A 53,223-nucleotide genomic window follows, 5' to 3' on the forward strand; every position below is an offset into this window, starting at 1 on the left:
ATGCCAGCACAGCCATGGTGCTGTGCACCTCTGGCTGCAGTGCCCACAGCCATTCCTGGGGAGGTGAGTCGCTCCTGCCAGGCTGGTGCTGCTGGAGCTGTCGGCGTGATGAAAAGCCTCCCGCAGCAATGCAGATAACATACAAGCACAGGTCAGGCGAGGCCCCTGTAGCCCATCCATCAGGCACAGCAGCTACAGGCGCTCCTGGTGCCACCATCTGATGCACGTTATCCGGCACAAATGTGTTTCTTCCCCCAAGGTTAAACGGATGAGTGAGGTTCAGGCGCTGACAGCTCCGCCTGCCCCGCGCCGGCGATAAATGAGCTGCAAGAACCAGAGGGAAAAAAAAAGGTTTGTTTTCTGTCAAATGCTCCTTTTGATGGTACTGGCACGAGGATGGCAGCAGTGCTGAGATCAGTGTGAGGATGGGACCTGCTCCTGGTGTGGCCACAGGGCAGCCACTGATTACCATCACTGTGTTGGGTGATGGGCAAGAGCAAGGGCTTGGTGAGCTGCTGGAGTACTGGGAGATGCTGGCAGCATCTTGGTGTGGCCTCAGTGTGCTACCAAGCCATGCTGGGACAGGCAGGGACTGGAAGGGATGGTGATGAGCCTGATTCTTCCCAGGGTGCCTGTCTGCCCCCAAATAGAGTGCCAGAGGTGGGAGTCCCCCACCCTTTGCAGTGTCCCTGCCAGGCTGCTGTTGCCCTGCTCAATGTCACACTCAGAGCCTGTCAACGTGAAAAAAGGTCGGCAGCGATAAGCGATGGGGCTGCGGCCGCGCCGTGCCGCCCGCGCGTGATTTACTGCGGCGTCGCTAACGGAGCGCAGATTTTTCTTAATCTAAATTGAAAACTACTCAAGTAGAAAAATAATTTCATTGCTTCATCCTGAAGGGGCGGGGGGAGAGGGAGGGGAAAGCTGTGCCAGGGCACACAGGGCCACAGATGCCTGCACCCCCTGCGCCACCATTCCCCATGGCCTTGGGCAGCTCCTGCACTGGGGACATGAGGCAGCTGCTGCAGCTTGGGCAGAAAAACCGGGTTGTGTGGGGAGGGGGCAGCTGCCAGGACTTAGCTCTGGGGTGACAGGGCATGCCCACTCCCAGCTGGGATGCAGCCCATCAGTGCAGGCTGATGCTGGCACAGGTGGGGATGTGCAGCCTCACAGATAGATTGGTAATTTGGAGCACGAGTGAATTCTGGGAGCATTTGCTGAGCTGGATAATAACGTGCCCAGTGAGCTGCATCCCATGCATGCTGCCAAATTAAAGAAATTTTTTTCTCCTTTAATTTAAAAGTCACCGTTGGGAAATCTCCACTGGCCGCAGCAGTGATTTCCCCTAGGCTGCCTTTCTGGAGAAATCTTTAATTTTGATTGTCACACTTTGTGGAGTTTATCTCAGGGAAGTAGAGCCATAAATAAGGTGCTGCTTCAGCACCCAGGCTCCAGCTGTACCAGGACAGTGAATGGCACTGGCACAGGTGGGAGCAGGGAGAGCCTGACCACAGGCACCTTCTCCCCTTGCTCCTTGCTCTTCCCTCCTCCTGCAGCCCCATCTACCCTGGGCTCCGTGCCTGGCTTCTCACAGCCTGATTTCACAGGTCAGCAACCTTTAATTACCCAGGCCTGTCCCCACCCCTCCCACCAAATGATTCGCAGGTCCATGAAATCCTCATTAACCGTAATACCACAGCTGGGTTCCCGTGCTGGCACTGGACCCCTCCAGCTCCTGCTGTGCTGCAGGCTCAGCCAGTGCTGTGCCCTGGCATCCAGCACCATGGCACCCCAGGACCAAGCATGCAGCATCCTGGCCAGGAGCTGTGCCAGGGTGGGGAGGTGGCACTGGAGAGGGAGGGCACAGGCTGTGTTTTGCTCCATGCTCACACCTCCACAGACCCAGCTCAGCTGGTCACAGTGCTGTGGGGCTGGAACGGGTGTCATGGTCAGACTGGGGAGGTGGCAGCTCCCAGGGCTTTCCTGGCACATCCAGTGCCTCCAGCCCTGGGGAATGAGCACAAAACCCTGACAAAGGGCCTGTCCTCTCCCTCCTGAGGCCTGGGGAGGGCATCTCCCAGCAGCTTTTGATCAATTAAGAAGAGGGAAGGGATTCAGGCAGCTCCCTTTGGCGCGGAGCTGGCGCAGCAGTGCCGGGTGAGCTCGGGAAAGGTTACACCATTTGCATTTTTACCCTTCAGTAATTCCAGCACTTACGGGTGCAATTAAGAGGCAGCCTGGTGTTATGAAGCTATCAGGGCGGAGAGACCTGAATCCCAACGAAGCCCTTGTGTGTGCCTGCCCCAGACTGTTCCATCTGTCTGCGCTGACACCGCGCCGATGCCGGCGGGTCCAGGGATGGGCTTTGATTCCATCCAATGCCCATTGCTCCCTTGCCAGAGGCTCAGCCCTGTCCAGGCACCTGGTTTTGGTACTCACAGAGGGTGAGGACAGATGCCACAGAGGAGAGTGAGTGTTGGGATCAGGCTAGTGCCATGCTCGTCACCACAACAGAGCATTGATCTGATGGTGCCCTCAAAAGAACAGCCCCTGGCCTGCTTTGTTTTATGTGTGACCCCCGATGCTGCAGAGCTGGATGGACCAAGATGCCTGTCCCAATGCCAATGGCACACCTCTCCCATGGAACAGGGTCTCCTCAATGTTTGGTGGTCCTTGCCCTCTCTGGGAGGACAGGGCCTCTGTGGCCATTCTCCTTTTCTGCTTCAGTGGGACAGCAGAGGGGGAGAACTGCTGCCTTCCCCTTTAAGCATCATCCCAGCTTAATTCGATGGTTTTGAGTCCCGGCTCATGATTTCTGCAGCAATTTGGGCTGAGATTTCTCTCTTTCCCTCCATTATCCACTCTGATTAACTCAGCTGGCCCTGTCAGCTCCCATTCCGGTGCGGGGAGCCCTGTGAGAACCTGTTAAAATGCATGAGCCTGTGGCAGTCGCTCCACTGCCCAGCAAGGCTGAACCGAGGGAAGGGGCTGCAGGCAGCAGGGCAGTACTGGGGAGCTGGGGGCTGTGGGGGTCCAGGGCCGGGGTGCAGGTGCTGTGGGGGTGCCAGTGTCCCCCTCTGTCAGCATGGGGGTGTCCTGGCCAGAACTGAGCTGGGGGAGACTCTCTGGTGCAGGACCCAGGCACCCCCACATGCCAGGCTGCTGGGCAGCTGAATCTTCCCCTGTGCAAAGGCTCATTTCCCATTCCAGCTCTGACTTGTTCTCTTTTTCTCATTTTAATAAAGACGAAAGCATCCTGAAACGCGGCTGCACCCGCCAAAGAGCGAGATCTGACATAATTAAAAAGTGGCTTCAATCAGGCTGCTTTCCTAATGGTTTGTCATATCAGCCCGCACGGCCCTGCACCCCCTGTGCTCCCAACCCCCTGAGGCATCATTTACATTTCTTAATAACCCCTCATTAATATTCATGACGTGGGGAGGGTAATAACAGCTGAGTGCACACCACTAATTCAATTTCAGCGAGCCTCAGTATGTTTAGTTAATCACTGGGGGACCTGGGTTACTCAGTACAATTATTTATTCGGAATTAGATCTCGAGGCATCTGGGTTGAAACCTGAACTCGGAATAAAATTAAACCAGGATTCTCCTTCTCTCCTCCTCTTCCCACCTCCGCTGCCATCCATGGTTCTGAGCATCCCCTGCAGCCCTGATTTGCTGGGATGAGGAATTGGTGTTTCCATGCTGGGACTGCATGGAAACAGTGGCTGGGTCTTCTCCTCATCTGCAGGAGCTGCTGGGTCCTGGCTCCTTTGTGCCCATGCAGGGAAAAGTGTCAGGAAAGACCTGGGGACACGGTCAGCCCCGAGGGTGGTACCCCACCCTTGTGGAAGGGGTTTCTGGAGTCCTTGTTCCCCCAGCCAAGCCAATTCCCAGGGTTTGCTCCAGCCTACCCAGAGCCTTCAGCCCCTTACCCAGCTTTGTTGCATGCTCCACCTGGGAGAGGCTGGTGCCAGCCCCATGCAGCACCCAGGGAAGCTGCTCGTCTCCGTCCTTAATTTATTTCCTTGGGAGCTTTTTTAATCCTTAGATTTTGCTCCTGGTTTCGCTTTTTAATTCAATATTTTGTCCCTGTGCTCCAACTCACTTTATTGGATTAAAAATTCCGTTATTGAATCCTGCCCTGTAGGATTGGATGAGAATTGGGTTTCCCAGGCAGCAATGTGGTGCCTCGGTTCCTCAAATTCCTGCTTTTGTTTTATTTGAGTGTTCCCCCTGGCCTTTGAGTCCCATCAGGGTCCCTTTGTTTAACAAGAAGCTCGAGGTGAAGGTGTCAACCTCACTCCTGTGCTGAGGTTGGGGCTCTTCTTGCCATTGACCAGTTTTGCTTTCCCCCAGCTCCTCCCAGACTGTGGATGGTCAGTTCTTGTCCCCACTGCTCTCCATGTGTGTGCTACACCTGCTTGTGGTTATCTCTGGATGGGGGTCAAGCTTCCCAGTAGCTGAATCCTGTTCCCAGTATGTGCCTGTACCCCTCGAGGGTCTCCAAATGTGGTGGTTTCATAGCTGGGGAATTATCTGTACACTCAATATCCTAAAGCCAGATGAGCTAATAATTGTCTTCTATTTATCTCATCTTTAACATGCAGATTTGTTGAGTTAATTTTGCCGTGACCAATCTCCTATATTTTCTTGAAACAATGCAGGATGCGAGGGACTCCTTCAAAAACATTATATATATTTTTTAATTTTCTGAGATTTCTCAAACCAGACTCCTGCTGAGACAACTGCTAATAACCGCGATCATTATGAAAAATTCTTTTAGCTCAAAACTGTTTTTTAAAGCATAGTTGAAATAAATCCAGTACGATTTGGACCGAGTTGACTCTCTCCTAATTATTCTTATTTGTTAAATTGAGGGATGTCTCGGGTTCTGCATCTTGTGGAATTACAGAGCGATTTGTCACGACCTCGGCAAACAGAGGGGCCGTGGCGGCGCTCGGAGCCCAGTTCTTGGCCTGTTTTCAAGGTGACAGCGGTTAATGACGCCGGGTATAAATAGCAGCGTGTTGTCAATAAAGGCAGGCAGCAGCCGCCTGCATTCCCCAGCGCGTTTGTGGAAGGTTATGGAAATGTGTCAGGAGAAAATGCAGATTCCCGGGGGCATCGCTCTGCTGGGTGTGACAGCAGCGCCCGGGCACGGCGGGGACGGGACCCCCGACCGCAGCGCGCCCGGGGCAGGGACAGCCCTCCTGTCACCGCGGGTGGGTCAGAGTCGCCTCCTCTCCCTGCCCTGCACCACGCAGCACCGGGGGACAGGCGGGATGTCCCCGAGCCCTGCCCCGGTGGCCCCGGCGGGGCTCGCACCGTGGGGCGGTGGTTGCCCCCTTCGCTCACTCCCATTCACGACAGCCCGCGCTGCTTTACGGCAGTGTGGCACCTCCCGCCTCTCCCTTTGCGGCACGGCGCCCCTCGCCTCGCTTTCCGGCAGTGTGGCGCCCCGCCACCCGCCTGCCTTACGGCAAGTGTCGCGCGGCCCCGCTGGTTTGCGACAGGTTCCCGGTGGCGGGGCCCGGTGGGTGCGATGGACGTGGGGGAGCTGCTCAGCTACCAGGTGAGCTCGGGGGGTTGGGCCGTGCTGGGAGGGTCGCGGTGCCCTGTGCCCCAGCCCGTGGCCCCGCCGCGGCGGCAGCGATGCTGCTCCAGCTCCCGGGCGGCCGCCGTGCGGGGCCTGCCCGGCCGCACTCGCTGCGCTCGCACGGGGTCTGGTTAAAACGCCGCCAGGTTTTGCGGGTCTCTCTCCCTCTTCGGGCAACGGTGCCCGGTGGGGCCCGGTTACCGGGGGCTCCGTGGGAGCGCGGTTTTGCTGGTGGCGTTTCGATCGCAGAAGGGCAGATCGGTGCCTGTGCCCGGAGCGCAGCCTGAGCTCCTTACTTGGCTGTTCCAGCACGTCTTTATCTCTCTGTTTTATGACAAATCCCATTTAATTTTTATCAATTTTTATCAAAATAATTTTTGAAAAATTTTCCTTATAAAAGTTTTCCTTTACCCGGTGCGTTTCCTTGCCTTGCCCTGCGGTCCCTAGTTGTGTGCAGTTATCAGGTGTGTTGGTTTATTGTCCCAGCAGCAGATTTCAGGTGTTCCCAGTGGAACAGGGAATGAAGGTTTGAACTGCACCAACATTTGGATACCTTGGCTGGGGTAGTGTTGGGGCTTTGCTTCAGTTCTCAGCCTGGCTGCAGCAGTGGGGTTTCCCTGGGTGAGGAAAACACCCCGGGACATTATCAAATATTATGTAAGAGTGGCCAGGTCTGTTCCCGAGCTGAGCAGAGAATTCCTTGTGGAACTCGGTGCCATCCTGGAGAGCCTCATTCCGTGGGGCACAGAGGTGAAGGTGTCTTGCTGTTCACTCCATGTTTGTGCTTTGGGAATGTGTTGTTTGGAGATGCTCAGGGAGAAATGGAAAGTTGCTGTTGGGTTTGAGAAGTTTCTCAACAATTTTCCCAATATAATTGAGGTGTGTGGAGCATGGCTGTGGGAGGAGCCTGTCTTTGAGAGCTCAGCTGGATTCCTCCTTGATCATGTCCAGGATGTTTCCTTCTGTGGATTGATCTGTCTCAAACATCCTTTCCCATCCTGCTGCATCCAACAGCACAGCCCTGCTGATCTGAGATCTATTCCACTTCTGTATTTATCAATCTTTTTAAAATGTGATTTTTCAGCATCAAATTAGAATTTTCATTTCTTATGTTCCTTTGATTCTCTGGCCTTCTCCACCCCATCTGGGGCTTAGCAGTGTCATATTTTACATGTCTGGGATGCAGGTTAAGGCACACAGAGGTAAACCTGAATGAACTCTGTCATTTTTTAACCAAGTTCCAGTTTGAGGTTTGTTAGTTGGTTTTTCTCTTGCTTTCAGAATGTGAACTCCCCAGGATTCCCTCCATTCTGGAGGGCAGTGTCCATCCACTTTGCTTTTCTCACTTGGATTTTTTACAGCTTTCCTTTGGATGAGCTTTCAACACAGTGAGGGGGTGATTGCTTGTGACAGCAGGGGCTGAATTCTGTCAAGGTGAAGAAATGCTGCTTAGCTGCAGGGTATCTAAATTTTCATTTCATTTCTTGCTGCTGAAATTGTTCTTAGCTGTGGGGAAAAGCATTCTGCAGCTTTCAACCAACTGCTGAAATAGTTCCTGAAGGATTTGTCCTGGCTCTCCTGGGCTCTCACCTGAGTGCAGGTGGTTCTTGTGCAGCTGAGTGATGCTTTAGTGAGCACTGGAGCTGCTGTGTCAGTGGTGCTGAATTCTGACCTCCAGAACTGGTTACAGTGGTGAGTACAGGTGGAAGAACTGGAGAAACAGAAGGCAGGCAAATAGCTCTGGTTCTGAGAAAACAAGATTCCCTTCTGTGAGGGCATTCTGGCTGAGAGGTGGGGAAAAATAGCTGGAAACAGCAGATTTCACTGCCTCCCATCCTGTGGGTCAGGCTCTGCCTTTGGGGTGGGTGGCTTGAAGAAGATGGTCAGGGGAGGGTGGCTTGGCAGCTCACCCAGCAGCTCCTGGCCCACTCCAGCCCTGGATTTGGGAGCTTCCCTGCTCTGGGCTGAGCTGTGGGCTGGCTCAAGGTCTTCTTGGTTGTCCTCCTTGCAGGGATGGTACTGGCTGGCTGAGGGGTGGTGTGGTGCCTCAGCTTTCTGATTTTAATCTCTTGCTGCAAATGAGTTGGTCTTCTCAACCTCCCTCAGCACAACCCAAAATAATTGCTTTCCTTTTACACTGTTTTGAATTTTCTCCTCTAAATGTGTAATCTGTGCCCTTGCTTCAGCAAGATGATGTTTTCCCTCAGAGCCAAACTTGGCGTGCAGGACTGCAGGCACCGTGCCACCAGTTCAGCACCAAGTGTCTGCCAGAAGGGGAAAAGAAACCTCTTGCAACAAAAAAAATACAATTAAACAGCACCTGGCCGTTTATACAAAGCTCAGGAATCCATAAACTTTACGTGTTGCTGCAAAACAGTTGCAGATGGTCTAAAGTGATGATTAAATATTGGTGGTGTTTGCCCAGATCCTCCGTGTTTGGTCTCTGATTACAGAGGGTAATTAAAAGGACAAAGCCAACTCTGGGGCTGTTCAGAGTCTTCTTTCAGTTGTCTTGGAAGGGAATAAGGGAGATTATTTGAATTCTCATTAAAAGCAGATTTCATCACCGTGAGCAATCATTACAAACTGCTAATTTTTTGTGGAATGTCAGTGAAATCAAACAGCAGAAGAAGCAGTAACTGGTGGGGTGAGGACTGACTGCACAGGTGATCTCCTGTGTCAGGGTTGGGGGCAGTGCATACCAGGCTGGATCTCCGTGTATCCATGGGGGCACATCATCATTGCTGCTGCTGCTACAGATAATTTAGTATCAAATTGCAATGTAGTGGATGCATCTGATGGTAGGGGCAGCTCAGCAGAGCTGGTTGTTGACTACTTGCAGCATTATTACCCCCGTAGCTCCTCTCCTGGCAGCTACAGCAAGGGGCTGACATTGGCTCAGCTCTCTGCCTCATCCCTTGGCTCTGCTCCTGGGAGTGCAGCCCTGTGCTGCCAGAGCTGTCCTGGTGCTCTCACAGGGTGGCAAGTGAATCTCTAGTTTACTTCCCAATGTATTGTCTTTGACCACCAAACCTGAGGGTGTCAAGAAAGATCCCTGTCCTGCACCTCCCTGATGTGCTCTTTGGGTGGTTCAGAGCCTCACAAGAGAGGCTGGAGGGCACAGGGGATCTGAAATTAATAATCTGTATCCATGTGTGCACTTACCATTGCATTTGCCTCAGTTTGTGTGATTTTGGATCTCTTGGGTCTCTGAGATTTCTGATTTTCCTTGCTACCAGTTCTTTCAGTTTTTAGCACTCAGATCCTGCACCATTTAGAACTGCTGTGTGTCATGCCTCAGGAAGAAGAAGCATGGAAAAGTGAGATTGATAGTAGCTTGGTTTATCACAAACATTGGAAACAAAATTAGGAAGTCATTGAAGATTCCTCTGGAGATTAGGATCCCAAACTGACAGCTGCTGTGCTGCTTTCTGAGTGGCTCTTTGGAGCGGGCTGGGATGTGGGCACAGAAGAAACTGTATCATTTATGAAGATTTATTTCAGATCTCATTAACAAAAAATTTCTGAGCTTCACAGTAATGAGATTACTTACAAAACAGATACCTTAGTAATATGAAACTCCTGAGTATTTCCTGAGTAATATGAAACCACAGAGACGTCTCTAAACCTTCCTCATGTCTAACGAAGGCTGAAGCAATCAAGATTCTGAGAAATGAGTGCTCTGATTTTGTGGGGTACTTAAGCCTGATATTAATGTGCAATCACTGCTTGGAGGGAGCCCAGAGGCACTGGCAGATTATTGTGCTTTGATTTAGGATGTTGTTTCCCTGGCACATGTGGCAGGTGCTGCTCCTGCCACCCACGCCAAGGGCAGGCTGGGCTTTACCTGGCTGTGCATCACCAGGACCTGTGTCAGGTGTGTCTGGGGAAAGTGTCCCCAAAGGCATGGCCCCAGGGAGTGTCACCTCAGGGTATGTCAGCTGACAGACACAACCAGTACAGGAGGACTACAAGAGAAAGGCAGAGATAATTCTTCCCTTCCCAATTACCAGCTTCTGTTTACTTTATCATATTTTATAAACAGTAGCTTTTTAAAAACCCTTTTGTATTCATTGGTTTTTGTGTGATACTATCAGTGTTAGATTTAAATGAAAATGCCTACTGAATAAATTACTGTGAATGCCCTGCATTCAACAGGAACAGAATTAAGCTTAGCTAACGAAACAATTGAAAAATGCTTTTCTTGTGCATTTTCTAATGAATTCCAACTTCTTGCCAGATTCACCTTAGCACAACTAAGTAAAAAACCCCACATTTTGTTTATCAAATGATTAACTTTCTCTTCTCTGTCAGAAAGGCAGAACTTGTGCAGATATCTGTGAAGCTGTGGAATTGGTTAAATAAATGTGTTTGGACACAATCTGTGTGTTTGCTGAGAGAAATGTACCAGGCTTGGTACAGCAACCTATGGGCTTAATTCCTGCTAGTTGGTAACAGTCCTTTGCAAAACACAAATGCAAAGATGAAAATAAATGAACAGAAAGTAATGCCTGCCTTAAATCAGTTGTTCATGACTGTGCATCTCTTGTGGAATGAGCAGGACCCAGGTGTTCCACTCGGGCCTTGGTTTCTTGGCTTTAATAAGTGCTGGCTGGGAACAGCAATGTTCTTAGTGAGGTTTTGCATAACATCAATAAGGAGAGGCAAAGCCTTAATGGCTGCTTAATAGCGTTTGCCCAGAATTCAATTACTGCCTATTGCCAGGCTGCTGGCAGCGTTAATGATGGCACGTGGGGCACTTCATGATTTATCATAATGATTCTGGTGAGTGTTAGAGACGCCTCCCCCCGCAATGCATAAATACTGAAAAGGGAAAAATAATTGAGATGGAAGCCAGGGTGTAAATTCTGATCTTGAGGATTGTGTATTTGGAAGAAATGGGGAGGGTTTCATGGTGGAGTTTTAATTTGGGTTTTGTTCTGGGGTGCAGTCCCTTCCCATGGTACATTATTTTTTATCTGACAGACCCTTGGCTCCCTCAGCCTCTCCTTGCACCTCAGGCTTGCCCGGGGCTTTGGTCCTGTTTTGTGTTTAGAAATAAGAGCGAGGAATGAGATTCCAGTTCCAAATTAGGAACATCCATGGCATATCTTGTTGAGATTTAGATGTAAATTTTGGGATTTATGTCACTAATTGCTTTATTTGTGTTTGTGACATTAAGCTGTCAATGATGGTTTAGGATGAGTAGAGTATTACCAAGGAGCAAATGGAAGGGCATAGGAAGTGCAGGGCCCTTTGTGACATCAAGGACATTGAGTAAGGAGTATGGATTTACTGAAGTTTTTTCCTTGGATGATGTCATTTAGAAGAGCACCTTTTCCTTATTTTTTTATGGGGCTGCTGGTTGCTCAGGGTGTGCTTGAATTGTTAGTTGTTGTCAATGACACGTTTGTTTCCAAATGGATCTATGTGAAATTATATTTTAATGTACCTAGAAGATAAGTAATAGGAATCTGCTTTAAAAAAAAAAAAAGCCCAATCCACAAAACCCTCCAAGCGAATAAATTTTTCATTTCACAGAATCTCTGGGTATGTTACCATGTCATGGCTATTGAATTATGAGCTGAGTAACTGCTTTAAAAGTGCATGGAGGCACTTTAGAAGGGTTTTAAGTCAGGAATGTACCATCTGTAATGGAAATGGCAGAGAAGATATAGGGAGAAAGGAGACAGATAACAGAGCTTGAGCAGGTCTGCCTGGGAGCGAGCAGACCCAGCTCTGATTTGTGCTAATGTGTTGTCTGGGAAACTTGATTCTGCCTCTTGCCTAAAGTGGTGACAAGGTGATAACCCTGAAAACAAGGTGATTCTAACCAGACTGCTGTCTGGCCTGCTTCTTAACTATAATTAAGTCCTCATGTGCTTTTTGGGGCTGGCTTGGGGGGCTTTATATTTTTACATCTCCTGAAAGCAGTGTTTTCTCCAGAGCAGATTATTTATCTGCTTGTCATTGGTACTGGGCTGTGCTGCTGGTGCAGTGTGTGGCAGAACTGGAGCCACAGCTAGATTTCCTTATGAGCCTGGAAGGTTTATTACCCTCTGCAGCCCAAAAGTTCCTCACCTGCCAGGGAGCTGTAAATTCCTGTCTTGATTTTCACACTAGTGCCAGACCTGGCAGGAGAATGACACTCATTTGCTCTGCACCTTGCTTTGGATCAAACATGAGAAGGATCCCAGTGTCAGATGAAAGCATGGCCTGTGTTCATGGAAGCCTGGTGTGACTTTGGTCATTTTAGACAAAGGTCCCACAGAGCAGAAGAGCAGGGGCTGCCTGCCAGGTGGTGTTTTATAAATTAAGATGGACACGTTAGACCTAATGAGGTTACAAAATCACCTACCTGGTGACTTGAGCAGTGATGTAAAGTAAAACTATTTTTGTTATTATTTTATTATTCTTGATACATACACTCCTTTTAAATAGTAAAGAATTAAGCTTTGTTTTGCTGTTGTTACAGAGCATGGATTACTCCCATTTCAGCTTGGTTGTCCTTCAAAAATAAGAGAATAAATTTAATATCCTTGTAGTTTTTGAGGGGAAAGTTTTTGCTTCTATTTCCTTCTATTGTAAATGCTTTTATCCCTTTCTGCCTGAATGAAAACATGGGATTAGGATTAATGGACTTCTTGTCCTTGGCAAATTACCTTTAGTTTTGACAATCAACCAGAAATAGTGGAATAAAATAATAAGTTGTTCCAAGCACACCATGACGGTTTGGGCGCTGTTTAATCCAGTGCCAAGCCCCTGCAGAGCTGCAGCAAGCAGCAGTCCTTGTCCTGCCTACCCTGAGTTGCACTGATTCTGCTTTTACTAGTCAGCAACCTTCAGACAGAAGGATGGGGGTGAAATGGGATGTACACAGGAATTCAATATAATCTTGTATATGTTGTGGGTAAAAAATTATCTTTCCGTGCTGTCTGCTGAGCGTATCAGTCTGCTGGCTGTGAAATGTGGGGCTGTCCCAGCTGAGTCAGCAGATGGGGGTTCTTTGATGGGCAGCTGTGCCCCACTGAGCAGGACTGTTCGGCCACTCCTTGTCTGTGCACTCCTTGTCCTTGCTGTCTATGAAGATATTTTCCCATGAATTGTGTTCATAGATCAAAGGAGGTAGGATGTTGACACAGCTCTTGGCAGAGACATTCATCTACTCATGTGATGTTCCACTTCACTAAATTAATTTCCTTTCCAGTTTTCAGAGTTGTTAAGTGTCATGTAAGCAAATCTTTTAAACAACTAGTAAGAATTTCCTCAGTATGGCTTGTAATATTGGTATTCTGCTTTGCAAGGGTCACCAAACACTGTATTTATTCACTTTTTATTTCTCTGACTTCAGCCTAACAGAGGGACAAAAAGACCCCGTGATGAAGAGGAAGAGGAAATCAAAGCACGTCGGAAACAAGCCAGTGCCAGAGAGCATGGTCGTCACAGGGAAGAGGAGTCTGCTGCTCTGGAAGAAACTGATGATGAGAAGAAGAAACTCCTTCAGATAATTGAAAGGGATGGAGAAGAGGAAGATGAGGAAGTAAGTCCTCTGGGAAAGAAGAGGCAGTGGAAATAACCAAACACCAAACCCCTTCTCTGTAATTTCTGTTTCTTACCATGTAGGTGGTGAGGCTTAACATAATTTTCCTCTGCTCACTTCAGTTTGTGGGTTTGCTTTCCTGCCCTGTAGGGTGTTCATTAATTTCAAATTTCTCAAATATATCAGCTGAAGATTTAAAGCAGGGGCAAAAGGGATACACTTTCAAGTCAAATCTCTGATCTGAGAATACCCAAATCACCTTCTAAAGTATAATTTTAGGAAACAGTTTCTGTGTTCTAACCAATTTCCTGACTATTGTTCTCATCAGTACCCCCAACCATGCAGCTTCTCCCCCTCTTTGTAGCTGTGCAGCAGCAGCAGCAGCAAATAAACAAACATTCTTCTGTACAAGAAAGGTCTTGGGTCAGAGGAGGGGGGTGGCAGCTGTCAAGGGTAAATGATTTCAAGCCTTGGAGACAGAAATCCAATGCTGCATTGGCCTTTCTGCCAAGGGCCAGCAAAAAGATCACTTTATAAATGTGACACATGGATTGGTATAAATCTAGAAGATATTTGCTTCCTGCTGCCTGTGTCCTGTTTGATAAAAAAACAAGTGATATTCACCACTGCAGAATCATGTAGCTTTGTAAAATATCATTGTCCTTTGTATACAGCATTGCCAGCATCCGTCTTTGAGAATCTCTCTCGTTTTTCTGATGTTGAGCTATTGCCATGACAGTTGTTGCTGATAGCATAGAAAGATAATGCAGGATTTCTGTAGCATTTCAGCTCCAGGGAGGATGGATTGAGAGAGGAGTCCTCCTGACTGGCTAGTCTTGTGGATTCCTGCAGTGTGCAAGTCCCTCATCTTTGTCAAGTGGAGTCCTCCCAGCCAGACATTTTAAAGGCTGAAAGTCCAGTCTTTCTTTAGAACTCAAATCACTTGTTTATTACTTTGGACTGCAGTTAATATAAGTGCCATTAAAATGTGCTTTGCCCCAGTAAATTTGATGTGAAGAAGCTAATCTGTAGGACACTGCAATACTGAATGCAAATTCAATACAAGATATAAAGCAGATCCTAATGGAGATATCCTAGTGATATGTGTTAGAGGAAGCAAAGAATCAAAGGAAACAGAGGGAAGCAGTGTCAGCATGTGTGGGTTGAAATCCCACTGCAAGAAGAATGTGCTTTGGGCACTGTAGTATTGATTGGCTCACTGGTGTGGTGACATGAGTGGGATGGCAATGAGACAGGTTGGGCAAAGGAATGGAGGAAATCCAATAATAACTGAAGGCTGGGGCTGGTGTTGTTGTTGTAATGGAGTTTGCTGAAGAAATGGAGGTTTTTCTCTATCATACCAGATTGCTGCATAGAGTCATTGACCAAAGAATCTGCAGCCCCAGCAGCAACTCTTGATTAATCTGAGCAGGGGGGTAGGCACAAAACTTGGCTTAAGATGGGAGGGTGTCTGGTTTGGCTTTTGTTTAGAGAGCTTCTCTTAAATAGTGGTTGTAACACAAGCAGAGGAGAGGGAAGAGGTTACCCAGGGAAATCTATATCATCAATTTTTTAATAAAAGAAGTGCATTAAAATCATAAACTAAGGAAAATGTTTGTAGGTGTCACGGAGGCAGCTGAGGTTACATTGTTGCTGTACAGCAAATATACAACCCCAGCTGAGAAACACCTTGGAGCATTTACAAAATAAAGAGAAAATATAGAATAGAATATTGATTTATTTTTTTTTTCTTTAGGAAAAGGCTTTGAGATAGCAGTGAAAGCTTAGCCAAGTGAGGAAAATGCAGAAGAACATAAATTCAGGGCAGTTAAATGTAGACTTACAAAAAGCAATAGCACAAGGGACTTCTGCAGAGAAGCTCTCTGTGGGCACAGCCTATGAGTGCAGGTTTGCTCTATGTCAGAAGCCAAAAAGCCTGGATGTGTACTGGTGGTGCCAGGCTGTGCCAGGTGTGAAAGGACAGCTCGAGGTCCAAGCTGGAGTGGGCAGTGATGGTGTGTGAGGTGTCTGGCAGCTCCCTGCAGTGAAATTCCAGAGCTGGCTGGAATTCCAAGGGCTCTGGGCCTGGCTGCAGTCCCACCACAATGCTGATACTTCTCCAGCCAACTAAAGATCCCTTTCCTGCCTTTTCTGATTTGGTCAGGAGGAACCTTTGGATGAAAGTTCAGTGAAGAAGATGATTCTCACCTTTGAGAAGAGATCCTACAAAAACCAGGAGCTGCGGATCAAGTTTCCTGATAATCCAGAGAAGTAAGGCTGTGCTTAACTTTTTTTTCTTTGATTTCAGATGTAAGCCTAAATCAATTGCTGGAATATAGAGATGTTTTCAGTTATATAAGGCTTATGTAACAACAGTTATTACCTTGTAGTTCTTCTAAATATTATTTGAAACTGACTTAGTTAATTAAAAATGGCTTTGTTGAGACTCTGGTGGGGCCGATATATAGCTGGCAGCACAAAAACCATCATCAGCAATAATTGAAGGTTTCATCCCATCATTTGATGTGAAGGTGTGTGCTTGCATACCAGCCAGAGGTCTATGTGGGGAGGAAATAATTTTGTGTTAGCCAGTGCTGTGGTGAGCAGAATGGCTGGATGGGCCTGGAGAGCAGATGTGGTGTTTGTGTTCTAGAGGCCTCTTCCTCCCTTCAAGGTATTCTGTTATTCACATTAAATGGATTTCTTCCTACACTTTAATGCCATTATTTTTTTGTCCAGTTTGCTGTCCTTTCCCTTTCCCAGCTTATTTTTATGGGCTTCAGACTCATACAACCCACCTACTAATATGTGCTAGCTAGGGAAGGTGCAGTGCTCTGCAGAATTTATTTTAGAAGCAGTTTTTTCCCTGTGTGGCTGCAGCATCTTGATTTTAATTTTTTCTTGAAATTCTAGAACTGATATACAGAATTGGAACAACTCTGCTTATTTACTCTGTGTAAATTATACAGTAGAAATGTTTATGCTGCTGCAGGATTAAACCTCAAGGGGCAGGTATAGGACAGAGAGGATAGAAATGCTGGTGCCATGTGCACCTGGGGTGACAAGTCCTACCTGGTGTCTCCTGGAAGGCAGTGGTATCTTCTTGCCTTTTTATTACCCTTTTTTTGTCTTGCCTCAGGTTTATGGAGTCAGAGCTGGATTTAAATGACATCATTCAGGAAATGCACGTGATCGCCACCATGCCCGGCCTGTATCACCTGCTGGTGGAGCTGAACGCGGTGCAGTCTCTGCTCGGGCTGCTGGGACACGACAACACAGATATCCTTCACCTGCTCAAGCAGCTCTCATGGCAGAGGCTTTCTGCAGACTTTTCTCTAATCCCTCATATCCTCTTTCCCAGCCTCCTGTAGATGTTTTTCTCCTCTTCCCACTGAATTTATGACTTGGTATTTTGTTTTTTTTTTTCCCAGTGAAAGCTCTCTTTGTTCAAGTAATATTGATTCTGAAATTTTTTTCAGTGCTGTTATTCTTCTTTTTTGTTTTATGACCCTTTCATCTAGTTTTGAGTGGCAGTGTTAGAGTGTGAGCAGATGAGCAGCAGCAGAAAAGTGAAGGCCTGGGCTTAGCAGTGATAATCTCAGACTCTGCAAACTTTGTCTGGAATAGCCACAGTGAAAATGAAACTGTTTTACCCCTTCTTGCTGAGACCTGGGCTGTCAGCTATCAGCTGTTTGTCATGGATTAGCTGACCACAGGCTTCACTTTAGTTTGTAAATGTGCCCTCTTCACGTCCCCATACCTTTAATCTGGTGTGCACAGAGCCCAAGACTGCAGGTGGCCTCTCTGGTTGAGTACATATCCAAAGACAATTCCATTTTCATGCTCAGTGAGGTCCAGTGTCTCTGACCTTGATCCCTCTGTGCACTGGCTCTTGTACCTCTGAAGCTCTGAGGGCCTCTGAGAGTTTCCCCATTTTGGTAGTGTTGATCAAAAACATTGCCATTTTTTGAGACTCCTGGTGCCTTGATGCTTAGCTGTCATCTGGGAACTGGCACTATGCCCAGCTCCCCACTGTGCAGTCTGTAAAAGCAGATCTCAGCCTGCTTTGCATGTAAAATATTCTATAGCAGATTAAGCTGAAAAATTGTTACATGATTTGAGAGATTGCTTGTCTGTGTCCTGAAAATACCAGTGGGTGGAGGGAGCAGTGAGTCCCTATGGAAGGGGCACTGGTTGTTGACTTGGGACTCAGGCAGTACTTTTTCCATTTTTATTGATCCATGGCCTTAGGAAGGTAATTTATTCTTTGCTTCTTTATGTGTAAAGCAGGAGATAACACTTACCAGCTTTCCTGAGGTGTTTTGGAATATACAATGTGAAGAGACCTGTTAGTGCTGTGTGTTGTGGTCTGATGCACAGATCTTGGTTTTCTTTTTTAGCACTTTTCTTTATAGCACCATCTATTGAAAATTCATAATTCATTCTTTCTAAGTGGGTGCAGTGATCAGAAGCTAAAACCAAAACATAAATATTTTATTGCATGCCAGTTTATATTAGAGAGCACTTTGTTTGGGTGTTTTGACTTGCATCAGGTAGAACCTTGATGTGTTGAATGCTGGTCCCTGCAAAACAGTAAACCCCACAGCTTCCCTTATCCAGGATCTGCAAGGAAATGGCTCTCAAATAACTGTTAACAATTTATGTTGTACAGGGGGAAGCTCCTCCCATGCAAATCCAATTTCGTGGTTCCTGTAGTTTAATTATTTGTTTTATACCAGACACCACAGACTTATTTGTACTATACATTTTTATACTGAATTTCTCATTCATAGGGAGAAAAGGAACTGTGAGAATATTGACTGGGATAGCAGAGCTGTTTTCTAGATGAAGTGTGCTGGAGCTTGCTTTGTCCTGTCAGCCATGGAAAGCTTTGTGCTGGGATCACTGCTGCTGTCAAATACTTGTCAGGGTTTCCACTGTGAACTCTTTTTATTTGGTTTGCAGCTTGCCTGCCAGTGAGTTTATGGGTAGGAATTTGGCTTGAGAACTGCAATTTTGGGAAAAGTATATTTCTTGTTATAAAACTGCTGAAGTGTTTTTGAGCTCCATTGGAAGCAGTGACTGCTGCTGCTCATGTACAGGGTAGAAGTACTATTAAAGTGAAGCATCTAGACATAAAACTGAATTGAAACAGCTCAGGTTTTCTAATGATATTTTGTTAAAACAAATGGAAAAATATTTTTTAAAATGAATTCTTCAAGGAGAGAGCTAAACAAGTGGCTCTTCAAATGTAATTTAAATATGGTGTCTTAAGGAACTAATGCAAGGAGACAAAAGCAATGTCCAGGGGGAGCAAATAATCTGCTGAATGATTCATGCAGTTTTATACAAAACATGTGAATGAAAGATGATCACCAACAAGATTTTATTAATTAAAGACATGAAAGCTTCAAGCAAGGCTTTGCTTTACTATCTCCTAAATTTTATAGGGCAGCTGATACTCTCACTGCAAGCCTCAGCAGAAGTTTCCCAGACAGGAATGCCCTGCATGATGAGCTCCTCTGAGTTCTTTGCTGTACACTCTCAAAAGAACCTGGTTCAGTTATCTTTGTAGCACCCAGGGGACAGCAGAAATCATCAACTGATTCCTCCCTGAGCTTTCTGTCCCACAACTTGACAAAACTCCATTCCTTCAATTTGTCCTCATCCATCATTCACTAACCCCCAGACCACCTCAGTAGTCCTCTGCTCTCCCAAGCCCAGTATGTCATGGTCTCCCTTTTATTGGCAGAGCCCACAACTGAACAAAATATTCTGCAAATTGCCCCGTGAGTGCCAAGGAGAAGATAAGAATTCCTTCTGTTGGCTTGCTGGTTTTGCTCTTCCTGGTGGAGTGCAGTGTGTGATTAGCCTTTGTCACTGCAGTGACACTGCTGAGGTGACACTTGGCTGAAGTGACATGCATGTCCTCTTGCATAGCTCACCTCTCCAGCTAGCCCCAGCACACTGCTGAACCTGCTGAAAAAAGACAGATGAAAATACTTTTCCTGTTGCTGCTTGTATGTCTGAGCAAATGCACAAATAGGAGACCTGGGAGCTGGTTTGTCAGCCTGGGCACTTGAGAGAGATCCATCACAGAGTGGTTATTTAGGACATGCAGAAAACCACGTCTCCTGCTCTGCCCCTGGGACGCAGGCAGGATTGATCAGTGTGTCTGAGAGAATAGGGAAGTGGGTCTAATGAGCTGGAATACGTCTTGTCGTACAAGGGAGCTGTGCAGCAGGCAGGGGAGCTGTGTGTTATGCAGCCCAGAGTTAATGAGTGAAAATTGGGCTGGCAGAAGCTCTGCTGTTCCTGTGAGGGCTGTGGTTTGAGGAGCGTGCTGCCCTAATTGGGCTGGGCAGAGGGGGGTGATGCTCCTGCTGCTGGTGGTGCCCTCGTTAGGGGTGTGTGTGTATCAGGTTAGCAGGGCTATCACTGACAGCAGAATACCCAAATCACATTATTATAACTCACTTCTCTTTGCTTGTGTTCAGTCTTGACAATGCAAAACAGTGCCTCGTTAGATGCTCCAGCATGTTTGATTTGAAAAAAATAAGTTACTACCATGAAGAAACACATACAGTAAGCACAGAATCACATTTGTTTTTATCATTCCTAATTGTTCAGATTCCATAATTTTAGTGCTTGTGGGGAAGGTCTGCTGCAGTAGTCTGGGTGTTCTTGTGTCTGGTATCCTGTGCCCTGCTGCTGTGATTGTGATGCATTGTATCACCTCACTGGTAATGTATTGCCAGTTGCTTTGGGGTGGTGTCATGAACACACTGGCCTAAGAGCCATCTGCTATTGATACTAAATGTGTTTGCCTCCCTGTTGGTTGTCCTTAACACCCAGCACATGTTTCCATTGCTGTGGTTGACTTGCTGCAAGAGCTGACTGATATTGATACTCTCCATGAGAGTGAAGAAGGAGCTGAAGTCCTCATAGACGCTCTTGTAAGTAGGAAACCCCAGATTATTTCAGTGCCTCAACATCTGCTGCTGCCAGCAATGAACACTGACCCACCCTGCTTTCTGCAGCTCTGAGTGTCTTTGCTGCCAACATCATGATGGAGATAGCCAGAAGAAGCCTGTTCTGAACCTGGCTGGTTTTGATGAAATGCTAGAATTTGGGGAGTGGGTGGTTGCACCATTTTCAGATTGTTGCACCACTTCTTTTTTGGAAGGAATACTGTCATATTGCAAAATTTGTGTGAGCTGGGAGATTTTTGGTGCAAGGAGGGAGAATGAAGTAATAATATTTGTGACTTGGACAGTGTCCCATTGAAAACAGGAGCTTTGTTTGCATTTCCATTCTCTCCTGTGGAAAAGGGGTGACCAGGGTTCACTCATGGAGAGCTGAAGTTTGTAGCAGGGACTGCTACCCGAAGGACAGTGATGCTGCTGTGATCTGTCAGTCTCACCTCTTGCACAGGAGACTGGTTGTCTTCTACCCAGAAACTCTTGTTTTAAGCCCAAAAATCTGGGCTTGAACTGGGGCATCTACCAGTGACGGTGGGTTTTTTTCTGAACAAGAAGTAAAAACTTGAAAGTTTCCATGTAGCAGAGCAAATGAACTTTTAAGGGTAGAGGAGGGTCCAGAGTAAGGATCCCTTTTGCATAGAGAGCAAACCAAGCCAGAAAATTACCTAGGTGGGTAGGAGATACATTGATTGGTACTAAGTGTTCCCTGCACAATTAACTCTCTGAATACTTTTTGGTCTCTGTGGGGGTGGGTTTCCCCTATTCCTGGTGTTTTTGCTGGATGCATCCTGCTCCCCAGCTGCAGAAGGGGGATACCAAACCCTCCACAGAGGTGATGCCCAGCCAAACAGGAGTTTTACTCATCTGTCCTGCCTTGGAGCTGGTGAATTGGCTGCCTTTGAGAGTCGCTATGGCTGTGTCTGTTTGGTTCTGCAACTATTGTGTTGAATTTGGAAGACAGGGAATTACAGGTTTTCTTTTGTTTGCTTTGTTTGGCTGCTCTGTTTTCTCCTCCAATCCTTCTTGTCCAGTCACTATAATGTTACTTTCCAAAGGTTAATGACAGTGCCCAGAGCCCAGTTCTTCCAGCTGGCCTCTGGGCTGTTGTTAATTACTCTGCCTTGGTGGGGAGATTGCTGGGTGAATGAAATGGGAGAGAGGAGCTGCTAGAGAAGATGTTTTCTATAAAATATGTGGAGAGGTAGTAAATCAAGTGAAGTTCTTTCTCTGTTTTCCTTGTCACCAGCCCACTGATAATAGCCATGTTTAGAGGTTTCATTGTCCTGCTTGAAAGAAACAGGTCAGGCCTATCTTGGGAGAAATGTTCAGATATCTGCTTTCTAGATTACTTTTTTTTTTTAAGAAAGTAAGTAAAAGGTTGTAAGGTATCTGAAGATTGGTGCATTGTTTTCTGCAGCAGCCCATATATGTGGTTTTTCCACATTTTTACTGGGCCCAAAGCTGCATAAGAGTGTTTGAAATGGTAATGTTATTTTGTTTAACTATTCCAAAATCATGTCCTCAATGAAAAGTTTGCCAGGCTCAAGCTGGACTCTTTCCAATTCCAGTTTTAAAGGTGCATTTTGGGTGTAAGCTCTGTGATTCAGGGACTCCCCCCTGCCTCTCTGGTTTTCCTTAACTGACTGAAGTCAATTTAGTGCGTTCATCTTGAGAGGATTTAACTGCAGGACTTCAGCTGGTGATGGTTCAACTCTTGGGTTTGGATCTGTGGGTGTGAGCATTGTTCTGTCAGCTTTTGGTACCTGTTGGAAGGTCCAGCAGCAATGTAGGCAGGCAACAGTGACCAGCTGGGAGTGCAGCTGCTCACTGAGCTCACAGTTATGTCTGCAGTGGTTTGTGAACCTCGTGCTTCAGAATTCTGAGGGATTTTTAATCAGGCTGGTTCAGGAAATAAGACAAGGTGCATGTTTGCCTCTTGATGCTTTTCTATTTAATCTGAAACAGAAAAGTTGTTTCATTGATTAGTAAAAACATAGTGACAGATTTTCAGTCTTGTTTCTTACCTCTTTATCTTCTCCATGACCCCGGGGATGTAGGTGGAGGGCCAGGTCGTGGCCTTGTTGGTCCAGAATTTAGAGCGCCTGGATGAGAGTGTGAAAGAAGAAGCTGATGGTGTCCACAACACCCTGGGTAAGTGATGCTGCACAGCCCCTTGCTTCTTTCTGTGGTTTGTACCAAGGGCTGTGAGTTATCTCTTCCTTCCCCCCTTCTTCTTTTTCCCTTGGACTGCCAGCATTGCAGTACAGGATTTGGTGCAGCTTTTATTCAAGCACAGCTTGGAATCACTTGTCCCTGGAGCCAGAGTTTGTCCTTTGTCCCATGGCTGCATGAAAGGTGCCTCTTCCCAAACCACTTGTGTTGGGAGGTGCAGATACATGGACCACTGCTCTGCACTAGAGGCACTCACAGAACTGTTTAGGTTGGTAAAGCTGTCTAAGATCACTGAGTCCAGCTATTAATCCAGCAGTGCCAAGGCCACCACTAAACCATGTCCCGAAGTGCCACATCTACACAGCTTTTAAAAACCTCCAGGAAAGTGCTCTACTGTCCATGTATTTACTGTAAACATATCTGTGAGCTATACTTTGTTTCTGTCTTAACACTATATCATGGAAGGACATAATTGCATCTCTGCTCCCTGGTCCCTGCTGGCAGTCAGACCATCACCCATTCCTTGCAGTCCTTCAGGATTATAATCTCCCAGGACTGTAAGAATGAGAGACACTGGAAACATGAGGTTTGTAGTTTTTGGTGGGGAAAATAATCATTTTTCTGTGACTTTGTTCCCAGGAATCGTGGAGAACATGGCAGAGTTCCGGCCAGAGATGTGCACGGAGGCTGCACAGCAGGGCCTCATGCAGTGGCTGCTCAAGAGGCTGAAGGTGAGCTGGTTTCTCACTTTCCTTCTGCAGAGCAGTGAGCACAAAAACTAGCTAAGAAAAGCCAGTTGTGCTTGTGTGTGTTGTAAAAGCACAGTTAAGGACAAAAAGTTATAGTTCAAGGTCTGTGTCCTCAGCAGTTTTAGTTTAGAGACATGCTTTAGTCTTACCTTTATAAATGTCTTGCAGTAGAAATTGTGTCTTTTATCTTTTAATATAATTCATATATGTTGTGTTTCCATGTGTGAGATCTAATGAAAGCTGACCAATGAGAGGGGACACTAATATTAACCATTTAATGGCCTTTGCTTCCCACGTTTCTAACACTTCTTTGAGTTTTAAGTGATGTCTGTGTTTAAATGCTGCTGAGGACAGCTTTTGCCTTGAACTCAGCTAATTCTCATTTAAATTAAAAGCTGCTTTTCATACACTGTGTCCTGTGATAGTGAGTTACACACTTGAACTCTGTCTTGTGTGAAAAGATGCCTAAACATTCACTGGGAAATGCTGAACAAAAAAAAATGGATGGTTCAGCCCTCTCACAGAAATAGTAAAGGAAATATAGCAAAGAAATTCTGGCTGTTCTCTAACCTGGCAGTAACACATTAGCACTTTCATGCTTAGAAGTGATTAAAAAGCCTCTGAATTCCAGAAATTCTCCATCAGCTGTGTAAGTGCAGGTACCCCTCTGTGCACTTCACATCCTTGTTAGCAGAAGTAATCTGTAATTTCTCACTACAGGTAGTAACATAATTATGTCCTTTGCTTAAAAAGAAAAAGTAAAGTTAATTTTAATCTTGGCAGGTAGGTACTGCTGCCTGCTTTGGAATGCTGTGGCAGCTGAGAGACTGAGAAAGTTGGGAAAGCAAAATAATCCCAACTAGGATTTCCCTGCTTGCTGCTACAGATCATGAATGCTCAAAAGCACTCCAAGTTTGTGCAGGGGGTGTCTGTTGTGTTCCCTGGCTGTGTTATCCCTGGATTTGGGATGTGGGATCAGGCAGGGCTTTTTTCTTGCCTGTACAGGGTTGTGGGGAGCTAATGAACCCCTCTCCAGGTGCTTTGGTTCCTGGCAGTGCTTGGTCTTGAATCTCTCACTCTGATCTGTTTGGGATTAACCTAGAATCTTGGCAGCTGGGTAGAGGTGCTGTGAAATGTCTGTGGGATAAGTTTTAAGATCAGGGTTCTGTCTGGGTAGTGATGAGGACATCTGGCACACAGCACAGAGCATGACTTTCTGTTTCCTGACAACATTTCAGGTCTTATAATTGTATTGTGACTGTCAGAGCTGCCTCAGAAAGCTCAGGTGGAGAGCTCATAACTCACTTCTGCAAACACAGGCAGGGTTTGATGATGTGTTTTGTCTTGGGAGATGAGAATGTTGTTTCCCAGGATTTGCAGGGCAGCAGTTGGCACCCCATGGCAGAAGCTGGCAGGGCTGTACAGCACCAAGCACCTTCTCCTTTATTCCATGGTCTGTCTGGAGGTGTCACCTGTAAATACCATCCTCTGCAGAGTGGTTGGGGGTAATTTGGAATAAAAAGCTTTATTTAAAGTCAATACTTGGTAGCATTTGGGGGTCTTCCTGCTTTCCATATTTCTGTGTGTTGCATGGTGCTTGCACACCATGCTCTGTTCCATGGCAGCAGGGTGGGATGATTGGCCCTGTCCATTGTGCTGCAGGGAGTTGTGTATTTGGGGAAAAAATGGGTGACAAATGCTGTGTTTTAAGCCTAGAACTTCTTCTTTTTCCCTTCTTGAACAGTGGAGTATAAATAGCTGATAACTGATGATTTTAAAATTTGTTTTATTTTATGAGTCCCTCAATAAAGTAGGTAGTGTTATTATCTGATTGGTTAATGTTCAATCTCTTTCTGTAGATGAGCCAGCTTTGGCAGCATGCAAAAACATTGGATCCAGTTCAGAATCCACTCTAGGGATTTTTTTTTTAGTTCAAATTCAGTATTTTCGTTTCATTGTGACTTCTTTAGCATATGTGAGGATGGAGGGAATATCTGAAATGGAAGTTTTGTGATTGTGCAGGCAAAACCCATCTCATGTTCTTCTGACTGTGACACTTTGATCTTCACAGGAAACTCTGGCAGTTATTATATAATGTTATTGTGATGTATGTTCTGAAATTCTGGTTTTGCTGACAGGCACAGACTTCCAGAGCAGAGATAAGTGCTGTGCACCCACGTAACATTGTAGGAAATATATAACAGGAGAGAGATTCTGTGTGGCAAACAACTGGAGACTGTTCTTAGGGGTTTTGATCCACCTTGGCCAAACCTACTGCTGTAGGGCCATGTGAAGAATCACAGTGAACTTCTGCATGTGTGCATGAGTCCACACACACCTGCCATCACCCCTATCAGAATTGTTACTGTTCTGTCACTGAGAAAGACTGCAGAATTACTGCAGTTGTGTTTTATTTTAAGTGCTGCTCATACATTTGGTGATTTGATTAATGTGTTCTTCAAATCAGTGAGGTGCTGAGGGCCATGCCCTGATGGGTCTCTTATTCCTTCCCCCACAGGCTAAGATGCCTTTTGATGCCAACAAGCTGTACTGCAGTGAGGTGCTGGCAATTCTGCTCCAGAATAATGATGGTGAGCCATGCCTGCCGTATCTCTATCAGCAAGGGCAAAATCCAGGCTTCTCTCAGATCACAGCAGCCCTTTTCTGCCTCCAGCTCCCCTTTGTTGGCTTAACTCTCCCCCATGTGCTCCCTCGCCTCCACTCTCTCTTTCTCAGCAGCTTTTGTGCTCTGTCAAGCTGTATTGATTTTGTTTGCTGATGTATCAGTGTTAGATGGCTGTAAAATCTGACAGTTAGCTTCATTTTTCTCTCTCTTTTCCCCCTTCCCCCCACCTCCGTCTAGACAACAGAGAATTGCTTGGGGAGCTGGATGGGATCGATGTGCTGCTTCAGCAGTTATCTGTGAGTAATTCCCACATGCCTTCTCTTCCTTTGGGAGGCTGCTGGGCTGGGTGGGGGGAGTGGAAAATATCCAGGGTGCAGGTGCTGTCCTAGCAGTGCTTCATATTTGGTGGGGCATAGTCCCCAAATACCTTCCATGTGGAGTGTCATCCATGGTCAGTGAGATGAATCCCTTTTGTAAAGATGTTAATGCTGAGGTACGTGGAAATTAAATTATTACATTATAATTTCATGGCAGGTTGGAGGTGGGAAGGGTTGAAATTGGTCCTTATTCAGCACACTCCAAGCACAGGGCTGCCCATGTTTGAGCTGGCTGAAGGTAGTGTGTTCATAGCTCACCTGTATTTCTTCAGGCAGTGCTGCACCCTCAGGTATGAATTGTGTAGGAACTTGGTCAATCAGCTTATCCACATACTTGAGTGTGAATTTGCCCTTCCCCTTGCAGGCCCTGTGTATTGTCCTTTAAATCCTGCACCAGGCTGCTGCACATTTGTGGATGCACAGTCAGGGCAGCAAAGGGCAGCAGCTACAGAGGATGCAGCAGTGACCTGTGTGATCACTGGCTGACACCTGTCAGCTGCTGGAGCTTTTTGTTTGCTTTTTTTTTTTTACAACGTTAGGGGATAATTTTGCTTTCTTTGCCATTCAGGTGTTTAAACGGCACAATCCAAGTACAGCAGAGGAGCAGGAAATGATGGAGAACCTGTTTGACTCCCTTTGCTCCTGCCTGATGCTCAGCTCCAACCGTGATCGCTTCCTGAAGGGTGAGGGTCTGCAGCTGATGAACCTGATGCTCAGGTATTTCATTAGCATTGTGATTTCCTTCCTGCATTTGATGTGCCAATGCATGTTCTGGCTAGATATTTGTGGCTTTATTTTAAAACTTCTATGTTAGGATCTTTGTCTGTCTTCTCTTTTTTTCCAACAGGTAGGTAAGTTGGACTTTCTCAGACATGGGGTCTCCATTCTTTATTTCCTAAAAACTGAAATTACCACAGTGGCTGCTGGATAATGGCAGATCTTTTGTCTGGGTGACTGCCACAGAGAATGTTGTAGGTCAGGTAAACCCTCTAAGGCATTTGTATGACCTCTGTGAGGGCAGGAGAGGACCTTTGGATATCTCTAGGAAAAACATTTTTCCTTTCATTACCCAGTTCAGACTCCACTGTCTTGTAGCCTCTGAGCTGCTGAATTTTTGTGGATGCTGATACAAAAATTACTTTAGTGAATGGGACATAAGTTTGCATATCTTGTGCTTTGTCACACCCTGAACCTCTGGGGTTTCTCTGCTCTCTCTTCTCTTTTCCTTGCTGGGCTGGCACTAAGTTGTGTCAGCTGGGCTGTCTGGCTCCCCAGAGCTGCAGGAGGGCACAGCAGGCTCTGTCTGGCTGTCCCCAGAGTGCCAGGCTGTGTGCTGGAGGGTTAGCAAACACCAGCCAGGAATGCTGAGCTCCTGCAGCTCAGGGCCGGGGAATGTGCTGCAGCAGGGAGCTGAATAAATAACCCAACTTGGATTATTCAAATAGGAACACTTGGTTTTCTTGAGGCTAATTAAGGAAAATCTCCAAAACTAAGAACGGGAGGGAGGCCTCCCTCTGCCTGGAGTCCTAAGCTGCTGAACCAGCCTTGCAGAACTAATTAGTTGGAGTTCTTGTGCCATGTGGGTAGGATTCAGTGTTTGGCTTTTTAAGAGCTTTTTACCCATTTTTTGACTCTACTGTTTACCACTCTCTGCACCAGGATCCCAGCTGGAAAATTATGACAAGAGGAAAATTTCTCCTTGGCTGCATTTTGCCCCCTACTGTAGTTGCAAAAGGGTTGGGAGGGACAGAGTGTGATGGATCTGTCAGCAGCAACTCTGTCTCATGGACAGAGTTTCCAAGGCCTCAATCTGTGGATTCTCTAGTTTGAGTGGCATTGGTAAAGTGACAGTGGAAAAAAATAGCAATTCACAGAATTTATTCTAGAAGCTTCTGTCACTGCTGTTCACAGACACGTACTATACGGACAGGTGATTATTTTATACTTTTTAAAACTCTTCTAATCTAGTTTTAGTGCTTAGAAGCTCTCACAGGTGCTCAGTTTTTCTTGGACAGAGCAACTTTGGTGGCTGCAATCTGTTGTTGTAAATAGGGAGTGCATGTGGATAGCTGTGATCTGGAGCTTCTTGATACCTTCATGATAAATAGCAGAGAGCATACATGCCATTCAGTTGTGATTGACCACCTTGCCCACAAACAAGGCAGAGTATTTTTCTCTCCTGTTGGTGTCCTCTGAAGGCTGGGGGCAGAGATCTGTTATTTTTTGGTTTTACTTTGAGGTGGTTAATCACTGTACCACAGCCTGTGCGGATGAAAGGACAAATAGGCAAAGTTGAAAGTGTATTGACATGATGTGAGATAGATAAGCTGTGTGAGAATAAAGATATCAGGCTTGAATCTCCATTACTGTCTTAGGGAACACAACATTCTGTGTCTGGTGCTGCCCAATCCATCCAGTCAAGTTGTTCCATTATTGATGGTTGTGCACACAGACCTGCAGAGAGCTGCAGCAGCTTTCAATGAGTATTTAATGGGCTCATGATATTCCTGCAGATAGTCCTGAGAACAGGATGGTTTCTGTTGTGCTGAGCCTTAAAATGTGTGGCCAACAGCAAAAGGTGATGTTGTATCAAGTTCGGAAGTAGAATCAGAGCAGGGTTCTACATAATTATTTAATTTACATCTCTGCACCAAGAGATGCACTCTGTTTATTTTATGTCACATCTTTATCAAAAACAAGATAGTTTATCAAGGTAGTAGCCACCAGCAGAAAGTTTAGAAATGTCCCTTAGAATTAACTAAGATTTAGGTCAGGAAGTATTTCTTAGTGCTCAGTCTCTCAGTCTTGCCTTTGTAACCTAAGTGCAGTTGAGCCAAAAGAGAGGAAAACAGGCTTGTCCTGCCAGCTCCCTGGTGCACTGACAGGCAGCTTATTGCTTTGGCTCTAGAGCTGTGTGGGGTTGGAGGAGATGCAACTGTGCTGCTCCCAGGGGATGTGTTGGGGAGATTCTCTGTTGCTCAGGAAAATGATGTGTTGCTTTCCCAGCTATGGACTGAGGAGCATGTGTATGCACAGACACAAATAGAGCCCAGGGAGCTCACGGGCACCTGCATCACTTGAGCCACAAAATGTTCTGTCCTGCAGCTATTCTGGGACTTTTCTTGACCCTCAATAAAAGCTCTTGTCTCCTGTGCAGCCAAAAAGGGTGAACAACTCCTCATGGCTCCCTGAAGCTTTTCTGTAGCTATTTCAGGGTATATATTTTTTTATGATTATTAAAATATTTCTATGTTTTCTTGTCCTGCTGTTCCTAATGACCCCTGGAAACATAAGCTGTCTCTTTACTAAATCTTCTGGTTAATTAAATGGAACCATTTTATGCACACTTTCCCAGGAAATCTAGTGTTCTGCTTTTACTAGTATTTTGGAAAGTTAAAGGCTATGTTCTGCTTATGTGGAAAGTACAAACAATGTCAACACCTCTATTTTTTTAAATAATAGATGTATCAAATGAGTTGTTTCAGATGTAAACGTGTTAAAAGGAGGAAAACAGTGGCCAGTGAGTAAAATTCAGAGTTTCAGTGAAACAGAGGCCCCTCCACATTTGGTGATTCTCATGTTTGCTTGTCTGTGAATTAGTGTTGAGCTAAAAGTTCCCTCAATGAGCACAGATGAGACTAAGATAAACTACTTGCCCTCCAGCAGAATAAATATTTCAAATAAAATCAACTCCAGACAGTCCAGGCAAGCAGCTATTGATCTCTAAAAGCCTGAACTTAAACCCAATGAATATTCCAGAGCTCAGCCCTGCACAGCCTTCCTAAATGCTGATCAATATGCAATTACTTCCCCTGAAAACATTTCTGGTGTCATCTGGCCTAAGGAGTACTTTATTTTTAGCTCTAGGCAGTGGGGATGTGGGGGTGCCAAATCACCCTCCTGCATAGCCCTTGGCTGGTGGGGGGAACTCAGAGTCCAGCTCCCCTGCTGCCCTCCCACCACTGGGTCAGAAGTGCCTGTGCCTGCATTGGGCAGGGTCACTTTCTTTCAGGCTGGGGTGTTCATATATGGGTATTTTAGTTTGCCTACAACAGGCCAGGGTCTGTCTGCCTCTTTCCATTGTGTGCTTCCTGGTGATGGGGTTTCATTATATGCTCACCAAACCTACTACTTTATTAAATTAATTAGGTCAAAATCCTGATCTTTTTGACGTGATAGTATTTGTCTTTTGTATCCAACACAGCCTCCCCTTCTGTTTTGTGCAAGTGTTTGCAAAGGAATGAAAAAATATCTTCTTCAGTAGCCAAGAAATAAGGAAAAAACCCCATGACAATAAAATACATAAAAGGAAATAAAAATAGAAAATAAAAAGAAATAAAAGACATTAAAAAAAGAAATAACCAAGACAATATTCTCAGCCACAGTTTTGAAAAGAGTTACTGTTGGTGCAATGTTTTGGCTTCTAGAAGAGAAATCTAGCTTAGAGCTTGTGCTCAGACTCTTCATCTTGTACTTGTCATGTTCCTTTCCCTTGTCTCTTTAAAGCAGAATGCTCCAAAGCTCCTCATGTCCCTGTACAATTTAATTTACCTCTTTTCACAGGGAGAAGAAGATTTCCCGCAGCAGTGCCCTGAAGGTGCTGGACCATGCCATGATTGGACCAGAGGGCACAGACAACTGTCACAAGTTTGTGGACATCCTTGGGCTCAGAACCATCTTCCCTCTCTTCATGAAATCACCCAAAAAGATCAAGAAAGTTGGAACAACTGAAAAAGAACATGAAGGTAGGTGTGCTTCCAAATCCTTCTTATTGCCGTGGAGGAGGTGAATGGACAGCCAATGTCTGAAAAGTACCTGCAGGGAGGAGGGAAGGGCACAGCACCCATCTTTGCAGCTTTCAGGGCTAGATGTCCAGCTGCTGCTCCCTGACACAGCTGGCTGTTGAGGGCACACTTGTCCTGCTTGTTTTGGTATCAGCAGCTCCTGGTGATTCCATTTTGTGGGCTGTTAATAAGTTATTTTACTCCTGTAGAGTCTGTTGTTTGAAGCTCTTACTCTGATGCAAAACTCTTTTGAAAAGAGTAATGAGGCAACTACAAATGTCACCTCAAAAGCAGTGTTTTCATGGCTCTGAGCACTGAAGTGTGACTGGATGAACATCAGGCATTGCAGAAACAAACTGCATTGCTTTTGAAGTTGTTTTTTTCCCCTTTTTATATTTTTTAACTCTCTGCCCTAGAAAACTGCTTCAACAGAGATCTACTGTGGAATAAAACTACATTTACTGTAGGACCTTATGCTGAGCTGAGGGGGTCAGTCCCTCATGCTAACACTACCTTTCCCATTTTGTGGATCATGGACTATGTCTTGGAAGAAACTTTAAATACTGCCAGTAATCCTTAAGGTTTTGTGCCAGTTCATTGCTCAGCTCAGTTCTACAGAGGGTGAATATTGACAAAAGCTAAAGAGGTGTGAGTGGGTCTCTCATATGCCTAGGATCCATCCTGAACTCCTGCAGCAAGCCAAGATAAAGTGGAAGGAAATAGCAAAAACATGGGAGCTCTAAACCCAAACCCCCTGCTTTGGGACTGTTCTGGCAGCTCAGGTGGGACTCAAGTGTTCTCCCAGGGCCAGGAGGGAGGTGCTGTCCCTGCAGATCTCTCTGGGTGCTGGCTGAGGCACTGCCTGGGACTGAGCAGCTCCTTTCTCTGGCTGAGCTGGGAGCAACAGCTGCTTGTCCTCCCTCCTGAGGACAAGGAATGGGCACTGGCATGGGATGAGCATATGTGTGGCAGTGACTGCTTTCCTGGCACAGGTGGAGGGCGGGGACTCACCTGTCACCCAACCCCAGGGCAATTCACACACCTGCTGACAGTTCTGCTCAATTTATGTGCCTTGTGTTGCTTGTCTTGGGTAGATAATGGTGAGGGGGAAATGCTGTTGTGTGGCCTGGGGTTAATTCAATGGACTTGCAGAGATAGGTTTGATTTCTGTAGGTTATGTAATAAAATTGCAGGTTTATGTAATAAAATATGCAGTTTATGCTTCAATGGATTTTGGGGATGTTTTGAGATTTTCATTTGCAGTGTGAAAATGAGGTTTGTTTAATTCTTCTTACTGAGAGAAAGCTTCAGCTGGAATAGCAGGTTCTGGGTAGAGATCTGAGTCTGTGGCTCATGCCATTGACTTAATTTTTCAGTTTTGGAAAGTGAGCTAATCTCTGCCTCATCTGCTGCTTCTGGAGACTGCAGCTGATACCTGTGTGCAGTCCTGGCTGCTGTGAGGATTAGTCTGGAAAGCCCTGACAGGGTCAGTTCCTGACTATTTCTGTGATAGCATGAAAAGCCAATCTGGCCTCAGGAAAATTAAGTGATCCATGCAAACAGGATTTGTATCACACCTCCATCTCATTATCATGCCGAAGAAATGGAGAACATTAAGATGAGTCCAGAAATCAGTTCTATTATAATAAACTCTCCCTAAAAGGCTGTGGTAGTAAGTCCAATTTTCTTTGTTTTGCATGGCTGGGCAGGTGAGTTACTGAATTTCTAACGACAGGAGGAAATAGAGATGTTCAACAGGGTTCCCTGGAGCCTGTGGCCGTTGTCCTGACACGGTGTCAGCAGCACAGTGTGTGCTTTTACTCTGCTGGGGATTGCCCCAACCATGCAGTAGTTGCTCCTGGGGGGCAACATGGCACAGGCTCCTGGATGCCTCTGGCTTTAAGGAAAATGGTGCAGGTGTGCATGATGCAACTGGTTCCTTCTGTGCTGTTCTGGTCTTGGGACCGTGCTGCTTTTTGCTTATCTCTTTGTTTATTGATCAAAAAGAATTGTGTTCAGTCTGTGTCTCTTCTCATAAAAACTTTATCCTGTGTTCAATCTGTTTTTAAAAAAAGAGAAATTAGAACAGTCTTGTATTAGGAGAGCTTTTATGTGTATGCCAAATGGAGGAAGAGATTCCTTTAAGGGATTCTTTGGAATGGCTTTGCAGCAATGGCATCAGTATTTATTTAAAGCAGCTCTGAGGAGCTGGGCTGTGCTTGCCCTCTCTGCTTTGCTGCTGGGATGGTGTCAGGCTGGGCAACCCAAGCTGTGCTGTAAAACACAAAATCCACAGTGAGCTCTGAAGCCTGGGGCCTGATTACAGCTGCCTAAAGGCCAGCCTTGCTAAAGTGCTCCAGGACTGGATGAGGTTCCACACAGCTCTGCTGATGGGTTATTCCTGCCTGTCCCTTTGTGTGCAGTGGCTGAAGTGCCACCAGGCTGGGGGTCCTGGCACCCACTGTGCCTCCAGGTACTTAATTTCTCACAGGACATCCAATGCTCAATCTCTAGAGCACCAAATCTTCTGTTTGTATCTGATGGTTGTAGGAAAATATCCTCTTGTCTTTATTTTATAGCAGTATTGCTATTTACATAAGAGATAGTCTATAAAACCATGTTTGTTTTATTGTCTCTAAGGCAGTGTTCTGAATGTGACAAAATAATAAATACCCCGGTGAAAAAAAAAATCTCAATGTGACTTGCTGAGCTTTTATTTATTGCAGAAATTTATAATCCAAATTAAATTTGATAAAAGTAACTTCTCTGTAATGTATTTCTTCCTTTCTAAATGCTAGCATAAAGGTGTCAGTGCTGGTTAGCTACATTTTAAACACTGTCAGTGTTTAAAAATTATTTTACTCTAGGGAGCTTGTGAACAATTTAAATCCAAACTGCACGTATTTATGCTTTATGTACACTATGTAATTAGGAAAAAAGAAGGGGAAAATTTCTTAACCATCTTTATGGATGATCTGAGCCTGAAGATTGGGCCTGTGGTGTCTAACTGAGTGCACATTATCTACACTTGAATTTTGCCTGTGTTTATACAGATCATTATATTAGGATATTAGATTTGGGAGAAAAAACTCGGAAACAATTTCGCTTTTTCTGAGGCAGTGAAGCAACTCAAACCAGAAATATTTTGCAGCTGAAGACAGAAATGGCTTAGAGTTTTTCTATGTCTGTGAGGTTGCAGTATTCATGTGAGTGGCCAGCTGGGTTGGAAGCCACAGGAGAGAACCAGCCTGGTGTGTAGGAGGTGCCATGTTGTGATTGTGTGTTGTGAGCTGGTTGAACTCAGTGTCCCTTTAGTGTCTGTGATTGCAGGGAGTGGACAGAAATCTGCCTCTGGGTGGTTCTTGGCATAAATAGAGGGTAAGATTTTTAAATAACACTTCTGTGGTGTGACTTTTGAAATTTGGGGGTGGCTGTATGAGCATCTGCATTCCCAAAACCTTCCTGTTGCAGAGCTGAGGGTCAGGGTGTACCCCTGTCCATGAGGGTGCAGCAGCTCTCAGCACACGGTTGGATGTTGGCTTGAAATTCTTGAACAGTCTCAGTGAACTAAAAATGGAGAAAGCACAAATTCCTCCTGAATTAGAGAGTCTAGTGAAGCAATCATAGCAGGCTCGACAGGCTGTATATCCTCCTGCTCTTTCTCAGGATGGTTATTTGCAGCCGAGTTTTGCTCACTTGGAGAGTGTAATGAACTATAAAAGGATGTTTGTCCAATTCATCTTCATTTAAAAGCCTTCTCTTGTCTTAGATGTCAGTTTTACTTAGGAATGCTTAATTTGATAACCTGAGAATTAGTTCAGCCAGTTTCCAAAGGAGAATTCCTATCACTGGGGTGTTTTGCTTGTTTGCCCTCTATCAATAACAAAGTCTCTTTTTGAGTTCCTCAGCTACACCCTCCCTTTAAAAACAACAAAACCCATTTCTTAGTAAATATACTCTTACTCCTTTGTGACATGCATTAAAGGCAGCAGAGCTCTTGGAAGAAATATCTGCTGCAGAACCAGGTTCCCTGGGCATGGGGCAGCATGAAAGTGAAAAGGCAGCAGCAGAAGCATGGTTTGATAAGGAGTTATTGATATTAAGTGAGCACCCTCTGCTAGCCAGCAGAAGGTGTTTTTCTTTTGGTGGTCTTGAGGAGTGAGCACCCAGGGAAGGCATCAGTCTGTTTAAGCAGAACTTTATTATACCAATTTGTTATTTCACCATCACCCTCCGACAGGAACCTGTGATTTGAGTGAGCCATGATGCTGAGAACAGAGTTAAATTTATCTCAATTAAAGTGAGCGTGCTCTGTTGCAAGAACATCAGAAAAATAAACTTTCTCAGTTAATAGAAAAAATTTTGTTTTACATTCAGCTTGATGGCTGGATCCAGCTCACCGTGGCTATTGCATGTGCAGCTTTTCCAACCCTCCCAGGCCCCCCTTCACCCATCCATAAAATTGGTGTTTCTGGCTTGCTCTCAGTATTTTAGGGTAAGATTTTTCTTGACAAAATGCAGTGATAAGTGGGTTACTCTTCTGAAATGTAGATTATTAATGCATGTGAAAACAAATCAAGTTAACAGATGCAACACCACTGGAATAGCATGTCCCAGTGGCACCTGTAATACTGGGATGGGCCAGTGGCTTCATCCAGGTTTCCCAGCACCCCTGAAGCCACACAGCCTAGGAGGGGTAGAAGTATCTCAAAGAGCTGGCTTGCTTTTTTCTAGTATTTTCCTGCTTCTAGTTAGAAACTACAATTTATCTTATGCATTCTTTACAAGACAGAAGGCTCTTAAATGTGTTCTGCTGGGTTCACCAGATCATCCTGCTTGGCCTCTAACTGGCTGCTGTCCCTGGCATCCAGAACTGCCTGCTATCCCCTTCCTGCAGGATGATGATTGCCTCCTCTTCCTCACTGTTGAGCTTCCTCCCCTGCCAGGCAGATGTCCATTATAATGAGATGTAAAAAGAAAAAAAATAAAAAGCAAAAGGTGGGGATAATAAAGCCAGAGGAGTGTAGTGTTACAGCTTGATTTGACAGGACCTCCTGCTGGTGCAGCTGCCAGTGCCAGCCATGGAATAGATTAATCTGTATTCCAGCACGCCGAGCTGAAGTCAAGATCGATCTAATTAGGGTGTTTTAAACACTGCTTGCATGCTGAAGTCTCTGCTGTCTGGAAGGGAAAGGCTCCCAAGAGCTTGAGGTGATGCTGGGCTAAGCAGGACCCTGGTGCTGCTGCAGGAAGCACATGGGCTATGACCTAGAGCCAGGGATGTGTCTGGGATGGTGCCTTGCAGGATTGGGATCCTGGGGAGGGGCAGGGCTTGCAGGTGAGCCAGCTGTGGGGCAGCAGCAGTGCTACTGGCTGATGAGAGAGAAGCTTCCCATCTTCCATGAATTTAGGGGATGTTTGCATGAAAAAAGTTGTTCTTGATGCATAGTAGCTGCCAGCTGGTACCTGTTACTTCTGTGAAGACACCTTTGTGGTGCTTCAGCACAGCTCGGTTTGGTGTTTGCTGCTCAAAGAAATCACATTTAGTCATTCTTTGAAATAGGGCTTGTCTGCAACCTCTGCCTCTGGCCTTGTCTGTGCCCTCCTGGAAGTGATGCATTTTGTGCAGGTGTTGTGGACTTTGGCTAAGTGTTACATTCCTATGGAGAAGCTACTAGAATATTCTGTAGAAGGGAGGCTGCCTGTGGCTTCACCCCAGGGCAATGCACAGTTCATGGCCTCTGTCTGCACTGAGATCAAAGCCAGACAGCTGCAGGTTCTGCCTTCTGGGGACTGTGAACAGCATCAGCTACTCACCATTTCCCAAAGGAGATCCAACCCTGAGTAAATATTGTGACTGCAACTTTTGAAATGTTGCATGTGTGTGATGGAGATTGGGTCAGTCCATTTTTAAATGGTGAGACCTCATCTTTGGGAATCTGTACCCCAAGGTTAGTGTTCCTCCCTTCCCATGGCTGTGCAAACACTTTAATCCACTGAATCATGGACCCAGCCTCTCATTCCATCAAGCTTTGCCCTCATTTTGGCCAGTGTCCTTGCCTGTGGATGTTGGTATTTATTGGGCCAGGATTTGCATTATCAGGCATAACCTTGATTTTGGGGTGCAGCATAAAGCATTCTAGTGTGTTATTTTTCAGGAAGCTGATAAAAAACCAGTTTAGATAGTTCAGAAATATTTCTGCAAAATATTTCTTTGATCATTTTAACCAGGCAACTGAATATTTCCTGGATTTTCTGCAGTGATATGTTGAAAGAATAACCTTGTTCTCAAAACCTCTGTGTCAGCTCCTTTAGACTTGTCAGTAGTTTTAAAGATTTTATTGATAAAATGGATAAATATCTGCATACAACCACCAAAGCAAAAATGATGGCTAAAATACATTTCCTAGTAAAGGAATATTGGAAAAAAGCAATGAAGACAGATCATTGGTGAGAACACTGCTACTAAAATGCTGCATCAACACTTCCAAAAAAAGAAGGTTGGGGGAAAAAAATAGTGTGACATACAGAATGCTGACTTCTTCCTTAACCAGCAGAGCATATGTTGGCATATATGGGGGGGGGGGGAACAATCTTCATTTTGTCGAATTTTTTTCTCCTTAAGAAAATGGGATCTTGCAAGAACTCGAAGGTTTTTAATGTCAGCACTGAATTTGGTGTAGTTTTTGTGCCGCCCCGGAGCCATCCTTCACCCGCTGCCGTCGGGATGACGGAGCCGCCGCCCGATAAACCTGTTATCTGCTGCTCCTCCTGCCGGCGCCCTCCCAATCTCCTTGCAACGTGAAAAATTGACACCACCTCAGGCAGAAATCTGTTTCCAAAAGGAAGCTCCATTTATAAGCTGCTAATGAAATGGGGGGTGTGAGCGTGTGCCTGTGCAGCCTCTGCTCGCGCTGCCCTTGTGCAGGATGAGGATAACGCGTGCAGCAGGGAGCACAGGCACCCCTGGCCAGGCAGCCTCTGTGCCTCCACCCTCCAGGGCCTGGGCATTGGAGCAGGGGCTCCCAGCAGACATGGTGGTGTCACTCATTCTTTGTGCTGGACTGTTATATCAGGGCTACTCGTGGCTCTGGGCTGGGCAGTGCATGGTGTGTCAGCAATGAGATGGTGATCCCTCTCCTCTGCACGCTGTGTTTCCCCCTCTGGAAATGTCAAATCCCTCTCCTCTGCACCCTGTGTTTCCCCCTCTGGAAATGTCAAATCCCTCTCCTCTGCACGTTGTGTTTCCCCCTCTGAAAATATCAAATCTTGAGGCCCCATTTTTCCCCACCACCATGGGTGAGGAAGTGTTTATGGCCATAAATTTTCATCAGTGAGGACATCTTGGAGAAGCTGGGGTGGCTAAGCCACCAGGTGTGTGTGTTTAATGCAGTCATGCAGGTGGGAAATAGTACTGACTGTTTTGGGAAAGGAAAAAGATTCAAGCCCTTCTCCTTTGCTTTGCACTGCTGTGGTTGTGCTCGAGGTGAGTGGCTCAGTCACTTCTCAGAGTGGTGGGACATTGACATAGGTGTCTTCTTTGTGCTTGCAGCCTTGACTTTTTAACTGTCTCCTTGGTTTGTGCTGAAAAATATGACCCCCTAGTGTAATTCAGAAGACTGTAAACATGTTTATTTGATAGTTTCTGGTGTGTTGTGGCCCATTTTTATTCATTGATGGGATTTTCTGCAAATGTAAGTGGTTGGTTTGAGAATTTTTCCACTAGCTCATACCACTTCACTCTCTGCAGGAGTGCACTTATTCCCTTTCTCCAGCTCTCGTTTCAGTAGCTGTCCCTGATTTGGTGACTTGAGGGTCATTTGGGTGACAGTGCTGGCTTTGTCCAGGGTTCCTTTAGGCCCAAAGGAGGAGAAAATCAGAGTGGAACTTGTTCTCTGTGTAAGGTGCTTTAGGTCACTGAAGGAGAGGAGGAGGAGACCTCACTGGCTGGGCTGGAATGAGGAGCTACCTGTGCTCCCTGCAAATATGGCTTGTGGCTCTCACTGCTGCTCTGTTTCCCCTCACCATGATGGGAAGGAACCATGGTTCTGCTTATCAACAGCTACACGCTGGAGTGTTAATAGTAAATTTAATGGCATGTTACAGAGGGAAATAAGCTCCTCTTCCTGATCTCAGCATGCAATTTTCATTTTGTATTTCTAGAACATGTCTGTTCTATCCTGGCCTCCCTTCTGCGAAACCTGAGAGGGCAGCAGAGGACACGGTTACTGAATAAATTCACAGAGAATGACAGTGAGAAGGTGAGTGCTGAATGTGTGTCTCAGTCTCTGGGCTGTCAGGTTGGGAGGGTTCTTGCTCAGGGTGCCTGGTGCACTCGCTGAGTTATGAAAAGCCATCCTTGTACTTGCCTGCAGAGACTTCTGCTGTCACAGACCTTTGTTCTCTCATTCACATTGTAGCTACAAACTGCAAAACTGGACATTGAGTGCATGGCCTCCACATCCCCTGTGCTCTTGTTTTCTGTTGCTCTTGCATATGGTAGTAGCAGTTCTGTCCTGGGTTGTGTCTCTGCTGAAACCTGGCCGTAGAAGACAATCTGTGGCATTACATCGTGCTGGCTCTGAGATCAGGACAGCATGGAAAGGTGCCAGTGTGTCTGGTGAAGCTCTTTTGCAGAGAGTCTAGAGTTGCTGTGGTACATATTTAACATTCCCCACTCTTCTCCTAGACTGTTTCACTTTAGTGGTGTTTGCTCTGGGAAATTCTTCCCAAAATATTTACACGGTACTGGATAGATCAAAGCTTTGCAGAAAAGAAATAGCATTTGCAAACCAGGGATCCCAAAGGATTTGTAAATTCTGCCACTGGGAAAATACTGGTTCCTTAGTATTCCTCATTAGTGTGTTTTAAAGGTGTTTTTCATAACCTGTTCTACCAATTGTAGATAATTACTAGATAGGATTTTAGCTGCCCTAATGCAGTTCAGAGGAGAGTGGGGGAGCTGGAACATCCAGCACAGATAGACAAGTCCACTGGGGAAACCAGGAGCCTGGAGACCACAGCACAGAGAGTGAGCTGGGGACACGTGTCTGTCTGCTGCTGTTTCTGTGGCACTGATGGGACTGTGTTCCCATGCAGGATGACATCCAAACGCCTGCAGCCCCAGCGTGCTCATCCAACCAACACTTGTACCCTCCTTCTGTAACACCTTCCTTCCCACGAGGGACAGAGCTGCCTGTTGCTTTGTGAAGGCTGAAGCTGAGAGGAAAGCAAAATTGCATGAAGGATTAAAGATGATAGTGTTGTTCTTTTTTCTTGCTTATGTCTCTCTCTTCTGCCCTTGCAGGTTGATAGGCTGATGGAGCTGTATTTTAAGTACCTGGATGCAATGCAGGCAGCTGATAAGAAGATTGATGGGGAGAAACATGTATGTATTGCTTAAGTTTTGCCAGTTCATGTCTGTAACACCTCTGTACAGCCATGTCATCTGCACTTGTGGCTCAGTCACTGTTCTTAGGTGTGCCCTCATAGCTGTGCTGTTGCCTCTTGATTCCTATTGCCTCACTTTCCTAGTCCCAGGTAACCTCAGATAAAGTGGGCCAAGAATTTCTCTACAAGTGCTTCTGGCTGTCTCTCAGAGTGAATTTTACTAGAAGTACCTAAGTCTGTGCTTCAATTTGCCTTCGCTTTTACCTGGCTGCAGTCCTGCTTGGTTTGGCAGATGGAGAGCAGGTGAAATGCAGAGAGACAATTACATGATAATGTGTGAGGCCTCCTACCCTGGTCTGCAGAGTTGTGATCAGCAGCGAGAAAGTGTCTGTGTTGATGAGTTGGCTGAGGTGCAGTGAGGGCTGTGTGCTCTCTGCACACCAGCAGCAAATGTTTGAGTGACACGAGCCTTGGTAGCGCACAGCACTTTCTTGGAACTGAAGCTGGAACAGACCTTTTGAAAGGGAAGGAGCGGCTGGAGTCAGGAAGCAGCTTGCAGAGCTGTTAGCGAGCTTGGCCAGCTTCCCACAAGATTATCTGTATCAGTGCTGGGGAGGGTGTGAGATTGATTAGCACCGATGGAGAGCAATGGCTGCAGCTGCCGTCGCGCTCCGCGTGCCACGGGCAGCAGCCCCCCACCAGGCCCCAACAAACAGCTGCCTGCCCGCTGCCAGGGCTGCTTCTCTGGGCACTGCCAAACATTCCGAGGGCATCAGAGCACTGCTGCTGCTCAAAGAGGCACGGGAGTGAGTGATGAATGGAGCTGCTTTTGCTGCCAGCACTCAGGCTCCATATGGACAGCGGCAGCGTCACCACTGAGCGGTGGCCTGGAGGAAAACAGCATTTACCCTTTCGTGCTTTCCTTCCATGCTCTGTCCTTCCTCCTCAGAACAGGGCAAGAAATTATTTATTCTTTACGTTTTGGTGTTGGTGGGGGGGTTTTAGAACTCAAAAACCAGAATGGATTTTTTCAGCTGAAGCCTTGTAGTGTGTTGAAGCTGCATGTACAGAGCCCTAAAATACTACGTGCAGAGTGAGGGTATGTGCCCTTTACCTAGAAACATCCTGGAGCAGGCTGCAGACATTAACATCTGCAGCAAACAGCCAGCACAAACCAGGAGTGGAGGGAATTTGTTTGTGAAGAAGCTTTTGTGGAAGCTTTTCAATTGATAATATTAACTCATTTGTGTCTACTAAATACACAAGAAAAGTAAAACCAGGGAATGTCAGATTCTCCTCCTGTATCCAAAATAAATGGACTACCATTCTTTACCTTCTATTAGAACTAATAATAGGATTTGGCAGAAGCGTCTCATGGGTGCAGCATATTGGCCACAACATGTATAAAATATGATGTTGATGTTCATTCCTAGCTTGGAGCACTTTTGGAGAATTATCGTTTGCTTTATTTTGTAGCATCATCATATGGCCAGTGGGATGTAGTCTCCTGAGGTCTGAAGTGCTCAAGTGTTTTCCCCACACAGAAATAGGCAAAAGCCATCATTCTGTCTATCACATCACAGCACTGTCTGGCTGTGACAGGATTTATGGGGCCCTTTAATGTTCCTTGTTGTGGCACATGAATCACTGAGGTGGATTGTATGAACACTTTAGAAACTGTGCTTTATCACTGGGGGGCTTTTGACCTTCCCCTTGCAGTAGAGGACATAGTACCCCCAAAATCTGGTATACAGATCCTCAGCTTTCTCCCTGCCCCATGGAAAAATGATACTTGGTGAGATTTTACAGGTTCAGCCTACACTGACGAGAGTGAGATCCGAGTGTGATGGACAGAGTATCCTGGTGTAAGTCTTGCTTTACAAGGAGTGAAAAGCTGCTTACACAAGGAATGACTGAGTGCTTTATCTTCAGTAGTGCAGCTGGCATAAGAAGCTCCTGCTCTTGCAATTCTCCTCCTTTTTATTTCTTTTAGCTTGGCTTATTTTAGTGATCTGGTTTATAGCTCTGCTTTTCAGTCCATGCCAGTGATGGTAGGGGAATAGTTGAGGGTGGAAGGGAGGGGAGGGATTTCAGCTGTTTTGAGGAGGAACAGTTGTAATAATTTGCACCCTGATCTAGACTGTGAAACAGGATAAGGTCATTGAGCCCCTTCTCAGTGTTACCCCCTTGTTTGCTCCAGTGGAATCTGTTCAGAAAGGTTCAGAGGTGATATCGTGGTGTTTATGCTAATTGCCATGGGAAACCCAGGAGCAAAGTCCATGAGAGCATTGTCTCCAACGCCTGATGCCTGTCTTAGCACTTTTCTCAGAGTTTTTAGTTAATGAAAATACCTTGTTCTCCTCTCAATTTCTTTAATTATTTCTGTAGGAAACAGTGCAACATCCTGTGGCCTTTACCTCTCTCTAAAATGAGATATAATTATGGGTGGCAGCAATAGCCCTGATGATCTCTAAAGATGGTAGGAAATGACAAGAGATAGTTTAATATTTTTATAGTTCCACAGAAAATTATGCTCATCAGGTTTATTCAATAAAATATTCTCACCAGACACTTTGTGCTATAATGACTTACAAATTACATGCTAATTGTGCTACAGCTCAGCCACTCCATCCTTGAAATGAAGAGGTAGAACTCCTAGGATGAGTGTGGTATCCACAGGTGGGGATTTGTGTCAGCCCATCCTTTCAGTTTGGTGTAGAAAGACCAAGTGCTGAGGGCAGGATGTGATGGCTGTGAGTCTGGCTCTTAGCCTGTGATCTGCAGGCCCCTCCTGAGCATGTCTTGCATGCCTCAGCTCTCACCAATGATACAGACAGAAAGTAGTAAGGGGAGAGACTCTATCCTTAGAGTGAAACACGTTGTGGTGGTTGTTTTGGTGCACAGCTATTTGGAACATGCTCATTTCTGTCCACCTGGCTTGGCCTTGCTATTCCATGTGGTGAGGATATAAAACCAGGATCCTGGAGGTATTCTTTGTTCTTGATCAGTACCCATTCCTGTGCTCTGGCCGGGTGTACAGGGCATGCTGGAAGGTGAGTGATAGATGAGGAGGGAAAAGGATGCAGAAATCTCTTCTAGAGCCCATGTGGAAAAATGTGATATTTGGTACAGCGTGGAACATCCATTGCATCTTTAGGCTTGGAGTCTCTACTTGACACCTCGAGGCCTGTCAGTCCTGCCTCATTAGTGTGAGAGAAGCTCATTTTAGCTTCACAGAAGCCCATCTTATTGCTGTCTTCTCCCATCAGCAAGGGGCATTTCAGTACATATTGCTGGCAGATTAGAAATGGCACCTGAGCGCTCATTTGGAGGTTAGTGACTGACAGCTTTGAAAGAGAGACCAAGTGGGAAAGGGGCTGCTTGGTACTGTACTGGAGGCAGATTAGCACTGAAGGGGTGGCTGTGGTTTAAAAAAAAAAAAAGAGGACTCTGAAAAGGCACCTTAAAACTGTACTTGTCTTCTAATTCATATCTGCTTAATTTACTGCACAAAATAATCTTCTCTGCCGAGAGGGGCTGTTGAGGCGCCACCGCTGTGTAATCAAGCGCGGCTGCTGGATCCTGCTCCTGTGATCACCCTGCTCAGATCAGAATACAGAGCAGACCCAGCCTTTGTTTCTTGCTCTGGAGATTCAGAGTCCTGGCCTGTGGATGTTTTCCTGCTCAGGAATTTAGCACTGTTGAGCAGAGCAGCCAATGAGCCTGTGTGCAGTGCGGAGTGGGAGCGGTGGTTCAGGAGTGAGTGTGTTGTGTTTTTTGAGTGGTTTTTTTGATAACTCAGTCAGTGTTCAGCTCTCTCACTAGCCAGACTCATCATTGTTTAGCTTTGGAGACCAGATTTGAGCCATTTGGCATGGATTTAGGGTGAGGGAAGTCACTCTCTGCACAAAATTGGATTTTTCTATTTGCTGGCAGGAGCTCACATGCAGGCTTTGCCCAGTCATGCCTGTGCCCATGATTCTGAGAACCTGGAGTAAATGACAGTCATGCACATGTAGGAGTCTTCAGGATCTGGTGCTAAAGCATCACATCTGAGTGTAGCCAAAGCAGTTGATTTCACAATGCAATTAAGAAGGCACTAGCTTCTAAACTTGATCTTTTACTGACAGACTGGATTTCTAGGAGGAAAGGAGAACTATTTCACTACCTAAGCTTTTCTCTCCCTTTCAAGAGGAAGTGAGAATCAGCTAAGTCACTCCATCAGATTTCTCTCCAAGGCGCATCCATTGCCTCCCTCCAGAGCTCATTTTCCTTCTTATGCCTAAAACCCCCAACTCACCATGAGGTGCTTGGGCTTGGCTTGACAGAACAGCAAAATTTGGCAGCCTCAGTCAGCTTTGGTGCTGGTGACCTTGTGTGTGCCCGGGGAGGCGCAGCCCGTGGAGCGTTGCAGGTACGGAGCTCGCAGGTGATGGCTCTAATGAGGAAATATCGCTCGGCTGCTGCGCCCACCTGCCAGACGGCTGCGGAATAAATCACAGAGCTGCAGAGAGCCCACGGGGCTGATGAGCTGCTTCCTTTGTTTAACAGCAAAACCACAAGACAAACCCCAAAATGCAGAAGGGGACAGAGTTGTTTGGGCCTGTCAGCCCCCGTGAGGATGGAGCGCAGGCAGGTCCTGGGGTCAGCTCGCTGCCAGGTGGCTGTTGTCAGTGTTCTGAAGAAGATGGGCTCTCTGGACATGAAGGATGGAATGGAATGGCCTCTTTCCTTCTTCCTCTGGCCTCCCTCTGGGCAGTCTCTCTGGTGAAACTCATGTATACAGAGGAAGGATGGATGGTGGGTCATCATTCCCATGGGAGTCAGCACTCTTTGGTTAAAAAACCCTGTCCCAGGTCTGCCCTGGCAGCACCCCTTAGAAACACAGCTGGAAGAGCCTGACTGGGCACATCAATGCTGTCCTTTTGCAGGATTTTCAGATGTATTTTCTCATCTATCAGTCAATAATGAAGCTAGAAGCCTGATAGGTCTTAGAGTGTGCTGGAGTCATGTTCTGCACTGCCAAACAGCACCCTCAGATGGCCAGTAAAAGAGCAGGTTTTGTTCCTGACAAGTTCTGACAAATAACTTGTAAATCACGGATATGTGATCTGTTCCACAGTCATACACTCTCACCCCTCAATGTAGAAATGTGATTTTTATGTTTAAATTAAAATTTTAACTTGCAGATGGACACACTTCACGACCAGCAAAGGCAAAACTTCTTCAAAATTGCATGAAATGTTTTGTGAATTTAAATGAATTATTAAAAACACTTCTTTGATGAGAAATACATGGCTGATAATGACTGGGGGAACAAAACAGTTCTTAAGAAACCACAAATATCACCTTTCCTGTGTGTGGCTCTGCAGGACATGGTGCGCCGAGGAGAGATCATAGACGATGACATGGAGGATGAATTCTATCTCCGCCGCCTGGACGCCGGGCTCTTTGTGCTGCAGCTCATCTGTTACATCATGGCAGAGATCTGCAATGCCAACGTTCCCCAGGTAAAGCTGTGCACAAGGTTGGCAGATCATCTGTGTTTCCACAGGCTCTAAATCCTTGCATATGCTGTGTTGAGTAATTGTTTCTCTAATTCCCTTTTGGGGAGGAAACCTCCTGTTTATTGCACTTGTGTCCATACAGCTCCATCAAGTTGCAGCAGAAGGGAGGGCATTACTGGGGACAGAAGCTGACTGTTGTCACTAAATTCATATAATCTGTGTGAGTGAGGTCAGGGTTTGAAATGGAAAGGCCGTGTTGATGCCATTGCTGAGAGAGCAGGGGAAGGGACCTGCTCTTGGGAGGTCTCAAAAAAGCACAGCTACGGCTTTTCTTGATATGTGCAAAATGCTGCATCTGCTTCTTCTGTGAATACATTGGGGTTTGTGAATGCATTCTGTGGCTTCTTCTTTCTGTGCCATGTGCCTTCCTGGGTGTTCCTGAGCAGAAGCTGAGGGCTGCCAAGACTGAGTTGGTTTTCAGGTGGTGGTCAGGTCTCTGCTTATCCCTCAACATGGGAAAAAGTGGGGACGTGCATGGACTTGTGTTGAAAATCTCTTCTCTCTCTTTCTCCCCATCAGATTCGTCAGAGAGTCCACCAGATCCTGAACATGAGAGGCAGCTCCATTAAAATTGTTCGACACATCCTGAAGGGTGAGTAGAGATATCTTGGTGCGAGTGTCTCATCGCTACCAGGGACAGCTTGGGCATCACTTTGCAGGATGAGCCTTCACATGTAATTTTCCTTGGATTCCTGAGCATCTCCAGGCAGCAGCTGAGCAGTGTTCTGAGTTCCTGGCAGGGCTGGAATCACCCTGGTTAGTGGTGTGCTTTGATTTGCCTCCAAGTTAGGACACTTGCTGTAGCTGCTGTCAGAGAGCAGCACGTCACTTCCATCAGCTCCAGCCTGGCTGGAATTCACTGCTGGCATTAACATGAGAGTAAATATTTAAGGGAAGTGTACATGCCTGCTAGAGAGAAGAATAGTGGAGTCTCATCTTTCATTAACATGGCCTTGCACTTTACCATCTGCACCATATTAGTACCTATGGTGTATTTGTCTTGTTCTTAGTGTCAGATTAATATGGATTATAGCATTAAAGTATCCTCCATAGCTTTAAAATGTAGCTGTTGTGATTTGCAATCCCAGTCTTAAAGCACTGCTTGTTATTTTTAATGCTCATGGTGAATTAGTGAAATGCCTGTTTGAGTTGTGGCCCTCCTCTCTGCCTGCTGTCCTTCAGCAGCAGCAGCCAGTGGAATTGGGGAAGAGTAGGACAGGATTCAGCTCTTCCCATGACCCCTTGGAGCTGAGAGGCTTAGTGGGAGCAGCAGGGAACCAGAGCTGCCCAGAGAAGATGCTTCCTTATGGAATACATCTGGTCAAGGGGCTGTGTTGTTTTCTGTGGGGAAAAGAAGTTTGGCAGCATTTCTGGGAGACTGAGCTGTGGGATGTCTTTCAATGTTTCTGCTTTCTTTGGGAGCAACACTGTTCTCCTGGGCTTTTCTTGCCCCCACTTCAACAATGGCAGGTACACAAAACTGGAGAACCTGTCCATTTTTTCCCTTCTCATGTGCAAGAAAAAAGGAATCAGTAGACTGGTTGGTATGACAGAACTAAGAGTGATTTTCTGGCAGTGTGAGATTACCTGCAGCTATAGGCAATCTCTTTGGCCCTTATCCTTAGCCATAAAGTGCAAGTTAATGCCTACTGGTGAGCAAGGGGTCTGCATAGGATGTCTTTTCTGATTTTAATGATGATATTTGAAAATTCCTGCCTCTAAAGTGCCCCTTTCCAATGTGGAGTACAGCACACATCCACGTTCAGATTCCCAGACTTGCCCTGGGCCGTGTGTCCCTGAGGGAGTTGTCTGCACACCTTGCTGGATTTGCACACCTCACAGTCACGGCTCTGGCTTGTTGGCTCACATACCAAGCTGAATTGGAGGGCAGCTGCATTAAAATTTCATCTGATTCTTTCTTTCCCAGACAGTGACTTGCATTGTGAAACTTTCTCCGAGGTTGTATCGGGTGTTGCAAGCTCAGGGTCGTGCTGGGTTGGTGTTCTCAGCAGCACCATGTTCCCTGCCTGAAGGGGCACATTGGCTTCTTAATAATGCAGGGATGGCTACAGAGCTGGGCTCTGACTTCAGCTCTCCCCAGCTCTTCTTACACTTGCCAGTTTTAGAGACAATATCCAAAACCTCAGTGATAAATTTCTCAGTGTGTTCTTCTGAAGTCTCTGCAGTGGGACCCGGGAGGCAGGAGCAGCACTGGGCTCAGCTGCAGTCTGGGCTCTGAAATTTGAGCATTTCAGTAGTTACAGACCTGTGTCCACATCCACAGTCAGCACAGACTCACCAGCCTGGAGCAGCAGCACCACCAGGGACATGCACCTGCTCCTCTGAAGGAGTCAGTTCCCTGGACACAGCAAAGGGGTTGGAACAGGGATTTGCACTCTGCAGTGTGCTGCTGGGGCCAGCAAAAGGCTTCCAAAACTTCACTGGAGTCAACTGCACAAGACTCTATTGCAGGTGACTGAGAGATCAGGAGCTTGAGCCTTGGCTGGAATGTTTCCAGGCTACTTCCCAACTTGTTCATAGGACAGATGAGGACTGGTTTATTTTTACTTTTTGTTCAGTGTTTTGCTCTTGTTGAGTTTTTATTTTCTATTTTTGCATACTAATTAGGTGCTCAGTTTTTAGTTTGATTTTTATGGCCTACATATTCTCCATGTTTCTCTGGCAACCTGACAGCTGATGGATCCCTTGGGGTGGCTCAGAATTACTTACGATGCAAGCAAGGAAGCGAGACTGCTTTCTTATGGTAGAGCTTTCAAGGGGGAGGAGTGAGCAGGGAATAACTGGAGGCTCATTAATGCATTTCTGCAGGCTGACCAGTCCTCCCACACTTCCTTTTTCTGGAAGATCAAGCATTTCTTGCAACAGGACAGTTAGTTTATGCTTTGGAAGGAAACAACTGAGCGGTGTGTACCTTGGCTGGGGAGATGTTTTGGGGATGGAGGCTGGATTTGGGATGGCAGCAGTGTCTGTGTCTTGGGGAGGTGCCTGGTCTCCATCTGTCATTGGGAATGAAGTGAGGCACAGGCCTCTCTGAAGTGATACTTGGCTGTGGAATGGCAAATCAACCTGTTCCTCACTGATCCAGAGGGACTAGCTATTGATCCTGGCTCCCTCGGGAGCTCTGTCAGAGCTGCTCCTGCAGAGGTCCCTCCCCTCACACCTGGTGTCAGGTGAGTGGGCACACTGGGAGCTGGGAATGTGGAATTGCACATTCCAGCCCAAACCTGTTAGCACAGGTAAACACAAAGGAAGGGTCAGTGTGCTCTGAGGATGGAGCTCAGTCTGGCTCATGGTGCCTCCATCTGTGCAGGCTCCAGAGCTTCCAATATCCATTACAAGCCTCAGTATTTCCCAATTGATTTTTACTGTTCTGTAACCATTGTATTTTGTCTAATGAAGCAGAAACCAATCTTGGGCCCTTTCCCTTTGTGTAGCTACAGCAGTGTGTAAGCTCTGGTTAACTGTTGGCAGGGGCAGCTTACATTTGTTTTTTTTTTTTTAGCGGTCTCAGTGAAGTGGTGGAATTTTAAATAAAAAAGCAAATATATAAAATCTCAGACAGAGATTTACTTTTTTAAGCCTGGTTCTGGGGGTTTTATCTGGTGCCTTCAAGCTGCTAATGCTTTAAATGAGCATTAACAGCTGTCATAACCCAGTAAACATTCTGCTTTGGAGTTGCTGGGGTTTTAGTATTACAAAGCCTAAATGTTTAGGAGGAGAAATGCTGAGCTTTTGGACAAGATAAGAAGAATTTGTGTCTTGTTTTTGTTTGAATGATCTCCTGGTACAAAGGAAGGGCAGTGTCATTAGTGGCACTCAGCAGCTCCCTGCTTGAGCCCTAGTCCAAGCAGTCTGGCCATCCTTACAGCAGAGCTGCTGGATGTGCCAGGCTTGGAGACTTTGTCTATTCCTCACCTGGGCTTGGAGAGGCCACTGCAGGTGGGAAGTGTTGCCCTTGGGCTGCAATAAACTCCAGCACTCACATCCACTGCAGCTGTTGCAGAGGCACTTACCCTGATGGGGCTCAGAAGGGGCTGCTGGGGACAGAGCTGGCTCTGCTACTGCTGCAGGGGACAGGGGAGCCTGAGCTGAGTGCCAGCCTTGGCTGGGAAGGGGCCTCCATCCCTGTGCACTGGGATTATCTCCTGCCTGAGGTTTGGATCCCCAGTGCAGCCCTCAGCCAAAGCAGGCACAGCACAGGGCTGGGCTGCTCAGCAATCAGCCCATACACAGGGAGCTACCAGGGGATCAGCCTTGTAGGAGCTTTCTGCTGCTTTTAAGAGCTGAGGAGAGGAGCTCCTCCATCAAGGGAAGGTGCTCTGACCTGGTCCCTTTGCTGGAACAGTGGGCAGCTCAGGTTCACCTGCAGCAAACCTCAGTGTTACTACCTGCTTATGTTACAGGTACTGGAGTGGTTTATAAATATTAAAAATATTTTTCCCAGAGGCTTGGCAAAGAACTCTACTGCTTTTACATGGAGAGAGAGAGAGAGTGTGTACACACAAGAGGGAAGACTCCCACATCAGCTAACTTCTGCCTGTCCTCACTGCTTTCAGTGCTCCTGTAACAAAGGCTTTGATGGAGCTCAGAGCATGTAGCTGTGCTAAATGTATAAATATTAAAGCAAACTTCCTTCAGCAACTTACCATTCAGTGCTGAATACAAGCTGTTCTGTTTGTTTGGAAGAAGGAAAAGAATGCAAGCAGGCAGAAGCAGGGAAGGGCTGTCTTAACTATCAGCCTGCTCCTGATTCCCTCAGATTTGTTCAGCTCCTTGCTTCCGCAGCTCAGAACCTGCTTTTCATTTTTTCTGTTCAAACCACCTTTGAAAATGCAGGTTCTGGTTGCAGGAAGGAGGGAGCTGGTAGGGCATGAGAGCTGCCAGCTCTAAATGAATATCAGCAAGGAGAGCTACAGAGGGAATGCTTAGTTCTGTGGTGTGCATGGATGGGCAAGACCATGGTCAGGGTCTGATGTCCTCTGCCTGATGGTAAGGTGTTGGGTTTGTAGTTAAATCTCAGCTGGTGGCTTCTCTTTTGTGTGGTAGAAGAGGTAGATTGAGGAATTGGGGTCTCCTTGGTAAAAATCCTCATTCAGGAAGCTAGGACAGCAGGCAGGTTAAACCCAGGACTGGGAATGGTTAACAGTTGTCACAGACCTGACTGACCTTCCCTGATGACACTCAGTGTCCAAAGGGACCTAGGAAGCCAGTGATTTGCAATGATTTATGGTACTGTTTGCATTTCTTGGGCATAATGCCATGATTCCTATGCCAGGGAATGGGTGCTCCTGATTGCTGGTGTCTGCTTGGGCCAGAGCAGGGAGTTCTCTGCCTCTGTCTGCCACAAAAGCTTTAATGAGCTTCAGCAGGTGTTTGTTATGCAAAGCGTTAACCCTGGGGATGGGCAGGAAAGCCATCAATGCTCCTTGCATTAATTCCCATTTGGCAGTTTGCAGTGCTGTGGGTGTAGATTGTGCTGTGATGGCTGCAGGAGCTGTTGCCCTGTGTTCCTGTTGCACTCAGAGCCGTGTCCCTCTGCTCTCTCCCTGCAGAGTACGCGGAGAACATCGGGGACGGGAAGAACCAGGAGTTTCGGGAGAGCGAGCAGAAGAGGATCCTGGATCTGCTGGAGAATTTCTGAGGGCCTGGGAGACACCTCTGTGTCTGCCCACAAGGACATGGCACCAGTTCTCCCTCCTTCTGCCCCTCCTCCAGCCTCTATTGCACCATCTAAGTGATGTTTCTATGAAACTGCTTCTAAATGGGATTTGGGAGATATTAAAGATAGTTTGCTTTTTTTTTAGTTCCTGGTTTGTTATTTGAACAATGTTCTGTGAGTGGGGCTACAGCTGCATACCCAGCACAAAGCCAACATGAAGTTCCCATCATTTTTATCTTTTTCCCCTTAAATCAAGCTGACAAGGATCAGTGTGAAACAATACAAATGTATGCGTGGCAGGGAGGGTAGAGAGGAAGCCTGGATGGCTTGTGAGACTGTTTGCAGGTTATTCCAGTCTGATTCATGGATGAAAATGTGCAGTCCTTGCTCTGACAGGAACCAGGGAGGCTGACATGGTGGTGTGTGTCCAGTTCATCCCTTCTTCAGTGGCAGAAGAGATTCAGGAATTGGCCACCTCAGCCATTCCTGTTAAATCCTCCCAAAGGTGAGTGAGAATTGAAAGTAGGTTCTGGCACAGACTGGTCACTGTTGTTCTTCTGAAGAGGAAAAAGAGGGAATGAGTCTGTTGGGCTTTTACCCAGAACTAGGAGTAAGGGGAGGTAAGCAGTGACGTGCCCAAATTCCATTGCCTTTCTTTCATAGTCAGCTTGGGTCTTGGCTTGCTTGTTCAGTAGAGAACCAGTGTTGTTCCTGGACAGGGAGCTTGGCCCTTGGAGCAGCAGCAAGTCCCTGAGAGCAGAGGGATGGCCCTGCCTGCCCCAGGGAAAGGGGCCACAGCTCATTCTCATCACCCTCTGCACACTATGGTGTGGTTTTGGGTGTCATTGTGCCAGATTTCAGGGCTTCCCTGTGCCAGGACTCCCAACTGGGATAGGAAGTAGCAGAGGATATTTTCCTGCATCCTTTTTTCTGCTGTTGAAGTTAATGACTGTCATCACAAGCCATCGTGGCTCCTGCAAGCTGGGCCGTGCCTAATTTAGAGAGATTTGCATGCTGGCAGCATTCATTTTTTATCTCCAAGAAAAATGCATTGTCAGGGAAGCTTAAAGGCTTCCTTCAATCCTGACTGCTGGCACTGCTGGTCTGGTGCTATTGAACACTGGTGTTCAGGGGATCAGAATGGAAGTCATGGCTTCAGCAGCCACAAAAAGCTGCAAAAATACATTTTTTTGTGCAGAACTTGTCAAATTCTTCACTTCTTTCTTCTGTTTTCAACCTGCTTCCTCCCTTAAATGTGTTTTTTTCTTTAGCTTTCAGGTGTGTTTAGGTTTTTACTTGAGTCTGGGAATCATTCCCTTTCCACACCAATGGAGTTGGGGTCAGAGCTGGTCTCTGGCTTCCCCTGGAAGGTGACTGGCTGTTCCCCCACACTGCACTTGTGTTGGAGGAGCTTGGGAGAAAGGGAGTGATGCAAGACAGAGAGTTTGAGGCAGGGCAGAAAGGGCACTCAGTGAAGGAATGGGCACAGCCTGTGATGTGAGGTGGTGTTCCCTCTGCAAGGCTGGGAACGTGGTGCCACCCCTGCCCTGTCCCTCACAGTCCTTGGAGCCCTGGTGCTGCACCTGGGGAGCAGGAATTTCTTGCTGTGAGTATTTTTGTCTTCCCCAGCTGAAAGAAGAATTTGTGGGATTAAGGAGTGGCTGTGTGCCCATCCCACCCAGCTCAGCCACTGTGCCTGTGATGGATGAGGGTGCTCCAGATGTTGCTGAGGAATTTGTGCAGAGATGGTTCCTGCAAG

The 53,223-nt window shown here is 46.3% G+C and overlaps 1 protein-coding gene across 1 annotated transcript; it reads left to right on the forward strand.

Moving 5' to 3' along the window:
• Window positions 1-5,527: 5,527 nt before the first annotated feature.
• Window positions 5,528-51,608, forward strand: CTNNBL1 (catenin beta like 1). Its single transcript, XM_079321602.1, has 16 exons — window positions 5,528-5,572; window positions 12,948-13,136; window positions 15,301-15,407; window positions 16,276-16,415; window positions 19,992-20,092; window positions 22,177-22,270; window positions 22,931-23,022; window positions 25,559-25,631; window positions 25,904-25,962; window positions 26,612-26,760; window positions 30,607-30,788; window positions 38,991-39,088; window positions 40,135-40,215; window positions 45,590-45,727; window positions 46,304-46,376; window positions 51,358-51,608. The coding sequence occupies exons 1-16, from the start codon at window positions 5,543-5,545 to the stop codon at window positions 51,444-51,446; spliced, it is 1,695 nt and encodes a 564-aa protein (XP_079177728.1). The 5' UTR covers window positions 5,528-5,542; the 3' UTR covers window positions 51,447-51,608.
• The last annotated feature ends 1,615 nt before the right edge of the window (window positions 51,609-53,223 follow it).

Source organism: Erithacus rubecula (assembly GCF_903797595.1).
Source record: "Erithacus rubecula genome assembly, chromosome: 18".
Taxonomy (NCBI): domain Eukaryota; kingdom Metazoa; phylum Chordata; class Aves; order Passeriformes; family Muscicapidae; genus Erithacus; species Erithacus rubecula.

Coding starts and splice junctions, on each gene's coding strand:
- CTNNBL1 (XM_079321602.1), top strand. CDS start 5,543: ATGGACGTGGGGGAGCTGCTCAGCTACCAG. Junction 13,137..15,300: donor GAGAAGAGGAAGATGAGGAA/GTAAGTCCTCTG, acceptor TGATTTGGTCAG/GAGGAACCTTTGGATGAAAG. Junction 40,216..45,589: donor AGATTGATGGGGAGAAACAT/GTATGTATTGCT, acceptor GTGGCTCTGCAG/GACATGGTGCGCCGAGGAGA.